The 72,089-nt window shown below is 32.9% G+C and overlaps 2 protein-coding genes and 1 long non-coding RNA gene across 3 annotated transcripts; 2 read left to right on the top strand and 1 right to left on the bottom strand.

Moving 5' to 3' along the window:
- Positions 1–31,729: 31,729 nt before the first annotated feature.
- Positions 31,730–45,774, bottom strand: LOC128215217 (QRFP-like peptide receptor). The gene is made up of 6 exons (XM_052921924.1): positions 45,386–45,774; positions 41,607–41,730; positions 38,283–38,503; positions 34,988–35,117; positions 33,248–33,373; positions 31,730–31,954 (listed from the first exon to the last, which is right to left on the bottom strand). The coding sequence occupies exons 1-6, from the start codon at positions 45,772–45,774 to the stop codon at positions 31,730–31,732; spliced, it is 1,215 nt and encodes a 404-aa protein (XP_052777884.1).
- A 7,528-nt stretch (positions 45,775–53,302) lies between these two features.
- Positions 53,303–56,628, top strand: LOC128213174 (uncharacterized). Its single transcript, XM_052918724.1, has 2 exons — positions 53,303–53,323; positions 55,798–56,628. The coding sequence occupies exon 2, from the start codon at positions 55,813–55,815 to the stop codon at positions 56,380–56,382; it is 570 nt and encodes a 189-aa protein (XP_052774684.1). The 5' UTR covers positions 53,303–53,323; positions 55,798–55,812; the 3' UTR covers positions 56,383–56,628.
- A 5,713-nt stretch (positions 56,629–62,341) lies between these two features.
- Positions 62,342–63,581, top strand: LOC128213344 (uncharacterized). The gene is made up of 3 exons (XR_008257715.1): positions 62,342–62,425; positions 62,880–63,022; positions 63,492–63,581. It is a non-coding gene; the product is annotated as an uncharacterized LOC128213344 (long non-coding RNA).
- The last annotated feature ends 8,508 nt before the right edge of the window (positions 63,582–72,089 follow it).

Genomic DNA, 72,089 nt, shown 5'->3' with positions numbered 1-72,089 from the left:
TTAGTGTGTATGTGGCTGTATTAAATGTTGCCAGCAGATGTCTTACCAATAACTTAACCCTTTCAACCAAGCCGTCCAACAGCTGTGATTGAACAATATAATTACTGACACACTTATCATATAATTAGTGTATGAACATTCTGTAAGAGATAACATTCTGAGACAGTTTTTTATTTCTACCGAGGTAGGGGCTTATTAAGACAAAAGATTTATTTACTTAATTAAGACTGACAGCAACGGTTGACTCATTTGTCTGCAACACGCTTTAAACCCCTCTTGTATCTGCTTAAGAATAATTATATAATATATTCATGGAATTGAAGACGACACAGAAATGGCAACATGCACAAGAAACGCAAGTAATCAAAATCCTAGAGTAATATTGCAGGAAAAATACTATTTTCAAGCAGAAAGGATCTCGATTTTATTCCAATATTTAAGCCTTATAAATACGTCTGGTAAAAGAAACCACTGGACATCTTTTAAAGCACATCAAAACCGCTATGATGACTTTTACAGCTCGCCATGCTGTTAAGTAATTAATCCAGTGGTCTTGTTGTTCTGTACGAATGAAAAGAGGCCGGAAAAACAGTAATCTGACACGTTTGACCTAATGCCTGGATTCTATCCGTATAAAGTGCAACAAAGGTAAGTTTATATCAGCATTTGTTGCCTTGAAACTGTTATTTTATACTTGCACTGATCGTTGCCAGGAATTCTTTGTTAATAGTTAACAACATTTCTTCCAGAGCATTCATCATTTTGACAGAGCTCTATAAAATGATTGTCACGGCAAATAGTATTGTATTTCTTGTATTCATAATATTGTTTATATAAATTTACGCCTGTAAGTCATAATACGAAAATAAACTGTGTTGTGGTATTTCAGGCAAATCATAGTATTTGAAGCATTAGCAACGCAAATTATCCTGTTGACCCATACTTAACTGATAAATATATTGATATTAAAATAGTTAGTAGATATTTTACTAAACAAAACACGCCAGTATACACAGCGAAAACAGCCGCACAAGTACGGGATCATACTCTCAATACATGTACAACTAATGTATTGTTATGGTTTCGACGTGTTTTTGCTTAACAAGGAGCGTATTGACACACGAAAATGGGTTAAACGGACATGAATGGAAGTTATTCTTCAGATTTTGCATTCTAAAAAAGTTTCTACTACAGCTTTATTATCTGAGTTCAGTGATCGCTTCCCCGATGATTTGGCTTCAATCCAGGCCGCCTTGAGAAAACATTAATTGAACATGTGTATGTTTTCCCAAAGATCGTGTCAAAATAAGAAGCAGTATAAGACTCTGGTGGCTATCTTAGTATCTTGATTCATTCGGTTGGTTTGATCGAGTTTTTCATGCGTTCCTTTTTATTTCAGAAACAAACCGATCAACCCTGTGAATCTAGGCTGCAATGGGTCAAGCGGCTAATGCAAGGATTCTGTTTGAAACACTCACATATAGGGCCGACATCAAGCTAATATCACAAGCTATAAAGGTCCAACATCGGATTTTAAGGCGGGCTAAAATCGAGCCACTCCGCAAGACCTTCTGCAGTACATTTAAACCTCAGCCAGATTTCGCTTTATGTCATTTTATGCCGCCTTTAAACCGCTACATGACAGACTGATTACCGCTATCATATGCGATAGAATTTTTTTCATAAGCTCATAAATTAATTGTATGAAACAAACATTAAAATGTCATTAATGTCATTTCCAACTTGAAATATCTTTGTTGTTTCGACATGGAATCAAAGTAGCACAGACTGGCGCATGGTGAAAATACATTTGAAATGTAACATGTGTTATATATAAAAGATATTAGTTTCTGGAAAATTGAAAAATGGTGTAAAAGTTACTTAAAGGGACATACAAGAATATAATATACATACCGTTGCCAATTGGCAGCTAAACACAAGACGAATGAGTTTAACAACTTAAATTTCTTAAAAAAAACATTGACAACCTTTCACAAAAGGGAGATAATTGAAGTTTAATATGCGACAGACAATATAATTGGCAGACCACAATTGCGGTTCAAAAGTATTTACCTGTGTATGATATCGTTACGACATCGTCCCGCCTTCGAATAGATAGATGTAGAAGTAACAATTCTTCTTTTACGAGCTCCTGAAGTCATGTAACAAATGTAAATGAGTCTCCTTTGCTGATTGTTAAAACGAGCGCATAAAACGAAAAACTCATGCAGAACATTTTTGAGGCAACTTATTATGAGCGCCTGAACTTCATCAATGCCTTGCAGCATAACTCATACCGAACGTTAAAGAGGGGTTTACTTCTATGAGCGATAAAAACAACACTTTTGACGAACATTATGGAGTGCGTTGACAATTTTGAGGGCCATCAAGCAAAGCTCATGCAGAACATGACGACGGCAACATCTCATGCGCTCAATTAGTAAAACGTGTGCAGAAGGTTATGCAGGGGTTTACGTTCATGAGGGTCATATACGCGATACCGTTAATATCGCGTAACGTTATGGATTTCATCTCACCAGCGTCACAAACCTAAACTCATTTAGAACGCTATTGAGGTGGGTAACTATTATGAGCTCCATAAGAAAACACTCGTACAGCACATTATAGTTTCTCGGCTCTTGCATGTCTTAACCATAACATTATCAGTGCAAATTGATATGTACGTTTCATTATGATATCAAATACTGCATATTTTGAAACAAGTCAAGAATAAAAAGCCTGATTATGTATTGTGTATTTGTATTCAGATACTTAAATCAGCATAAAAAATTTCCCATCACACCTTGATATTTCTACAATTTTTTTGGTGTGTTTATTCGGTTTCTGCTATCTGGCATGCAACATTATTGGACGCTTTGATTAGTTGCATACTTGCATTTGTGATAGTTCAAGGGCTAAGCGCCAGAAAGTCGTAGTTCTATAATAATAAGGTTATTTAATTACTCGACATCTCTTAACATCAGAGATAAAAAAGCAGGTTCAAATGATGGATATAAATTGTAAATTGTTTGTAATTTTTTGAAAGTTTCACTGATTTTATAGCTAGCTAGTCGGTTGAAGAAGAAAAAAAGGTCGAGGCATAATCAAAGCTTTGGTATCGTTGACGTCATCGTCGGCGGCGCGCAAAAAAATTAAACAATATTTAATCTTAAAACCATAACTGTCTCAGGAAAGATTAATGACAGGTTTTGGGCGGATCTGACATGGCATTGCATTTGAGACAGCACACGTTCGCATAAACGTTTGCATGACAATATTTGAACGTGAGGAACACGTTCATCTTGATGTATTGTCATTTGTTTTTATTGGGCTCTATTGTAAAAAATCAAATATGTACCACTGTTTAATCAGACTTGTTCAGTTTCATGAACTTTATAAGAAACAAAAATATCATATTTTTGTCTCATATGAAACTTGATTATGATAAGTTTTTAACGCGTATAAAGGTCAAAATATTGTTATGAAAAATACAAAACAAAGAACAGGTTCTTGTTTTGACGTTAAAAAACAGGTCGTGTTGCTATCGCAATAATAAAATTAAAACATATTTAAGCTAAGAATATACTTGGCATAACAACCGAAATAGGATATTATATTGCTAGAAATGCACTCTTTGTTTTTATTTTATCCCAGAATGAATTTTCAGTCCAATATTTATTGGGCACAAACCCCTACAAATACGACGAAAGCTATGATTTATACATAAACGAAACATACATCGAGTAAAAGTTTACAAAAGGAAAAGCGATTTACTTCAATGATAGCAAAATGGTATAGCACAACAGAACAAAACACGATTTTTTATAATTACTTGTACCGAGTACTACATTGTCTACAATACGCAAATGTTGTCATATATTGTGTCAATGCATTTGTAAAATATATAAAATAAACACCTGTTGGACTACATTAAGAAAACAAACATCTTTTGACCATTACCGTACATACCACGTGACCAAGCATATTGCTTCTCGCTGCGATGAATCTAATTTCTCCTGTTCAATTGCACGCTTTTATCACGAATCTTCACGAAACACTAGATGTAAGTAGGTTCGGTTTTGTTTGTTACGTGGGTCGGATGATGACGTCACAGTCTGGTAACCATTAGCACTTTCTGGAAGACTCCTTCGTGAGAATCGAGCAAACATTACTCGAACACTTCGTCGAAATTTTCTCGACGTAAAGCAGTAAAATATTGGAGTTATGCAGGCCTGAATATAAGGCAACCAGACGACAATTACCTGAAATTAAACATTACTTACACATAAGAATTATTCATTAACAATTGACTTTCGTCGTGTTTTTTTTTTTAGTTTTTGCGCGCGTACTGTATGTATTCTTTTAGAAAGTAACTCTGACGAGGGAATTTCGGAAATACAAAACATGAGCATTCACATAAACTATCACCTAACAGCAATGCTTTTTATGGATTTTTTTTCTTACACAAGTTTTTTTTTTATTCTTTTATGTTATATTGAAGACGCTTCGATTTCACGTCTCAGGAAAATTCTAGAGCTATTCTTGACATAGTTCTTGCATATATCATTAAACCAGAATTGACCTTAACAAACCTATCCGGGAAAACATATATTTTTAGAGCAAGGGAAAACGATTTTTTATTTATTTTTTAACACGTGGCTGTGAACATCGGTTTATCATTTGGAAATATGTTTGCATGTACCATATTGTTTACAGATAAGACAGAAATAAACTTATATTATGCCTTGCTATTAAAAATGTTAAAAAAATTATAATAAGGAAAATTAACGGTTAGTCAGGTAGTATGAAAAAAATGATTATGTGAAATATTCTGGATAAAAATTAGCTACAATAACTTGCAGTTGACTAGCACGGATCGGTTTCAAATGACGTGCATAAATGAAACTTATATAACTTAAAGTTACCAAGCTTAACAATCAATTATTTTTCTCGTTTATAAATGTTATTATTTCCTTCCTTTTTGGTGATATATTATCAAATAACATTGAAAATATAATTTTTAATGGGACTCGATCGTGTTTTAGCACCAAAGCTATTTTTAGAAATGCGATAGTAGTTCCGAGACTTCACACGGTACTCGCATGATACGAAATCTGAAAACGACAGAAACATGATACGGATATTTCAATACGGCGTGCTGTATTTTCACTGTTGAATATGGAAAAGAAATTTGATAGGCATACAATAAAATCTTATATAATGATTAACATATATATTATATACCATCAACTTACCTTGATGGCATATGCAGATTCCGAAAATAATATATCTAACTGAAGCTTCTGGATAATTCTTAGCGTCAGTTTTGGACCCCAACTAAGCAAGAACGCCACAACGATAATCAGCAACAGCTTAATGACCTGGAATCCAATTCGATATGGTGTTAATTTAAAAAACAGATGACGTCTATATCCTTATTCCTGACATTTTGAAATTAAAACTATATAATCAATGCATAAACACTTCATTTCAATATTAGATTTACCTTTCCTAAAATCACAGGAACAAAAGTCAGTCATCTTTGATAACACTTTACGTCCTTGAGGAATCGGACCCATAAACAAGCTAGTTTTCTGATGCCTTAAATAATCTTAATGTTACATTTTGGTAACATCTAAAAGACATTTGCTTGGTGATTTTTTATATGTTATAAAACTAGAGCTATCATTGCAAATGATTAATATCACCAACACTACCCAATGGAGTGATGTTTACCACTGATATAATGTATGTCGGTGAAGGGGCATCAATGGAATCTAGCTTCCTAAGTTACATAAATATAATTATAAAGTATATTATATCTGTAAAAAGCCATGATTTTGGTAATTAATTTATCACATGTTTAGTTGGCTGTTAGGTTGCTTGTTGCAATATTGATGGCAGGATAAATATCGGTAATTCCCCTTGGCTCAACAAAATCATAAGTTTGAAGTAAAAGCTCAAATACCAATGGAGCTATGGAGAAAAGAGGACGTGTATCAGAAAAAGATAAGTATAAATTTAAGCAAATGGCAATTAAAAAACTCAATACATAAAATTGTGTCTTTTATTTGTACAAAGGTTGAATTCAATACATTAAAAACAAATGGAGTTACTAAGAAACGTTAAGTATAAAAAATACCTAACACAAAATCAGGCACTAACAATACCAAGCATAAAAAATGCTTTTGTACATCTGAGTGAAATAAAACAACAAGAATAAAAAATCAAATAGGCCATAGCTCTAAGAAAGTGCACGCAATATATTTTTTTATCGTTTGCACAGCAGTTCTCCTGAATACATATGATATGTGCATGATGTTTCAAGTCAATACCTCGAACACATAAGGAGTTATTGAGAACAACATACTTGTTCCGATGTTCTTGGATGGTAGGAAGGACGGATAGATAGTAGGAAGGGACAAGTTGATCACTATATAGCCCATACAACCAAGTGGTTGTGGTTTTAAAAGTATAAACATGATCGAAGATCATTAACTGAGAAAATACCATACACACAATAATGTTTATTTTACACTGCACTTTTACTTAACCAAGTCAATAAGTGTTTAAAGGTTGAAGTCAAAACCTAAAAAAAACATATGGAGAAATGACACAAATAAACTTGTCCCGATGTTCCAGGACGGAGGGACAGGACAAAATGATTTTTGTTACATTCTACAATACCAAGTGGCTAAGGGATACTTACGAAAGGATCGTTTTACATAAAGTAATAACAGTTTGTATATTTTCTCTTAATTTCAACTAAATATGAACGTTATATCAACGTTTTTGCAATCTGTTTGGTAAATTATTTACAGCATAGTTTTACATTTTTTCCTGCATACAAAGCCCTTCGAATGATACCAAAACAGTATTGGGTCAAAAGGCATTGAAAAAATCATTGAACTTTTTAACGATTTTAAAGCTTAATCTTTTATAATAGATCTTAACTGTTTTTTTGTATTGCATATTTCAAGACATTGTATTTACTTACTAGCATTAATTTCAATTGCAAACTTTATAACGAAAATACTACCTGACGTCTGCTAGCTAGAACTTTAGATTTATGGCTGGTGATGACTCGCTTTAGGAGTCTGGGAAAAGACGGGCTGTTCGTTCCAAGGCTACAAGTCTCAATTCTTGTCAGAAACAATGCGTCACACGCTCTGTGAATATAAATAAAGATAAATGTTAACCACAACTCAGAGCAAACGAAAAACAACGTTTCGGCTGTAAGAGTGGGACTTATTACGCTGTATTAACTAGAACTTTGCGAAAAGAATATCACGACAGGTTGAAGCAGCATCCTCTTGTTTGAGTGGAAAATTGAAACAACATTTTAGTAAGAGCGTGTACAATTTCCTTTAGGTCTATTTGTGACAAATTAAAGGTCACAACTCTTAAGAAATAGTGCGGTTTGGTTTTTACCAAGTATTTTAAAGATTGACGAAGACATTCTCAAGAATGAGAGTGTACAATGTGACTTTGGTCACATTTGGACCATCTAATAACCATTTCTCGGAATGTTTAGTGCAATGTTTCTCTGTACTTACTTTTACAAATATGATATCCCCCAAAAATCATACCAAGCATGGTAAAAATATTTAAAAAAAATATCAAGTAAGTGAGAATACATTTTGAATTGTCAAATTTCGAAAATTAAATGGCTTCTATTCACTTTTGAGTAATTAGGCCCTGATATCACACAAAACATGTTATAGCTTATATTAGTTTTCAAAACTTGTATATAATGTAAAATAAAAACTGATATACAGTCTTATTGCTTCAAATTGTTATTTATATTTGTATTTAGCAGTATTCAATATTGGTAGTTATTATACGCTAAATACGGTCATTGACTATCCATATAACAATATATCTTATTTCATAAAACTTCATACTATAATAAATCACAATAATAAGAATCGCAGTACACAATAATGTTATTTTTGTGTTTTAAGCATTTTATTTGCTCTTGAATATCATTTAATTTATAATATTTAGCAATTTGTTAATTTAGACTGATAAATTAAGTAATGGGCGTTTAAATGACAAAACACATATACATTTGAATGCATTGTTGTTACGTGAAAAAGAAGTTGAGCAAATACTCTATCTGTTTCGTGATATTGTGGTCTTGCTGTGTATCAAATTCAGTCTATACATTATTATATAAAATGTAGAAGCCATGTTCGCTAAAGCTTATATAAGAAATGCCCGTAAAATGTGAATTTGTTCACATTTTTTTAAAGATAAACTTCAGTAAACCCCCAGTAAATTTACATTTTACTGACCGTTAGGCGGTAACAAACAATCCTTGATAAACATACCTAGTGTTTTATATAATATATATGCACTGTGCTGTTTGTGGAGTTTTGTGCTGTTGTTTTTGTTTTAATGTTTAATGTCTTTGGCATTTACCCTGTGCAATTAAACGGGGTTTATGTTTAAACTTTTGGCTACTAACCTTTTTTCTGTAGTTTTCTACATAAGTATTGAAATCTAATCAAGAGGTTATGTTATAGTAATACGTAAAATGATGTTTGCTGATAGTTTCGCACCAAATTGAATTTAGTGTGTTTAGTTCCATTTTGTACAACCTTAGTATTGAAACATAAAATTGGCGATTTTTCAATATACAGCATTATTATATTTTTTCTTTGAAAATGCTTGCATCACACTTATTTTTCAAAGAGCAGCTTAATTCTGTTCATGTGATTTTTGTTCGTAAATGTTCAGTACTTCTCCAGTCCAAAATTCTAATAATAATGCCGTTAACATAGCGCTTATCTTTTCCCACTTATCTACCGAATGAGTGATTCCACTGGTATTTCCTATCAGTTTCAGCACCGGAGTTTTATCAAACAATATATTAGACTTAACCATAGTAGTGTGTGAACTTTTGTTTCATTTCTAATAGTTTAATCCTATGTGGTACTGGGACTTTCAAACATTCAATGTGTAAAATAATTCCGAAGACGTTGTCGAAACGAAGTCAAGTTTTCAAGGTCAAAACACGACGAGAAACGCACGCAAATAAATATGTCTGTATTGCCCTAGTTAATTAAAAAAGCACACTTTAATTGCAATCCCTGCAATGTCTTGAAATGGGTTACAGTGTCTAACTTATTATCTATTAGTTTTAAATAAACACCGACGAGCCCGAATTTAGTATGTTTTGGTTCAACTAATCCTGTTTGTCGTTCGTCAGATCCAAACGCGTCTTAGTATTCAGTTAGGGATAGCAATCTTTGTTGTCACACAGAGCGAATTTTCAATTTCGGACAGAAGTTTGTAAGTATGATTAACAAGAAAGGGAAAGCGAATTGACATTTACATATCATTTCCGTTTTCAAGATCAGACAATTACATTTTACGGTATCAAATTTATTTGCGGACGAAAATTCTAATTTAGTTATGCAACGAATGACTTCGCATTAACGTAAAGTTCTAGATATGACAAGCGTGTACTTTGATTAACTGATAACCTTCAGTAAAGTGTTCTAGACACTGAATCGGTTTAATAAGTAGATTTGTTTGTATCAAGAATAAAGAAATACACTACTGGTTGCAAACGATCTCTCTTAGATAGAATTTGGACTGAACTAACCTATAAACGTAAACACAGTCATTTTAATGTTGACAATTTTCACTCTAGTTGTCACAAATTTCAACATGTGTGTGACTTAAGTTCACCAGTTGCATTTAACGATGTCTCAGTGATGAAGCGTCAAACACCACGTCGATTTTATTTCTATTCCATTCTAAACCATGTTTGCATAAATATATACACCAAATATATTAATCCATTTGGTCATTTTTCGTAAACATTTTGAATAAGCGAGAAATAGTTTCTGATGTGCCAAACATTTAAAAAATAGAGCAATTCTCTGACTATCGTAAAACATTTAACGTTTAGCATATTTATGCACGTCATACTACTTAATTGCTTAAAAAGTACCTGGAGCTCTACGCTTAATGCAATAAATCTGATAATATATGGCGATAACAAAAAATAGCCATCTAGTTATTTGAAGAAAATATTTAATTCTCGTGTGTTTTCATCATTTAAGCCTGATTCAGTAAAACAAACAACTCATAATAAAGTTTAATTGACATTTCCATGCAGGAGTATGAACAACTGTCTTCACGCTAATCACATGGTGATAGTCAAAATTATTTGACGTCATAACAAAACAGTAAAAACTTTCTTGTATTTAACATAAAAGCTTTATTTTACAGCGCTAGCTAATTTAACTTCATTACATTTACAAATACGTTTTGTCTTTTAGTTTATGTGAAACTGATGGCAGAAATGTTTTCTGCTCGTCATTGGAGATTATATCAGGAATGATTTAAAGCCCAACTCACCTGTCTGGAGGAGTGATTCTGACCAATTGCTTTGTGCTGACCCACAGAACATGAATGACGCAAGAGTAGCACACAATCATGATGCTCGTGGGTGCCATGAACATGATTAAGAATTGATAGCACGCAAATGCCAACCGGTAGGCGTCAGCAACGCCATGGTCCGAGCAGAACATCATGTCCACACTGGATTGATTGTTGTAGAATACGGACAACTCTGTTGACTGAAAAAATCTTCTTTATTTGGAACATATTTTTAACCTTATCAAACATACCTACACTGTCTTCAAATCCTGAGTCAGTAGGCAGTGACATATTTCTTATTAATCTGTCGTAAAAACTTACATTGGTTTTTATCCACAGCGTACTTACGTATTATCTGTTTCTTTTTGGATGTTCGAATATATTTTAATATCTCTCCGAAAAAGAATATTCACATTAGCCAATATTGATGCGAAAACTACAGCAACAAGCTCAGTAGCCAACAGTTTAATCATACACTCATTAAAACACGCAATGAGCTATGACTTTATTGTTTATTTCAATATTGCTCTCCGATTGGATTAGTACGACGTCATTTAACCAGATTGAAGGTCTTTCGACGCTAAAAATATGAACTACGAAGGGCAAGCCACAAAATTACCTTGAGTGCTAGCGTGTTTTATTGGATTTTCCCGTTTGCTCACTGCGTTTATGTAGCATAAACTCAAGAAACGTGCGACCAATCCTTAAATAAATACATCTCAACTTACAATCCTAAAATAAACGGCCTTTCGGCAAAATCAATTGTTACTGATCCACTCAACATTTTCGGAAATGCTCGGATCGAAAATCATTGCATATTAATATCCTACGGTTACAAAAAATGTTAATCTTGTTATTGTTCAAATTGTGTCTGCAGGGTCATGATAAAACATTCATCAACATGTGTTAATTTATGACGTGTTAAAAGTATTGTGGTCATTAGCGTTTCAATTTAACGTTAAAAGATACGTTAACGTAGCAATTAAAACAATTTTACCGGTTTATAATGACGTCATATGATGAACTGTTTACGGTAACGGTCGGGTCGTCATATTAACAGAATGAGTGGGAAAGAAGTTTTTATTTTCAAATGAAATTATTATTTTTTTGAAACAATTCTGGTAAATAATGAACTTTTCTTATAAGGAATGAATTGCGTGATAGATGTCGTAATCACGGTATAAACGCAGTTTAGTCAAGTGGCATTGTTACCAAAATTTTATAGAAATGAGAAAAACATCAATATTGGGACATGGTATCTTTAGGACTTAACAACTTTGAGCCCTAAAGCCACGCTAAAAATACAATATTACCGAAAACAAATCCAAAATGGCCGTCATGCACGAACAATTTGACTAAAAAACCCTTATCTTATATTTAATGACAAATTCAATTACAATATATCTAACAAATATGTAACTTCATAAAATGATAATATAATGATTTGTTTATTTATTAATTAAACCAGTTCTCTCCCCTTGTAACAAATATGCCATTTTCCAAATACTATTGTGATCAAAACATAAGGAGAGAAAATGCGTATTTCCACTGCTAAGTTGTGAATGTACGCTTCAATCTTGATGCCCCGTTTCAGCTTTTGAAGGGGTAAGTTATGAAAACATTGATGAAAACACTAAACTATTCATAACACAAGCTAGAAAATTACACGTGTTACGGTGTAGAGGCATTATGCCATATATGCGTTTGGGACAATCTATTTATATGGTGGGGCATTCAGCAACACTTAACTCATATGTAATGATAAAATCTTATTTAACTAGCTATTGGACGATTAAACCAAACCTTTAAAAATGACATATTTTTAATTTCAGCGTAATCCAAACATCTAGAAACTAAATTGGACACATTTGAAATTAGCGCCACCCTTTCGTTGTATGAAGCAAAATCAATCGCAATGATGCCATTATAACGGTATGAATGCAGTAAAATACTAAAATAAATCGCCTTAACCGTTGCTAGGTGGGCGTTGACAGTAATGCCTTTTTAGTCAAACTAAAACTGCATTTTCATAATTTTGAGAATAATTGTGTACCATCCTCTCGATCCCCTTTCTTTACTGTAAATACAAAATGTTGCTGATATTTCATTAGTGGTCCCTGACTAAGAAATGTTTATCGTTTAAGAACAAAACAGCTTACACCATCAAACTGTTAGACATCGGAACCTGTTTTTAATTTTTTTATAAGAACTGCTTTGTGTCCACAATTTCTCTAACAACACTGTGAACATGATTAATGTACTTGAACGTCGCAGGTCTGTGATTTACGGCGTGTTTTAGTCTTTAAAGTAAAACGTACATTGACATTTCATCTAGAAACTTATTAAGATTTTAACATCACTAAAAGGATTAGTGCTACAAGGTAAAGGCATCCCTCACTTACTTTGTCGAAAGGCCAGTAATTGAAAAAAACAGGAAAACTAAAATGTATGACGATGTTGGATCTTATATTTCAATTTTCTTCGTTCGAAAATCCTATTATTTGTTAAATTTAGTTTTCAGACAAAACTCTGGACCTTGAACTGTGAATGACATTGTGAGAATTAACATGTAAGATTTTTTATAAAAGCTTTTAGTTTGGCGCTATGCCGGAATCACTTCATACGTGTTAGATTTGTATTACCGTTCCAAAAGGGGTTAAACAGAATGTACGTTTTCTGAAATACTTTGAAGATGATATTTGTTGACAACTAGGGAAAAAAATTGTTTTTGAATTTTGAATCAAAAGATATTATTCATAATATATTCCTAAACAGATAAATCTTCATTAAATGTTTGTCATTATTGCCGTAGAGGTTTATTGTAGTAGTGCGTAGGCACTTCGGCTAATTGCCAAAACGCTTGTGGGAGAAGTACATGGTGGCTTCTAATTGCTGCCTTTGGACAGAACGGAATAAAATGACAGTAATTGTTTCAGCAACGAGTGCTTTCGCCGAATAAAATGGTGATCATTTGTAAGAGTTCAAGTCAAGTCCAGTTAATAATTTGGCCAGGACCAAGTAACTTTCATTTTCATACTACGACAGCACAACATACGTGAGCTTTATTTGATCAGGGTATTGTTCCTTTAGATAATGTATTTTGGATGATATGTCTGTTGAAAGAACATAAAGATGGTTACATTGTATCTGAAACACATTTCATTTGTATGTAAGACCCCATATCCAAATTTAACAATAGGCTTTATTTCTTGGCTGGTGTCTTCATAACATCCGGTAGAGGACGAACAATATGGCATGCCTACTATTTGTTTAAGAAAAGATACCAGTACCCGTTGATGTATATGATAAGCCCCGCCTACGCCTCTCCTACTTCCGCAACTGGATGCTATCAAAACTTTAAGCATTATTTGTTTTTACACAGGACATACTCTAGCATAATAAAAGTGTGAAACTATTATCACAATTAAAATGAACAAAACCTAATGTATATGAATTGAAATAAAAAGTAAAATAAAATAAACTAAAATGACATAAACTATACCGGATTCATACAAACTAAACTGAATTGAGACTAAACTTCAATGATATAAATTACACATAACCGATTTAAACTAAAATCCACCGACCATAGACTGATGAACAACGAAAGACATCGACATAAATTAAAAATATATGAACTGAATAAAACGTATATAAGCTGCACTGATTTTTTTTTATAACATATACTTAATTGATTGCTTTTTTTATAAAACAAATAAAACTGTTAAATTTAAACTAAATTGCTTAAGTAAAATTGTACTCACCATGATGATGAAAGCCGGAGAAGACAGCAGAATGGCCAGCAGCCACACCAGCGGTATAATGCGCCGCATGTTTCTGAACGTGCAGTAATACCGGGACCTCATTGTGTACACGATAGCCACATACCTGAAGAAAAAGCAAACATGCTGTCTTCTGCTAATTGTCCGGATAAATTTTAAACCTGAGCTTGTATTAACATTATTCATAATGATACAAAAGAGAGCTAGTTCAATGGCCATCATATCAAAATCATAGAACCAGTTAGAGACACGTGAAAACGTGTATTCATTCAAATTGTATCTGTGTGTCGTGGCTATACATATCCGTATCTATAAGAATTGAAAACTTTCATTTTCACCCTTTAGATACCTTTTTTAAAAGAGATATATGTGTTCGTATAAATCATTTTTCGGTACAGACGTGTTATAACCTCAGTAAAATTATTCATAATGTTGATATGTATATATTTTATGCCTTGAAATTACTAGAAATGTAAATGTAAATGAAAATCTATATTTTACAAAACAAATTAACCTTAATATATATGCAAAAAGCTTAAGCTTAAGAAAATGGTTTCTGCTCAATAACTGAAAAAACGCTTGTACCCAGGATCTTAATACTTGGCATGCTAGTTGGTCATGACTAGTAAATGACTCATATTGATTTTCAGTTCAGTAGATCAAAGGTCAAGGTCACCGTAACCTTGAGATGAAGAAACGGTTTCCGCTCAATAACTAAAGAACGCTGAACAGATTCGATGTGAAAAGGATATAGAAATCAAACAGATGTTAAATAATAACATACTTCTTGAAAATTGTCAGGCCTGTTCTTCACACGTGCAACTTGCTCAAAATAGGTTTGCAGTGTGGTAGGATATTAATAGAACAGTGTGTAATACCTAGTAAATGGAATTATTTGGTTTAAGCGACCGCCATTATTTTCAACCAGTTATCACTAAACGAAGTCAAAGCTTTCATTGGAAGCCATTTTACATCAATCAACGGAAAAAACATAACATTATATGTTTCTGACAGCTTTCTGTAGTTCCAATAACAGTAATATAAAAGGAATATTTGTGAACTTTTTCTTTTAACTTAAACTTTGGATAGAAAATAAAGTTGATTTTTATTCGAAATTATAATAATGTAAGTCAATTGTTATAGTTTTAGCGCACCTGTTTATGAACGAAAATGACAGGCTCATAAAATTAATGTTGGTTTTATATCGCCCATCCGCTTCAATATATATGCAAAAGCTACAGAAACATGCTCAGTAGCAAAAAAGTTTAAACATAAACCCGGTTTAGTGGCAATGGGCAACGCCAAAGACATAGAACACAAATTCACAAACAAGAAACATAGAACAGCACACAACTCTACAAACAGCACAGTGCATAAATACTATATATTTATATATATATATATAAATTTACTGGGGGTTTAAACCAGTTTATGTGCACAAACCTCACTCTTATCACAACAATTCTTAATAAAGATAAAACGCAAAAGATAAAAATTATCAAAGTATGCTATAACTTGAGGAAACTTATCAATAAAACAAATAATAATAAAAAACGAAAAGGTAAACCCCAAGTACTTCAATGATTAGAGATCCCAACTCTATCTGCAGACGGAGGGAAACAATTCAGAGCACCTAATGCAAATACTTTTCAAAGATAAGATGCAGTCATCGTTAGAAACCAAAAGCTTCACACACAGTCTGCCTTAAAAGATTTAAAACTGTGTGATCATAGAGTTTCATAATAAAAAGCATCATTGTACTAAAACTGGGAACAAATAAAGAAAAACATTATTAAAAATAAAAGCGACTAGTATATGCTATTCTTTCCTTCCAAATGGTTTGAAAACGTAAAATATTTGAAGAAATTTAAGTCACAGCCAAACCACTCGGAGTCAGTCACACGTGTCCGCCAAAAACGGTTTTATAGATAACATGAATTAGCAAATTCTTCATAAAAATCAAAGCACTGAAAGTTTAGTTATGAAAGGATGCTATATTCAACCCAATATTTTGTTTCAGGTATTCATCTTCAAATACAAGCAGGCAAGTGCTCTTCAAAATATTGCCTTTATATCCACGGTTTAACTAAAATCCAATTAATTCATTAAGTCTATCTGCCCAACTGCCTGCTGGAAACATTTTAATCGGGATGAGCAATACTATCAGCAATGAGCGATTTAAGACTACTTTTGTATTTTGATATGAGATTATAATGACCATTAACAAATTTAGAGAAAGTTTTCTTTAATTTAAAATATCGGAAACCCTGTTTTAGAAGTTTTTGCGTCATAATTTTACTGCGAGAGCAGAATTTTTTTACATCTGTACATATTCTAGCAAATCGTATTAACTGTGCAATAAAAACACCATACGATGGTGAAATAGGAACATCACCATCTAAAGAAGGGTAATTTATTATGTTAAAATCAAAATCATCACGTTTATCATAAAGATTGATGCTCAATATATCATCCTTTACTTCTAGTTACAAATCTAAATAGGATGCTTTTAAAACGGATGTATTAGATTTATTAAGTTGCAATTGTGAAGGGTATATCGAATGAATGTTATCTGTAAACACAGGATTATCTAAACTTAGAATATCATCAATATATCTAAACGTGCTATTGAATTTATCAACAAGGTAAACCCCAAGTACTTCAATCTCCAGACTTAAATAATTTTTACATATATTCAAATTCTATATGAACAAATAACGAACTACACACTTGTCCTGACATGCATTAATAAGAGAAAAATAAACATTGAAGGGTCCCAGAGTGACAGTTCAACCACCGCACAAATATCCTGGGAAGTTTATCTTGCGGTTAACCAGTACTAGGTGCCTTCACCTCTGCAATGAACTGACAACTGCTGTACATGCCAGGGGCACTGGTACAGTGCGAATAGTCGTAGAAAGGATTTCATAACCAATCACAACAGTCCCCGGTCACTGATTCACAGTCCAACGCTCTACCGATTGAGCTAACCGGGCGGACATGAACTTCAAGTTCTTTTGGAGAAAGCTTTATATTATTGAATATTAACCAATGGTTTCGCTAGCTCGTGTTTTATTTTTATCCTTTTGATTCGTTTAAACATTGTCGATCTAGACGAATAGATACCATTGTTTGTTTACCAACATGGAATTTTCAAATGGAAATGAAAAAATGTGTATTTGATTCTAAGATTAGCGATATCCTGAAACGTTTAAAAAGGAATATCCCCATGAAGAAATTGTGATCATGGGCTAAGCTTTCTATACAGACTCCATTATTTACTTCAATACTGTAATGACTGTATATATGTAGGATGTTAAGAGCTGAAAAATGTAATCGGTCATACATTTGATCAAGTTTATTACAATTTTATTTTATATTCAAATGAATAAGGATTATTTTAAGCCTATTTATAAAAGAACTGTTAGTATTTATCTATAAATATTTGTTGTACTTTAAAGCTTGACGTTTACACCCATGTCAATTCAAACTTTCTCTAATTTAAAAAGTATCACTGTCAAACTTTTTGTACCAGTATATAACATTCAAATTTAATATTTAAAAAACAGCTGATTGAAATGCATTCAATTGCAAATCCGGACTTTAATTATAAAATTTGAATAATTCGTGTCAACAAAACTTTATGAATCACACGCAACTTTGATAAAACATATTGAAAAATTGCTTCTTATATTAACTTCAAAATCATTTTTTAATTCACTTACACCCAAGTCCTCATTTTGCTAACGGTCACTTTGTCTATTATCAAATATTGTTGTAAAATATCGGTATTTACAGCACAATCATTTGTCAATGGCATTATTATTATTACAAACATTCATGTTTACTTTCAACATCGTTCTAAGCATAACTTCTGATTGCAAAATCAAAGTCTATAAAAATGTAATCAGGCATTTGTGCTATCAGGAAATATAATTCGAAACTGTATCTTATATGAAAGGTTTTTGTGTGCAATGTTTGAGTTAGAAGTCTGTTTAATGTATGTTGTGTATAGAACTAAATAATGCAGGATTCTAATTTAACATAATAACATATCAAACAAGTCATTCACATCATTTCCACCACAGCAGAATAACCATACAAAATACATTGTAATACAGAGAAGTTCATAAGTATTTAAAGAAAGGAAATGGTATATTATCAAGTTATATTTCCATTAAAAAATGCTAAATAACAACCTTAATTAAATTAGGCGACCAAGGGATTATTTTGTTAATGTTCGTAACCCACAAAAGAGGCTATTTAGGTGTTCTTTTCGAAGCTCCCTCCCTGTTCTCAGGGCATAGTAAGGGAAAACAAGTAATTTGAATAATGCATTTTGAAATAAGTGTTACCCTCTCTGTTTCCTTATACATTCCTGTCGCATAAGCTGATTATGCACACCACACATTATGGTAGTTGTCGATCGAAATGTCTCCCTCCATCAATGTTATAATAAAGTGTTGTTTTCACAAAGAAGTTTGTCTTAAATCTCAGAAACAAGTACAAAGGAGCCATTCTCGCCTTTGAAAATATAATGATATAAGGTCGTGACGGCGTGTAAAAATGTATTTTTCAAGGCATCGTATCCATAGCAATGGAAACTGAAACATTTTAATAAAATGAACTAGACGCGATCTTCTACTGGTCGTATGAAAAACGTCATTTATTAATATTCGTTTTAATTCATGACACCTTTGATAAGTTAATGTTCAAACGCACTTTGGTTTCTATCAACGAAAATGAGCTTAACGTTTACACGACATTTTCCGGATTTTTCATTCTGATGTTAAAAAAGAAAGAAACATCAGCACAGTTTAGATTATTTTCAATACCAAGTTTTAAACTTTTTGCTACTGAGCTTGTTTCTGTAGCTTTTTGCATAAATATTGATCTCGAAGCCGCTGCATTCTGCATTATTATGTCTCCTAGACATGTTGATGTTGTGCTGAAAGTCTCTCTGTCTATCTATATGGATGTCACACCGTTTTTACGCGCAATATCTTTAAAACAGCTGAAATTATTTTTGATGAAACCTAATTATAAGCACCAAACATAATGCATTTACATCGGCATGTTCCGAGTGATAGTTTTTTTACAGAGTTATGACTCTTTATATTCTAAATAATGTACGTAATGCAGCTTGTTTGCAGGTGATCGCCAGGCAGAATATAATCGCATATATTTATTTTTACCATCGGACAGTGCTCGTAAAGTAAAAGTAGTAAACTGATGCGAGCTTCTTCATGCTGAATAATTGCTCATTGATTAGGGTTTATAAAATACAAAATTACATTTCCCTACGTTACTCAAATCACATTTGAAGCAATGCTTCGGTGGTTTTATTTGTAAGAGGGGAACAAATATTCGCCAGACAGTTTTTATTGCTAAAGCTGTTTTCAATGTCCGTACAAAAAGTTTTGTAATTACATGATCGGCCTTTCTCATTCCAAGCTCTTTTTCTTGTTTGATTGTCAAGAAGATATATGATGTGATCTGTAATACATCAGATATAGCACATGTCATCTACATATCATCTTCATCATTAAGTGTCAGGAAGTGTCTCAAAAGGATCTGTAAATCATAAGACACCGCTCCGGCTAATTGAGACTTTGGTCTGTCTATATTGCTTCGTTTCTATAATGATGTCAGTTTTTTCCGATAAATAGTTCACTTTAAACAATGGGAATGCCAAGTTATTACTCTTTCGTTGTAAGCGTGACGCTATAGTTGATTATAAACAATATTTGTGTGGGGGGGGGTGCAGGCAGCGAAACATAACATTTTCACATTTGCATTTTAGACGCATGCATTGGAAAATTACACATACATAACGATTAATTATTGTTCGCCTAAAACAATCTTCTATTCGCTTATTGCAACTCTCTACGATTTCGATAAACATATACTACTTTTAATTAGAGGTTAATACACGGCGTAGCCGGGCCGTTTAGTGATAATTGGCCCGAGTGACTCATAATGGCCCGAGACGTAGTCTTAACCTCTTTAATACATACAGTATGTATGTTTTGCTTTTTAAAGTTTACCTGCTATCCAATTTTGCTTATTTTGCTCTCGCTTGACAACGATGAGTTAATTCACTCTCAAATTAAATTTACTTTTATTTCGTTTTTGACAGTGAGCCAAACAGGCAAATTTCAATTGATCAGTTTGAACAGTCCACAACGTCTATCCGAATTTTTCTGTACGAATCACTGACATCTTTCTGTTCATGGTCTGAATAACTGAATTCAATTCAATAAACATGAACACCTAGCAAGTAGGACGACTGTTTGTACTTAGATAAACCAATACCTCGTATTAATGATGTCAACATGTATGAACAGTTATTTTTTAAGTAAATTCAATTTTGCCGCTTCCTTTGTTTTCTTTTTTGAATGTCAACGCAGAATAAAAAACGCCGCCATAACGATCGACACTGGTTATCAAACACTAGCATATCTTCCTAAACTGCGTTCGCGTTTGCCTCCTTTTAAGATTTTAACAATAACTATGTTCAAGTAGATCAATCAATTTTGATTATTTAGTCAAGACATTATTTCACAGTCGCCAAAATTCATTTTAAGGCGAAAATTGAATTCACGTGCGAACCTTCTACGGGCCGCAAAATGATAATCGATAATCGGCCCGGGCCGCAAAACTGATAATCGCTGAGTTATGCAAATAATCGCGAAATCCCTGTACAAATGTGTTACTTTATATAGTAACATATGTATTAAATATGTATCACTAATGCTATTGTATAGTTTAAAGAAAATAAAGATACATATAATATACAATTGAGTACGAAATTTATACGTTTAATTTGCGCTTTCAAGATATCGTATTATCATTGTTGAATATCATTCAGTGCCAATATCGTACTTAATATATAATAATTTCACTCGGGGTTTCAACAAAACTCATTTTCAGCGATTTCTAAGTTCCCCAAAAAAACAACAACACGTGCTGCTTGTTTGAAGAGTTCAGTCTGATAACTTTCTTTATTAGCAAAAGTAGGAATAAATAGCACTCCTTATCCAAACGTGATATTTTTACGAAAACAAAACATGCCTTTTTACGACATAAGTGTTTATTTAACTTTTTCGAAATATTATGCACTTAAACCCAGTGTAGCTGGATAACAAATCAAGTTAGAGAACTGTCAAAATGAACTTCAAGGCCAACAACTCCAGAGTGAAAAATGTGATCTGGCTGTTGACAGAACTTAGTCGAGATATTATGCCCATACAAATTGTTACTAATTTTGGTAAGGATTGGGTGTCAGTTTTGGACTCATGTACAATTGGAAGGATGGGGTTTTCTCAACACGCCACGTGCGAAGATACTCTTAGTCGTGAACAAGATGTTTGTATCTTGTAGACAGAAAGTTTTTTGAACCATTTAATTATAATTAGTTTATCTTAAAATGAATGCTATTGTATAAATTTATAATGAAAAGACAAAAAAAATCACTAACAAATATCTATATGAAAGCCATATTCAGAATGTTTTTTAGCATATCGTAATGCCATGACTGAATATTATTTAGATCGATATCATATCCTTAATATAACCAATAATATGAGTTGATTTTTTTATATTTCAATTCACGTAGTATGATGCAAAACTATTTCGCAGATTAAAAAAAAAATAAGTATGATAGTACATTTTTAATGCAAAAGTCAGATAAACTTCTTATGACCTTTGTCCGATTCCTTTATCTTCAGGCGTGATCTGATGTTCTACGGTAAATGGTAGAATATAAATCGTTCATTAGAGTAAAATGTTAGCTTATGATAGAAAATAAGATAGATCCTACGGAACCATACAGTAGGTACAAATATGAAAATTACATATCCGGGTTTATTGAGAATGGTGATCGGAAAGGAAAAGGAGTTCAAATTGTCAAAATAGCTTAGCATTATCATTTATAAAATAACATTAAAGAGTATTGTTAGCCGACGGCTGTTTCAGTGGCGGATCCATGGTCTAGTGGTAACACGGTTGACAGATAATACAGTGGCTATAGGTTCAATTCCTCACCGCACCACTGGAAATGTATTAATCGTCTTCCAAGAGGGACGTTAAATGGGAGTTCCATATGACAGTGCTATACACTGGTGCACGTTAAAAAATCGGAGTAGCCCTAACACGAGTTACATTGTGTATGTACGCTATGCTTCAAAACCTAAAATAAACAACACTCTTATCAGAGAAATCGTCAAATCGGCCTTGCCCGAGTGTGACATAAATAAGCGTTCACACAAAAAAAACTGTAAGCCAACTGAATGGTCTTATATGTTATTTGGCACCACCAAACTGTTAACAGCATCGCTAGTTTAGTCTCTGCAGACGCATTTTGGTCAAACGAGTATCAAACGAGAAGCTTTAGTAATACAACCGACCCTCAAGCAAACATAACTGGAGGACAAATGGAAACCTGACCAAAGGATTAGGATTTAAAAATTCTTGAAACAGATTTTATAGTAGCAGCATTCCCTAAGAATGTCTTAGATACTTAGACATGGCGGAAATAATAAAATAATTAAGCAGCCAGTTGCTGGTAGAACCAAACATGTGTCATAGAAACCACTTACCAAAGTTCATTTCCCGAGAAACTACCGAGCAATCAAACGTTCATGGCAGCGAGTCCCTAAGCCATACTTTCAATCGAAAAGTCAGAAGTTCTAGACATCGTATTGCAACCACAGTTACAACCTTGTTGTTAGTCTCTTGGATAAATATGAAATCAAATGTATGTTTTTGAAAATTAATGTTAACCAAACAGGGATCAAGGATTTCTAGTGGCATAATTAGTTCAAATCCCTACAAAAGATTGTATGGAGATTATAAATGTTAAACTTTCAACCCAGTGTTTTGTGACTAGATATGCATTACCCATTTATAATAGCATCAGTGATTTGCTACTAGGTGGTATATATTTTCCTTTCAGGTCGGTGGTGTCAGTGACCCTTGGAGTTTTGCTCTCAAGGGCAAACTGCACGGTTGCTTCTGAGACAAAAACCTTGAACTTTCAGTGAAAATATTAAAAGATAGTTTAATGGTATTCTTGATAACTATAAGATAGTTAAGATGGACGGATACTGACTTAATCATTGAGGAATCTTAAGTCGAATACCACCGCCATAGAGTTAGTTTGCCATTAATTAGATTTGTAAGTTGTTATTCAGCGATCGCTCAGGCACACTTGTTTTATAAAGACATTTTGCGACAAATACCATGTTGACGCTTCTCCGATTTTATGGTTAAGTAAGGCAACAGTAAGCAGTATCTTTTAATAAATAAATGTATCTGAACTTCAAACTTGGCAGTTCTTTATGAAGGATATACTAGAACGACCAGTTAAATAGCGACAAAATCTGCGTAGAATGGTACTATCAAACAAGTGGAGAAAAAATAGCATTTTCACATGCTCATGTTGGTCCCAGGGTCATTAAGATTTTCTTTTGCTACTGTTCTAAAGTCTTCGGAAACGAGTTACTGTTGCCATGTTTTAATGATGTCACGTACGCATGAACTTATTATTGAATGGAATATGCCAATATGCGTCTGTGCTCCTGTTACAAAGTAGTTATCCTTTTAATCACAACTTGCATTTGAACATACGATCATAAGCGAGCTTTTAAGATGACAGAGTTCCATTAAATAGCTGTTACTATTTGACTTCGTTTTATATGAAAGTAATAAAGTTACATTCACTTACAGAGGGAGCATTTCTGGGCAAGTTCAATGATAATGCTTTTTGTACATATTTCAAACGAAATTTATTAGTATTATATCCTTTAAAATTGCAAAAGAAGTCTGGTGTCGTCCATTCATCGCAAGCAAACTTAAAGTTTGTTTAAATAAAAAAGAACTTAAAATCTATAAATATCAAGCATGGCGATTTTATGGACTTGTATGTCCTTTATACCGATGTCGATAACGCCTTTGAAGTGTATTCCAAAAGTAGATCAATTCGATCACGGCCTGAATTCTACAAAAAAAATATTCTATAAGAGGTAATTTTAGTCTCCGGCATGCCGGTTTGTCCTAAATCGCTCTAAAATATATTTAGCATATTAGGTTCCAGTATCATATTTCATTTATAACTTGCCTACACTTGATGTTCCAAACAAGAATTATTTATTTGTTTATGATTGTCTTTAACTTACTTTTATTTAAATGTCTCAATAATCTGCAAAAGTAGAAAAACACTGAACTTAGCATAATGAAGTTATAACCGACTCAAATTGTTTTCGAGAGATCGGGTTAGGATTTAAACTTTATTTAAGCTTGTGTACAAACAATTTGTTGTCATTTTAAGCACCACAGTAAAGCTATTTCCATGGTGGTTTATGTCAGTTTTACATATTTTCAGTAGTCACAAATTTTCCCAACTCAATAAGTTAAAATAATAGCTTATGGTTACTATGTACCTTATCAAATGAAACAAAGAGTCTGCTTTCGTTGTCTGTGCTAAAGCATATTTATAGTGGTGTATTTAAATTTGGTTTAATTTAATTTGACTTATACCTTAATGACCAAAACAATAAAGTATGCAAAAAATAAAGATTGAGGATTTTGAATTTAAAATCAGTTTTTGCATGTTCTAGTTAATTAATCATAATTCTGATTGATTCAATTTTCACAAGACAAAACGTCTTATATTGGATGCTTAAATGATAATAAGTGTTCGATTTTTTTGAAAAAAATAGTTTGACTTACAGCTCGATACTTTCAATCAGAGTGTGTTTTACTTCTATCATCCGTTTAAAGCGTTCAAGCACACAATTGTGAATAAAGGCATTTGTTCATAAATGACTACTAATTTCGTCCAATATGCAATATCAAAGACTTCATGAACAAAGTTGTAATAGGTATTTGACATTCATCCCCATACTAAACCATGTAGTGGTCTTTCCCAAAGGCATATTATCGCGTGTTGTTTGTACATTAATCAGGATATATAGACTTTTGAATTGAATTGGAATTAAATCGATTCACATTATGTTATGATAGAATCGACAACTGTAATCTGTTTGAATTGTACTCAATGGCATTTTCCTTTTATCGCTTTCTAATTCAGTTCCTCCCGAATGTTTGTCCCCTCAAATAATTTTGTGCTTTGTCGTGAACGGTCAGATTACAATACTGGTATTGTGCTTCTTTAATACTATGCTATTTAAAACAATGCACATTTGAATAGTAAGGCGACGTAATGTTTTCATTTATAACAGTTTTAGTATTGAATTTGATATTAGCAAAGATATTTATCATTCAAACAGAAATATAATTCCAGTATATTAGCAAATATACAAATGTTCATATATAATTAAAGGAAAATATTAAGCAATAATTCAGAAAAATAATTCTAAAACAGTTTAGTTTGATGAAATTTCGACCATAAATGGAGTTAATAATTAACAAGCACAGTAAATGTCGTTTAAGAAAATCAAATAGTTTAAATTATTCATTTATCTCCTTTAAAAATTGAAACGCTTTGATCGTTTAAATAAAAATCCGGCACTTCCTTCAGATTTCTAATTCGTCTGTAAAACTCTGTGCAAACGCTTACATAACGTATAAACAGAAAAAAGATATTAATGAACATGAATCTTGATATGTTTGCAGGTGATAATTAAGAATAATTTTAAAAAGAGAAGATGCAAACCTGTACATTTATGATTTTCATTTGGAGAGGAATTGTATTCAAGAATGCGACCAAAGTCCCAGTTTCGAGATGTCAAAAGCAAATTTAGCGAGATAAAGTATCGATTAATACGCAAACATTTGTTAAGACTCACACAAAGCAAGATATTGTTTATCATATTGCAACATTGAATCAAACTTTGAAAATGAACACAATCAAGAGGAAAACGTGTCATGCGTTAAAGTTAGCATACAATCCTAAATAATATGAATGTCAACTGCTAAATTCACTTATACGAGTATAACGCCCTCGTACAAGCAATGTTTTGCAAATCTTACATCAAATCAATCATCTTTTTATAACGAGAAATTTTGTATAAAAGACGTAATGATATAACGTTTTTCCGCGGAGTTGTTCACATTATTTTGAACTCTTTGTGCTTACAGAAATATAAAAGTGCGAATGATAACAGGAAATGTGTCAATTTGAAATAAAGATTTGTTTTATTGATATCAATTTGTTTATAGTTTGTAACAATTCACTAATATCTTACAGCAGAGCATAAATAATTCCTGTGGGTATGAAAGGAAACATATCTATTACGATGTAAACATTTTACGAGATCAAGGCATTAGGTCGATGCTTATTGTCTGTCATACGTAATAATGATGAGAACATATTAAGAAGGCATTTTATAGCAAATATGTGTGGATTTGGTCATATGGGACATACTGCAGACAGGCTATCAAGATACGCGTAAAGTTACTCTCCTTTATGTTTTTGAAATGTCAAAATGTCCACAAACATATCGTAATGTAAACATTACATAATGGAATGAATGATCTACATAAATACGATACGGCACGAAGAGAGGTGTTAAGCGCCTTGTGCTATGTATATTATCAATCAATTGCATAAAAGGTTTTTAAAGCACCACTATTCTCGTTGTCTGCTCATGATAAATATTATCTCAAATTTACGGAGGAACCTCAGCATTTTCAAGTATTAATATTAGACAAGTTGTCCAATATCGGGGACACTCGAACCGATGAGCGTATTAGCGGAAATGACACGACCAACTATGCTATCTTATTTGCGCAGTTTTCTCGTTTCAAAAGCGTTTGTCTTTTTTATAAAATCGTTTTCACGGTGTTTTATAGTAAAGCATGGAAGAACACCTAATAAAACAACTAATTTATGGCCATAGTGCTAAATTTACTTTTATAGCTCGTGTCAGGTTATTTCCATTACGTTTTCCGATGTTTTAATACCTTTTAAATGAATACTACTAGCATGCGAATTGCATGGACAAGCCAAGTAGCCAAAACTGTTTCATTTATGACCTTGCCAAAGAAGCACACGGTCCAAGGCTTAACAGGCTCCTAACGAAACACATCACACGACAAGACTCTCAGTAAGCTGGACGCTTAAACACCGCTTATCAATAACAGTTGTGGTGACTGCATTGAAACAAAAATAAAGTAGTTTTTTGGGTTAAACCGATACATGAAATATCTACCTCACACTTACCAAGGTGAACAGAATACAACAAAGAATATAATCCTTCAAGTGTATGAGAAGTGTTTAAGAATGTGGTTTATAGATAACTCAAAAGAACTAAACGAAAAATGCACATGCCAGCCTCAGACTTCGCGAATGTACAGCTGATATCTCTGAAATTGGGTATAACAAAAACATTTTTTTTTGTGTATTTGCACATGAAATGTTTAATGAATAGGCGCATATTAGTATAAGGTGAATTTTAGCGGCTCAATATAGCTATTACGCACAAACTGCATTGAAAGTGTGATGTGAAAACATTCTAAGAATGCAATGGAATTTCTGTTTGGCTTGGATTTATATTGGTATGGCTTACTTAGACTGTACAGTTGCGACGATGAGCAAAGTATGACCTGCTAGGGCGCCACAGTCGAGCGCATACATCGGCACAAGGTGAATGGTAGGAAGCAGTGGCTCAATTTAGCTATGAAACACAAACTTGCTGCAATGAAATAGCAAGTGTTGTGTTGATACATTTAATTAATTAAAATGACTGACTTAGTTAAGAAGTAAAGCAAAGTTTGACCTATTATGATAACACATTCAAGCGCATACATCAGCACAAGGTGAATGGTAGGAAGCAGTGACTCAATATAGCTATGAAACACAAACGGGTTGCAATGAAATGACAAATGTTATGATGATGCATTCAATGCTTTGCAAATGGCTGACTTAGACTGCACAGTTGCGAAGTGCATCAAACTTTGACTTGTTAGGGTACTGCAGTACATTGATGTATCATTTAAATCGAATGTAAACTGTGAATCCCATGAAGTCGAGCAATTCAGAATAATCGAACATGGAATAATTGTAGATATAACTAAAACATGGAAACCAGCTAGTGAAGCATCGCTTTGCAACTAAGCATAGTTAGTGCAAAATATGGCGCGTACTTTCTACGCTGGAATTGCGTTGTTTGTAAAAACGCTACACAGCGATGGAAATCGCTAACAAACAATGAAACGCTTGAAATCGCTATGCAATTTTCATTGAACACTAACAAACAATTAACGAGATACTAATTTTTTGCGTAAATACTAGTTATATCTGTCAATGTGAACTATTGGTTGGTGTATATCAATTTTATCAAAAATGCGACACACATGAATCTGAGGAGGAGAGCGATGTTTTTGGTCAAGCAATTCTTCAATCTATTTTCCATCTACTTACTGTGATGTTTAGTCAATACGTTGGTTTGTTGTGTTGCGCCTTGAAATAACTTTGAAAAATCGGAAAGTAGGTTCCCATTTAAATATGTATTTTAATACTTTATAAACTAGCAAAAAAAACATTCCGTTCTGCCTTTTCTATATCTAGATATTTATATTGCAACAATATGTCTAAATTGTCTTTCATGTCACCTTTAAACGCCGTAGAATAAATTGATACGTTGATGCTGTACAGCGAACATCCATAGTCTTTGAAGCGTACAATATGATCCATGCGAACTAACCGCATTCCTCCATCAATCCGAAGATTTGCTGCGTCTTGTTTTGCAATAATTCATTTAAGACAATGAACAGGGATGAATCCATTAGAGATATTCACAATATGTATAATAGTTTTATACAACTTGTGTACTTAGTTGTGTCTTCATCATGATATGATATGCGATACTTGCACTGATCGTTGCCAGGAATTCTTTGTTAATAGCTTACAACATTTCTTTCAGAACATCCATCATATTGACCTAGACTTATTTGATAAAAATAGAGCTCAATACAATTATTCACACGGTTAATAGTAGTGTATTTGTAGGCCTCCTTGAGAACACTTTGATTGAACATTTGTATGTTTTCCCAAAGATCGTGTCAAAATAAGAAGCAGTATAAGACTCTGGTGGCTATCTAAGTATCTAGATTTTTCCGGTTGATTTGATCGAGTTTTTTAAGCTTTCCTGTTTATTTTAGAAACAAACCGATCAACCCTGTAATCTAGGCTGAAATGGGTCAAGCGGCTAATGCAAGGATCGGTTTGAAACGGCCCAGCTAGCACTCACATATAGGGCCGACATCAAGCCAATATCACAAGCTATAAAAGTCCGACATCTGATTTAAAGGCGGGCCAAAATCGAACCACCCCGTAAGACCTTCTGCAATAGCGTTTTGCGTCAGCCAAATTTCGCTTCATGTCATTTATACCGCCTTAAAACCGCTACATAACCGACTGATTACCGCTATCATATGCGATAGTACGTTTTTCACTAGCTCATAAATTAATTGTGTGAAACAAACATTAAAATGTCATTAATAATTCCAGTTTGAAATAACTTTGTTGTTTCGACATTGAATTGAAGTGACACCAACTGGCGCATTGTGTAAATGCATTTCAATTGTATGATGTGTTATATATAAAAGATATTATTTTCTGGAAAATTGATAAATTTTGTAAAAGTTCCTAAAAGGGACATACAATAATAAATATATACACCGTTCGCCAATTAGCACCTTAACACGATACGAAGAAGTTTAACAACTTAAATGTCTTGAAAAAACATTGACAACCTTTCACATAAGGGAGATGATTGTAGTTTAACCTGCGACAGACAATAGAAGTGGCAGACCACAATAGCGGTTCAAAAGTATTTACATATGTATGATATCGGCACGACATCGGCCCGCTCTCGAATATACGATGTAGTAGTAATAATTTCTTCTTTTACGTGCTCTTTAAGTCATGTATCAAATGGAATTGAATTTCCTTTGCTGATAGTTTCAATGAGCGCCTAAAACGAAAAACTAATGCAGAACGTTTTGGAGGTTACATTTTATGAGCGTCTTAACCTCATCAATGCCTTAAAGCATAACTCTTGCCGAACGTTAAAGACAGATTTACTCCTATGAGCGATACAAAACAAAACTTTTGTCGAACATTATGGAGTGCGTTGACAATTTTGAGGGTCATCAAGCAAAGCTCATGCCGAACATGACGACGGTTACATCTCATGCGCTCCATGAGTAAAACGTATGCAGAACGTTATGCAGGGGCTTGCGTTCATGAGGGTCATATACGCGATACAGTTGATATCGCGTAACGTTATGGATTTTATCTCACCAGCGTCATGAACCAAAACTCATGTAGAACGCTATTGAGGAGGTTAACTATTATGAGCTCCATCAGAGAACACTCGTACAGCACGTTATAGTTTCTCGGCTCTTTCCTGTCTTTACCATAACATTATTAGTGTAAATGGATATGTACGTTTGTAATCATTTTAATATGTAGTACTTAAACATCTTAAAAGTTTCAATATGATATCAAATACTGCATATTTTGAAACTAGTCAAGAATTAAAGCATGATTACGCCAGAAAGACGTAGTTCCATATTAATACGACTATTTAATTACTCGACATCTCTTAACATCAGAGATATGAAAGCAGTTTCAAATTATGGAAATAAATTGTAAATTATTTGTGATTTGTTGAAATTATTACTGATTTTATTGCTAGCTAGTCGGTTGAAGAAGAAAAAAGTCGAGGCATTGTCAAAGCCTTGGCATCGTAGTCGTCATCGTCGGCGGCGCGCAAGGAAATTAAACATGACATAATCTTAAAACCATAACTGTCTCAGGACACATACATGAAAGGTTTTTGGCCGGTCTGATATGGCATTACATTTGAGACAGCACAAGTTCGCATATACGTTTGCATGACAATTTAAGAACGTGAGGAACACGTTCATCTTGATGTATTGATTGATCTTGTGTTTTTATTGGGCTCTATTGTAGAAATCAAATGAGTACCACTGTTTAATCAGACTAGTTTCATGAACTTTATTAGAAACAAAAATATAATATTTTGTCTCATATGAAACGCGTATAAAGGTAAGAATATTGTTTTGACGTTAAAAACAGTTGGTGTTGATATTGCAATAATAAAAATAAAACATATTTAAGCTAAGAATGTAATTGGCATAACAACAAAAAGGATATTATATTGCTAGAAATGTACTCCTTGTTTTTATTTTATCCCAGAATGCATTTTCAGTTCAATATTAATTGGGCACAAGTATGATTTATAAATAAACGATACAGAAATCAAGTAAAGATTAACAAAAGGAAAGAGATTTACTTCAATGATAGCAAAATGGTAGAGCAGAACAGAACACAACACGATTTTTTTATAAATACTTGTACAGCGTACTACATTGTCTACAATACGCAAATTTCGTCATATATTGTGTCAATGCCTTTTTAAATTATATCAAATAAACACATGTTGTACTACGATAAGAAACCAAACATCTTTCGACCATTACCGGACATACCACGTGACCTAGCATATTGCTTCTCGCTGCTGTAAATCTAATTTCTCCTGTTCAATTGCACGCTTTTATCACGAATCTTCACGAAACACTAGATGTAAGTAGGTTTGGTTTTGTTTGTTACGTGGGTCGGATGATGACGTCACAGTCTGGAATCCATTAGCACTTTCTGGAAGACTCCTGCGTGAGGATCGAGCAAACATTACTCGAACACTTCGTCGAAACTTTCTCGACATGAAGCAGTAAAATATTGGATTGATGCAAGCCTGAATATAAGGCAACCAGTCGACAAATACCTGAAATTAAACATTAACTACACATTAGAATTATTCATTAATAATTCACTTTCTAAGTTTTATTTAATAATCGAATAGATGAAGTTTTTGCGCGCGTACTGTATGTATATTTTCAGAAAGTAACTCTGACGAGGGATTTTTCGGAAATACAAAACATGAGCATACACCAAAACAATCATCTAACAGCAATGCTCTTTATGGATTGTTTTTTCTTACACAACCTTTTTGTTTGTTTCTTTTATGTTATGATTTAGACGCTTCGATCTCACGTCTTAGGAAACTTCTAAAGCGTTTCTTGACATGGTGATTGCATATATCACTAAAGAACCAGAACTGATCTATCCGGGATTACAGGCATTTTTATGCAAGAGAAAACGATTTGTTATTGTCTTTAACACGTGCATGTGAAAATCGTTTTATCATGCGCAGATATGTTTGCATGTACCATATTGTATACAGATAATACAGAAATAAGCTAAACTTATATAATGCCTTGCTCATTAAAAATGTTAAAAATTATAATAAGGAAAATTAACGCTTAGTCAGGTTGTATGTAAATAATAATTTTGTGAAATATTCTGGAAAAAAATAACAACAATAACTTTCAGTTTATTAGCAAGGATCGGTTTCAAATGACGTATATAAATGGAACTTATATAACTTAAAGTTACCGTGCTTAACAAATCAATTGTTAAAAAAAACAAAGTTATAATTTCCTTCCTTTTTCGTGGAATATTATCAAATAACAGCATTTAAAACTATGCTTAGGAGTGAAAATATCAACTTTAGAGGGATGCAAATTTTAGCACCAAAATTGAGTTTTACCGATAATTCATCTGAAATCACCAATATTATAATTATACTACTCTTTGATACCGAAGTTGCAGAGAGTCAACAAAATAGAGTGAAAATTGCTACAATATTTATTCGCCAACAGGAACTCCTACATAAGCTGACGGATATTATAATCTTTTTGATTTAATATGGAACATCACGGCAGCCGATCAGTCGCGAACTGACTACAAGCGAATGAGACTGGTCTCTGAGTGTGAGGGTGATTTTTATCAAAGTGTCATGAAACCATTTATATCATGAAACTACCTCTCAAACACTGAGACTGTTTTTAAATCAAGATTAATTCACATTGGTTCTGTTTACACTTTCGACCTCAGTTATGGCGACCACTGTAATTTGGTATTAGGCGGTTAACATGCGTTTCTCTATGGGATCTATTGAAAAAAAAACGATCTTATATAGAGGTAAAAACAAATATCTTATATTCCATCAACTTACCTTAATGGCATACGCAGATTCCGAAAATAATATATCTAACTGAAGCTTTTGGATAATTCTTAGCGTCAGTTTTGGACCCCAACTAAGCAAGAACGCCACAACGATAATCAGCAACAGTTTAATGACCTGGAATATAATTGAACATCGTGTTTATTTAAAAACGATGATGTTTTTATCTGCATCCTTAACATTTTAAAATTGATACTATATAATCAATGCTTGTACACTTCATTTTGATATTAAATTTACCTTTCATGAACTCAACGGAACAAGAGTTGGTCATCTTTGATAACACTTTACGTAACTGAGGAATCGGACCCATAAACAAGCTAGTTTACAATAACCTTAATGTTACATTTTGGTATCATCCAAAAGGCATTTGCTTGGTGGTTACTTCTATGTTAAATTAACTAGAGCTGTCACTGGAAATGATTAAAAGAAAACAACATAAAACCCAATTGAGTGATGTATGCTACTGATTGTTGTATGTCGGTGAAAAGGCTAAGTTACATAAGTATTATTATAAAGACTATAATATCGTTGAAAAAATGCATGAAATTATCTTTTTGCTATTTAAATTATCACATTTTTTTTTTTAGTTAGTTGACTGTTAGGTTATTGTTGCCTTATTTATGGTAGGATAATTATTGGTAATGCACGTTTGCTAAAAAAATCATAATTTTGAAGAAAATAGCTAAACAAGTAATGGAGCCATGGGAAAAAGTTGACTTGTATCAGTAAAAGGTTAGTATAAATTTAACCAATGGGCACTAACTCTAAAACACACAATGTATTAAATAATGTTCTATTTTTTCAAAGTTTGAATTCAATACATTAAAAAGAAATGGAGTTACTGATAGAAGTTAACATTAAGTAGAAAACTTCTTAAAATACACAAAATCAGGCAATAACTCTAACAATACCAAACATAAAAAAAATGTTTTTGTACAGCTTAGTGAAATAAAAGAATAAGAATAAAAAATCAAAAGGGCCAAAGCTCTGAAAATAGCGCATTCAATATATGTTTTTTTTTCTTTTGCACAGCAGTTCTCTTGAATACATGTAATATGTGCACGATGTTTCGAATCAATACCTCGAACACATAAGGAGTTATGGAGAACAACATACTAGTCCCGATGTTCATGGATGGTAGGAAGGACTGAACGATGAACGGACGGACGGGATCAGTTGATCCCTATATAGCCCACACGACCTAGTGATTTGAGTTTCAAAGTATAAACATGATCGAAGAGCATTAACTTTGATATTACCATACCCACAATCACGTTTAGTTTACACTGCACTTTTACCTAACCAAGTTAATAAGTGTTTGAGAGTTGAAGTCAATACCTCAAAAACATGACGCATATAAACTTGTCCCGATGGTTAAGAGATACCTAAAGGTTCTTTTTACATAAAGTAATATCAGTCTGTATATTTGCTTTTAATTACAACTAATTATGAACGTTATATGAACGTTTTTGCAATCAGTGTGGAAAATTACTTTCAGAATATCTTTACTTTTTTTCTGCATACAAATCCCTTTCAAATGATACCAAAACAGTGTTGGGCCACAAGGCATTTAAAAAAAACATTAAACCCTTTAATAACTTTAAAGGCATGGTATTGTTTTAATATATCAAAATTGTTTATTTTTTTATCTTGTATTGAATATTTCAAGACATGGTCTTTACTTTCTAACAACAATTCCAATTGCAATTTTTATAACGAAAACACTACCTGACGTCTGCTAGCTAGAACTTTAGATTTATGGCTGGTGATGGCTCGCTTTAGGAGTCTGGGAACAGTAGGGTTGTTCATTCTAAGACTACATGTTTCAATCCTTGTCAGAAACAATGCGTCACACGCCCTATGAATATAAATCAAGATAAATGCTCAAAAAACTTAGAGCAAACGAAATACACCACGTTTCGGCTGTATGAGTGGGACTTATTACGCTGTGTTTACTAAATTTTGAGAAAAAAAGAATATCACGCCAGCTTGAAGCCCCCTCTTTTTTCAGTGGAAACTGAAACAACATTCCAGTAAGAAAGGGAAAATTTCACTTAAGTCTGTTTGTGACAAATGCAAGGTCATAACTCAAAAGAAATAGTGCAGTTTGGTTGTTTACCATTGAGTATTGTAAAGATTGACGGAGACATTCTCAAGAAAGAGAGCAGTCAGTGTGACTTTGGTGAGATTAGGAATATTTAATAACCATTTCTCGAGAATGGATAGTGTGATGTTGTTGTGTATTTACTTTTACGACATACTATGTCCCATAATCATCGTAACAAGCACGGTGAAAATGTTTAAAAATGCTCAAGTTAGTGTAAATACATTGTGACTGGTCAAATTTCGACAATTGATAGGGCCGAATATCACAAAAAATATGTTGTATCCTATATCAGTTTTTAAAACTTGTGTGAAATGTAAAAGAGAAAAAAGATATACAATCTTATTGCTTCATATTGTTATTTATAACTGTATCATTCAATGTTGATAGTTATTATACGCAATCTAATTACGGTCATTGACTAGGCATATAACAGTATATTTGTTTGCCCTCGAACATCATTTGTTTTTATAATACTGAGTAATATGTTTATTAGGAATGATACATTAGGTCATCCGCGTTAAAATGACAGAACATTATAAATTTAAAAGCACTGCTGTTAGTATGTGAAAAAGAAGTTGATCAAATATTTATATGTTTCTTGATATATTTTGGACCTCACTGTATATATTAAATTCAGTCCATAAATTATGACCTCAAATGTAGAAGGCAAGCTCGCTAAAGGTTGGATAAGAAATGCTCGTAAAATTTCAATTTGTTCTCTTTTTGTAACGATTCACTTAGAAATAAGTAATAGAGCTGACATGGAATTGTGACGTTACAGTCGTCGACGCTGGACAACATGATTTCAACGTAGGCGACATAAAAAGCAGCATATTTGACAAATTTAAATAAGCTGTTCCACTATTAAAAAATGCTTAAAGTGTTGAATTCTTATTAACAGATAATTTTATAGTAATATGTAAAATTATGTTTGCTAATAGTTTCACAACAGTGTTTGTAGTTCCATAGAGCAATGTTTTGTACTAACTTAGCTACTTTTAAATTAATTTATTATCTTCCCCAAATCATATTAATGATGGCGTTGCTGTCGAGTAGGTTTTTGTTCCGGATAACCTTGCGTCTTGTTGTTTCCACCCGCGATAGTGTTGTTCCTCCAAGCGAGTGAGAGTTAAACATTTAAAGTGTAAAAAAAGCCCGAAGCAGCTGGTTTTGTACATTGTGTTGTTAATGCCAAGAATTCTGTGTTGCTTTATATATTTATCATTACAATTTTCTACTAAAAAAGACTTTGGTTAAAACATTTTAAACAAAATAATCATACTTACACTGTTATTTGCATAATATTTCAGTGAAAAGCTAGTGTTATATTACGAAGAAAAGTGACACCACAATTAGTATTGACACATAAAATCGGCGATTTCTTAATATACAACATTGATATATTTTCTTTGAAAATGCTTGATTCACATTTGTTTTACAAACAGGAGCTTAATTCTGTTCATGTGGTTTTAGTTCTTAAATGTTCAGAATTTCTCCAGACTCAGTCCAAAATCCCTTAAAAATGTGTCGTCTATAAAGAGCTTAGCTCCTTCAACTTATCAACCGAATGAGTGATTCCTTTGGTATTTCCGATCAATTTTCCCAAAGCACCGTGGTTTTATCAAACAATATCTTAGCATTGACCGTAGTAATTTGTGCACTTTTTTCTCTACTTATTTAATCCTAAGTAGTACTGGGATTTTAAACATTCAATGGGTAAAATCATTCCGGAGACTGTGTTGTTTCTCTTTGTTCATGAAACGAGGTCAAAAGGTTTTCATGGTCTAAACACGACGAGACGCATGCAATAAAATAGTTCTTTATTTCCCTAGTTAATAAAAACACTTAAATTGCAATCCCCGCAATGTCTTGATATGGGTTACAGTGTCTAATGTATTATGTATTAGTTTTAAAAAAACACCGACGAGCCCGAATTAAGTATGGTTTTGTTCAACTAATCCTGTTTGTGGTTCGTCAAATCCGAATGCGTCTTAGTATTTAGTTAGGGATAGCAATCTTTGTTGTCATACAGAGCGAATTTTCAATTTCGGACAGAAAGTTGCTAATATGATTAACAAGAAAGGGGAAGCGAGTTGACATTTACATATCATTTCCTTTTCAAGATAAGACAATTACATTTCATGGTATCAAATTTATTTGCGGACGAAAATTCTAATTTAGATATACCACGACGGACTTTGCATTAACGACAAATTCTAGACCTGAACAGTTTGCACTTTAGCTAACAGGTAACCTTCAGTAAAGTGTTCTAGCCACTAAATCTGCTTTGATTAGTAGATTTGTTTATATCAGGATTATAGAAATACTCTACTGGTTGCTTACAATATCTCTTTAAAGTTATTTTCACTGCACTTACCTATAAACATAAACACAAACATTTGAATGTTGATTATTTTCGCTGTAATTTTCACAAATTTCGATGTATTCATTACCTATTATCTAAGTGCTTCTTAACACCAGTTGCATTTAACGATGTTTCATTGACGAAGCGTCAAACATTTTGCCGATTTCATATATATTACATAGTAATAAACCAAGTGTATATACATACATATCCTCTTTTTAAGCCTGATTCAGTTAGACAAGATAGTTAAACAAAGAACACTGGCAACAGCAGTCCATGAAGCAGTTATTTCCATTTTGCAGTAAAAAAAATTTCACGCAAATCACATGGTGATAGTGGAAATTATTTGCCGTCGTAAAAAAGAGTTAAAACAATCTTGCATTTAAGACATTTATTTTTATTTAACTCCAAAATAAGCGCTAGATAAATCAACTTCAATACATTTAAAAATACTTTTTATGTTCTAGTTTATGTGTAAGTGATGGCACAGATGTTCTCTGTTTGTCAAGGGAGATCACTGCAAAGAATAACGACTTTAAAGACTAACTCACCTGTCTGGAGGAGTGATTTTGACCAATTGTTTAGTGCTGACCCACAAAACATGGATGACGCGAGAGTAGCACACAATCATGATGATCGTGGGTGCCATGAACATTATCAAGAATTGATAGCAGGCAAAGGCCAACCGGTAGTTGTCAGCAACGCCATGGTCCGAGCAGAATATCATGTCCACACTGGATTGGTTGTTGTAAAATACGGACAACTCTGTTGACTGAAAAAAAAACACCTTTATTTGGAACATATTTTTTTACTTTGTCAAACATACCTACACTGTCTTTAAAATCCTGAGACAGTAGGCAGTGATATATTTCTTATTAATTCTCGTAGAAATATACATTGTTTTCATCCACAGCGTACTTATGTATTATCTGATTTGCCGAAGGGTTGAATATATTTTGATATATCTCCAGTAGAAAATATTCACATTTGTCTTGTCCTCTGTTAAACACGCAATGAGTTAGGACGTCAGGGCAAGCGGCAACATTACCTAGAAGCGCTTAATGGAATTTTCCCGCCTACTCACTGCGTTGATGCACCATAAACGCAAGAAGCATGCGACCAATCCTTAAATAATTAAGTCTTAACGTCCTGTACTAACATGAACGGCCTTTCGGCAATTACATTTGTTTTCCGATCAACTCAACATTTTTGGATATGTTCGGATCGCAAATCATTGCGTATTAATAACCCGCAGTTGAAAATTGTTAATCTTAATATTTTTCAAATTGTGACAGCAGGGCCACGATAAAACATTAATCAACATGTTAAAAAGTGTTATTTTATGATGTGTTAAATGTATTGTTGTCATAAGCGTTTCCATTTTACGTTAAAAGATACGTTAACGTAGCAACTAAAACGTGATTGAATTTTTACCGCTGTATTATGACGTCATATGATGAACTGTTTCAGGTGACGTTCGGATCGTTAAAGAATTTAAAAAATGGGTGAGAAAGAATACTGTAAGTTTTGTTTTCAAATGAAATTAAGTAATGAATTGCGTGATTGATGCCATTTTCAGGGTATGAACGAAGTTTAGTGAAGTCAAATTATTACCAAAAAATCTTCAAGAAATGGGAAAAGCATAAACATTTGGACATGGTATCTTGCAGACTAGCAAAAGACTTTGTTCCTTAGATCCACGCTACCGAAAACAAATTCAAAATGGCCGCCATGCACGAACAATTTTACTAAAATCTTTAAGTGTATGACCAATTAAAGTACAAATATTCCTTACGAATATTTACCCACATTAAATGATAATATAATTGATAATTTTATTAATAAATATTACCAGTTCTCTCCCCTTGTTACAAATGTGTCATTTGCAAGATCACATTGGGATCAAAACATAAGGAGAGAAAATGCATATTTCCACTACTAAGTTGTGAATGTACGCCTCAAACTTGCTGCCCCGGTTCAGTATTCGAAGAGGTAAGTTACAACATTGATGAAAACACTAATCTATTCATAACAGAAGCTAGATAATTATACGTGTTACGGTGTAGAGGCACATGATTTTGGGACAATCTATTTATGTAGTGGAAAATTGAGCAACACTTAACACATATGTACTGTTAAAATCTTACTCAGCCAGCTATTGAACGATTTAACAAAACATTTTAAAAAATAACACATTTGAAATAGTCATAATTATTTTGAATTCCAGCGTTATCCCAACATCTAGAAACTAAATTTTAGAATGTACACATGTAGATTTAAGCGCCCTCATTTCGTTGTATGTAGCCAAATCAATAGTAATGGTGTCATTATTAGGGTATGAACGCAGTCAAAATTAAAATTAATCGCCTTAACCTGTGCTAGGTGGACGTTGACAGTAATGCCTTTATTATTTCTTTTATTCAAACTAAAACTTCATTTTCATGTTTTTGAGAATAACTGTGCACTCTCCCCCCGAAGAATCCCCTTGCTTGACTGTAAATAAAAAAAATGTCGCTGATATTTTATTAGTGGTCTCTGACTAAAAATTGTTTATTGTTCAAGAACAGTACAGCTTACACTATGGCACTGTTTTATAAGACATCGACACCTGAGTTGGAAATAAAAATAAAAAAGTACTGCTTTTTGTCCAGAATTGCTTCAACAACACCGTGTCAATGACGACTGCCATTGAACGTCGCAGGTCTTTGACATACGGCGAGGTTTTAGTCTTAAAAGTAAAACGTACATTGACATTTCATCCAGAAACCTTTCAAGAGTTTAACATTACTAAAAGATTTAGTGCTCCTGTTTAATGCTGAACTAAGATATACGAGCATCCAATTTAGAAACACTCATTCGTTTCACGGAGTAAAAGCATACCTCACTTACTTTGTCGAGTGGCCAGTAATTCAAAAAAGCATCTAGAATTATGGCGAAAATGTTGAATATTATATTTCAATAATCTTTCTACAAAAAATCCTGTTATTTGTTTAATTTAGTTGTCAGACAAAAATGTGGACCTTGAACTGTCTTTGACATTGTGTAAAGATACATGTATGATTTCTATGAAAGCTTTCAGTTCGGCGCTATACCGGAAACACTTCATAATTGTTAGGTTTGCATAACCTTACCAAAAGAGGTAAAACAAATTGTACGTTTTCTGAAATATTTTGAAGATGAGTTTTGATGACAAAACTAGGGTAAAAAACTGTCCTTGAATTTTGAATAAAAAAATATTATTTATTATATACTTCTAAAACAAATGTTCGTCATTATCGCTGTATGCGCATTCTAGTGGAGTAGAGAGTAAGTGAATCCAACAAGATGATTTGTAGGTCAGACCCCAAATCTAATTCTAACATAGGTAACATGTCTTAACTGGTGTCTACATAACATCCGGTAGAAGACGAACAATATTTTCTTTCAGTTAGGTCTAAGAAACCAGTACCCGTTGTGGTATTTGGTTAGCACCATCTACGTCCCGCCTACTTCCGCTACTGGATGCTATTTAAACCTAAAGCATTATCTATTCCTATACAGGACATACTCTAGCATAATACAAGAGAGAAACTATTTTTACAATCAATATATGAACTAAACTTAAGTGACATAGACTAAGCCGAATTCATACAAACTAAACAGAACTACAATGATATGAACTAAACATAACTGATTTAAACTAAATCCAATCGACCTTAAACTGATAAACAACAACATACATTGACGTATGAAACCTAACTTATTGTATATTACTAAACATATAGTATATAAACTGCACTGAATTTGTATAATCTAAACTTAATTGATATAAATGAATTCTAAAACAAATAAAACTGTTATCCTAAACTAAATTGCTTAGGTAACATTGTACTCACCATGATGATGAAAGCCGGAGAAGACAGCAGAGTGGCCAGCAGCCACACCAGCGGTATAATGCGCCGCATGTTTCCGAACGTGCAGTAATACCGGGACCTCATTGGGTGCACGATAGCCACATACCTGAAGTAAAAGAAAACATGCTAATATCTCCAGCTAGCTGTCCGGACCTGGGCTTGGATTAGAAATATTCATAGTGATACAAAAGGAGCCAGACATATATAATATGTTAGTTTAATGGCCATCATATCAAAAACATATAACCAATTAGAAACACGTGAACACGTGTATTCCTTCCAATTATATCTGTGTGTCGTGGCTATGAAATTTCATTATCTGAAAAAAACATGAAAGCTTTCATTTTAAACGTTGAGATACCTTATTTTAAAGAACTAGAAAAAAATGTAAATGTAAATGAAAATCTATAATTTCAAAATAAAAATTGAATTAAAATCTTATTAAAAGTAAACAGTAACAAAATAAATACAGTTGCTCTTCATTCTACTATTTGGTTTACACAGTTTGTTCTTCTTTGTTTATGTAGCTAAATATCGAAGTATAAATTATATGCACGTTTACCTTCTACATTGATTTTGTTGAATGTCAAATATCAAAATATATCAAATGTCAAATATTTGACATGTAAATTGTGCTCCCAATTAACCCGATATTGTCTTTCTTTCATTTTTTTTCCATAATATTTTTGGACGTGACCTTTATCAAATACTGTTTTAAAATAATGTACAAAATAAAAGCAGCAAGTTACCAAAAACATCAGTTACCAATCTTAACCATTATTTATTTATTATCAGTGTTAACGCGAATGCCTTGGCCAACTTGGCTACCTATTTGTGTCGACTTAATGGTTTCATTAGCTCTGACCTCTAAACCATTGATTGAAAAAAGCCCGATATCGGTAAAAAACTAATAATTTACACTCACTTCTAAGCGCGCTTTCGGCAAGAACCGGTGAATTCCGCCAGTTTTACGATCAGCTAGAATTGGTAAATCCGTTCATTTCGTCGTAAGTAAGTAACAATAAACTAGTATAAATACTTTATTAGTTTAAGTGTTATAAATGTTTTTACATTGCGATTTAATTTCATTGTTTTCCCAATATATCATACCCAAGTTCCCACGTACTCAACTTTCTTGTTTTTATGTAATAGAACAGGTTGCAAAAATGTTTTAATTAAATGTAAACCGTAAAAATCCTTCAAAATTCGGCATATACCGACTTAATGGTTTCGTAAGTAAAGTAGGAATGAACTTTATCCAATGCAGAAATAATGTTAAGTATGTATAAGTGTTTTGTTATGTGTTTTAATTGCAAATTTATTTTCGTTTTGTTCGCAATATATCAATCCCAAGTAAACGCAATCTTAACCTTATTCATTCATGTATAAGAAGACGTTATAAACATGTTTCAATTAAATGTTAACCGTAAAAACCGTTAAAAATGCGGTGTTAAGTGGAATAACAAATTTTGTTTCCAGCAAAGTCTCTTATCCACTAATTAAATTTCTTTCGAGCCATTGCAATTATTTCCAGACGGGCAATCCTTCATCAGAAATGAATACACTCAGAGTAAAAATCTACAAATGGAAAAATATATCTTCTGAGCAGAATTTAAGAAAATTAAAATGGCACAATCTCGGAATTGTCATCATGCTGTTTTCATGTCATTTGGTATTGAATCACAATTATCATGTGATAAATTTCTTAAGGCAATATATTTTTATAGCAATCTGGTTTTTAAATTTGCACATATATGCACTTCTTACTTCGTAAGTCATGATATTATCCTAGCTCTAGGCAAATGAAAACGTCATTACTTTTAACTCAATCTGTTTTACCCTTTTGAGATTTTTATTTGCATATCAAAAGACTGAAGTATTAAATGATGTCGACTTCATATTCTGTTTAAAGCTTTTGCTGTAGTTATTGTAGACCTCTTTATGAGAACATCATTTCCATTACACGATAAAAATGGTTTATATTTTGTCAAACGACATCCCCGCGATATGTTAAGGCCACAGATATGCATCTTTATCGACATTCATGAATGTCTTGAAATAACAACTAAACTCCTTCGATACTTATTTTACACACAGTTTGTGTAACCTTGGTCAAACGATCAATCCGATCCCAGGACAAATCTATTGGAGTTGGACTTATTATTTCGATAGTAAATTTATACTTAAACATTTAAATTAAAACATTAAATTAAGGTATTTCGGTTAAATATTTAGTCTCATTTGTGAAATAACAACAGTGAATATATTTCACTGCAAACTAAGGAGTAAAGATATCAACTTTAAGGAATAGCTTTGAAATCCATTGGAGTGATATTTTTATCTAAACTGATTACCCCACTTTTGAAAGTACAAATTATGTCAAAAAATAGAATGTGGTAGTAAATATAGTTTGTATATGTTTAGATAAAGATAACATTTTTGGAAATGATCATAACTTGCCGTTTATTAGGTAAATTGTCATCTTACTTTAAAATGTTTTCTTGATGCTGAATGGTCAAATTACACAATGATTTTGGCAAATACCTATTATAATCTTTAACCATTTATACTAAGTACAGTCGAACCCCGTTGACTCGAAGTCGTTTGGCTCGAAGACCTCGTTTGGATGTTAAGGTCCCATTTCTTTATACGGAAGGAAAGAATTCCCGCTATGCTCGAAGTATCCGAGACTCGAGGTATTTTCGCCGGTCGCTAGGAGTTCGAGCCAATAGCGTTCGACTGTATGTTGAATTTTCAATTTCGTACGAATAGTGTAAGGAACGTCAGAACGCTTGAATATTGTCGTACATATTTCAAATCCACTTAAAAAGATGTCTTAGTAAATCCGCATACAGTCTTCAAATCGTACGTTTCCGCCTCGTAATTAGTCACGTTAACTCAGACATTTGTGATGGAGTACGGTACTATCCAGCATTGTATAGTGTGACAGGAGTATTAAATGCAAGGTCAAAGATTCATTTGAAGGCGTCATCGGAAGTAACCATGTCTCGTGGTCTCATAAAAACATGGCATCAATCGAAGTGGTATCGCTTCTTGGTCGTAAATACATTGTATGTACATATTTGATCAAACCACTTTTCAGATAACAGTTCAAGCGATTGTAATTTTCTAAAATACATTTCTATGTAATATCTACACTTTATATAAAAATACTTTTGGCAATTGAGATTACGATAACAATATATTTTGCTAACTTGTTAACCTGATCCCTACCTCTATAGCGCCTATAAAGGGATTGCAGATACGTTAAATGTGCAATTATTTTAAAACTATTTCAATAACCCTTAATATGATGGATACACTAATACATTAAAACCATTCAGGATTGATCGCATTTGGCGTGTGCACATTTTTTTAAACGTTAGAGGGCACGTTATCAAATAAAATTAAGCGCGCTAGCGTATCTTGAGAGCAAACATGGCATCATGGACCAACAAAACATTGCCAGTGATTTTTTAACATTACATTTTGAATCATTATCAATTATGTTAAATACATATAAAACTCCGTTTAAAGCTGTTTAATAGTTTTGAAGAAAGGTTATCGACAACAAATGTTTGTATTAAAATACAGCAGATAACGTCGAAAACCTTTGATTAAATAACGTAGAACTAATCAAGAACGCCATATCGAAATTAACAATGATGTTTAGCCGTTGTTGAGTTATACAATATGACTTTGAAGTCAAATTTTCTGTTCACGAAATACTAGGCTTATGTAAATATTTTGTAGATACTCACCTTTCCATACTAACAATCGTAAGGTTTAGGACAGTTAGCACAGCAGTCACCATCTCTATAAAGCCATAAAACTTGCACAAAAACGAGCCCAGTTGCCAATGGTCAATAAAATGTCGACTCAACTCATAAGGTACACACACTACCAAAAACAGTACATCCGAAGTCGCTAAACTCAGCAAAAATATCGTTGTATTTGTTCGGTGTTTAATATCTCCAACAATGGCACATATCACTAATCCGTTTCCAATCACACCTACGATAAAAGCTATACCGTACATTATCACCGTCGGAATGTAGTCCGCCTCTTCCAGCCACGGTTTTCTTAGTCTTGACAAATCGCCGACGTAGTAAAACCGGTTATCGTCGGCGTATTCTGATTCGTCATACATTGTCGAAATGTACGAGTAGAATTCATCGTGAGCTAAATAGTCGGAGTCTAAACCGAAAGTATCATCAACTGTAAACGACGTTTTGTTAGTTTCTGTCATCATAATTTCGATAAATTACAAACATACTACATTCATTTTATCCAAGGAGTGAAATATGTATTTAGAAAATAGAAATCTTCATTCTATCAAGGTTTCATACACTTATAAAAAAGCAACTGAAGTCGCCTGACTGATTTTGTAAACTTTACAACTACCAAGTGTTATCATCAGAGTATCCATGTGTAGACAAGAAAACACTTTTCCGCGAAGAGTGAAACAGAAGTGTCATCCATTATGTTCCAGACACAAAACAGTATCGGTCTCAGTACAGCCTAGGACTTATATTCTAAAGCTCGCATGCGAATCTTGTGCTAGAAACAATTATTGGAAGACGTCTAAGATAAATGCCTTCCTTTAATATTTTACGCTTGCCATATCCAATGTAAAACTGTAATTGACTTTTACGAAATAAGGGCCAGTGCTTGACGACAAATAATTTCTAGACCTTCGAAATAGTTTAATTTAGCATGACGTAGCACTAGTTCAGATTCAGGGGTTTGGGCGCAACCGCCACCGCCCTTAATTTAGACAAATGTTCATACCAATATTATAGAGAAATAAAGCATTAAATACCCCATGAACATTCAATCTATATTTAAACCTTATTCCGGATCAGATTACCACTTAAAGAGTGTCTTGTCATATGCTAATACTGTTCATGGTAGTGTCTGAAATATTACTTACTAAAGCCCAAACTTACACTGTTTAATTTTCGATGTTTGAGGTCGTGTCCAAACTAACTATATCTAGATAAAAGTGTGTAATAAACTGGCACAAATGCTTACTAACTTGAATGCATGTGTCGCACAAAGAATTGGGAAGGTGTTCATAATTTCTGAACCTAATTCAACTTCCTAAATTTCGAAATGAAATTTAAAGGAAAAAAAGATAAAAAGTATATGTTTTAATAAGGGCAGTGAAAATAAAGTTATTCGGAAATAAATTTCCTACAATTTCAAAAAACAAACTTATATAAATTATAAAATATAAGCTTTGTTTCCATAAAAGTATGAAATAAACTAATTCAAACATTATTTAGTTATCATATCATTTGATTAGAGAAAATGTAGTATAGATATGATTTAAGAAAATGGCATATGATATAATATTTCTCAGTTCTCTTTATTCATCATCAAAAACTCAAAAATTGCACTGCATAATGTTCCTTTTCTCATGCAATCATGTGTATGTTGTTGTGTCTAGACAACTACTTAGATCCAGCACCGCTGTATGATTTTCTGCCTCAGAGAACTTTCCATTGGTCTTTCTATCATCTGAGGTCTTTAAATTGTACGTCATATGTTCACAAATATATAGATTTCTAATTATATAAATCATATGACTGGAAATTAAAAATGGCGGCACACTATTTAACTGAAATTCATACACCTTACTTTATTTACCCGCCATTCATGGAAAATAATGCTAAGCTCAGAACGGACAAAATCTGATATGAACTAAGTTTAATCAAGCGTGCTTGCGGTTTACCGAGAATGTTCTCTAAAAAATCAGTCAAACTCCTGCTAAACCGATAGCTGTTATTGCGAATACATGTACGTTATATAGCTATTGTTTAATTCTACGGTAATTGATCATGATGTTCACATGAACATCTCTGTCATTTACATCTGTAAAAAATCCCGTTTCCAGGATTGTTTTCACTTTTCGCTGATACTTGTAGTATCATCAATCAATAGTAACATTATTTATTATATACCCATCATAAATCCAAACACAATACATATAGCAAAATACGGTAGTCCGTATTCCACTCCAGTGCAATACGGCCATATTCCACTCTTGTGATGTCACGTATTAACAAGTATCGTTGCGCGATGTTAAAATGACGTCATAAAAAGAATAGTGCGTCGTTAAAATGACATTTATTATGAAAACATGTGGCTTTTAGGTGATCTCACCAGTAATGGATATAAAAAATAGGGTTATTAGTACTGCGTTTTGATCCGGAATGTCATTTTCGACTCTCGTGGATTTTTGCAGATTTTGATTTTACTCGGCTTGCGCCTCCGAATCTGCAAAAATCCACTCGAGTCGAATACAACCTACCGGATCAAAACGCAGTACTTATAACCCTTTTATATTTTCTGCTTGTATTCCATTTTTAAGTTTCTGAAAGATTCGTTGTTTGATTTTATTTCAAAACCTTCTTGCCTTAAATCAAGTCAATTCTTAGGAAGTTTTTAAGATACATTATGTATTATAATCTGGTTTGTTTTCAAGTATTTACAAAGAAATTCAGTATATCATGTCCATATTAACTAATGTCTTGAGACAGAGTTTGAGAATCAGGCTCAGAAAACTGCATTCTGAAATGTTTTGAAATATCTATATCGGCCAGATTATAGCACATATTATTTTAAGACAACCATTTTAAGCAGCTTTATACTACAATATAAAGAATTTGCTTCTGAGTCTAAGTCTAAATCTCAGACTACAGACGTAAGTTAATATAAGCCCAGTTTTTTTTCTGTTTGTATAAATAATATGGGAATTACAGGGCCCGTTTCCAATACGTCAACGAACACGTATGCTAACATATCTTAATCAATAACTGTCCAGGTTTCCGCCTTCGAATGACAGGAGTAAGGGTTTTAATCTTGGAGTACGCATCTGGGGATTCATCAGTACTTACAAGAACTATCTGAATCTGATGTTTGTTAGGGTATTAATTGAGATCTTTTCTCAGCAGGCGATTGAAATTTTCATTGAAAAAGGTCCGTCTGATGCATTTTAGAAAGCATTTAAAGTGTGTTTTGTACATCAATATGCGTGTTAAAGTTTTAATTTACAACCGATCAGCCAGTCTCAGACAATCACAAAACAGGTTACTCAGCCCTAAGAAAAGCACAACTTTGTTACGTCTGTAAGATGCTTAAAGTATTCGTCCTCGCCTTCGGGTCAAATACATGCGGTGAACACTAAGCAGAATCTCAAATCACACGATTTCTGGCGAAGCCCTGTCGTTTTGACGGAGCAAGTATAATCAAAATGATTCAAGTTTTATAACAACTATAAACATTGGTTTGGATTTGTTTTAACTCGTCTGGGTTTTTTTAAGAAAAAAAGGTCAAGGTATTGTCAATGCTTTGGTGGTGTCGTTGATTTTTACCGAAGATATTCACGTAAAACTTGGTACAAATGTTGTAAGAGACAATACACACATGTATAGTTAGGCTCATAACTCTGACCTTTTAGCAGAAACTCAATGCCATCGTTTTCAACTTAATTTGCAGCATTTATCACCTATATCTACCTAAATGTCCTTGGTAAAGCTAACCTTAACACTTTCTTATTAATCAAAGGGACCTCATCATTTACTTTCCTTGTTTTGTGACTTGAGTACTCCCTTCAAACATTTAAATAGTGTGCCTTGTTATTACTTCCCCTTTATTTATCTGTGTTAAAAATCATTCAGTATGTTTATACTCCAATGGTTTTCCAATTTTATTTAACATATTCTAAACATGATTAAGGGAAAAAGATTAAAACGAAAGTAGACTCAATTGTGTTTTTCTCCGAATAGGTTTACTTTCACTTGTACGCGGTAGAATGGACATGTTAGAACATTAAATACGTTTGTATTTAATATTTTAACAATGATAGCAAATTGAATAAAACGTGTACCTATACCACTAGACCACTGGACGCTCATCCTCTTATGTTCATAAAAAGTGGCTAATATCGAATGGGGTCGGTTTGTTGTGCTTTTATCGGACATGTTAAAAATAATTAAATGCTTCAAATTAATTCCAATTAATATAACAGTTATCCCTTCTGGGAACTTTGGAAACCCATGTTCAATAAATAAGTTTCTGCTATCCTTAAAAAAGTCCACTACAGTGTTCAGAGCATCTTAAATTGTACGCAGATATAGGTATTTTATTTAGCACTTCATGAATCTCTATGAATTCTGTATACATTCAACGGTTGTCACGATTCACAGGACCAGGACCCCTTTACCTTAATATGGACGGTGAGCACACCGAATAGCCAAACGCATGAAAGATGAACACCAGTGTCGCCAGTGTCGCATTTACAAGCAAATATAAACCATTTCAACCATTGGAAAGGTGATAAATTTTTAAAACTGGCGTCAACACTAGGCTGGATTTGACAGGTGTGAGTGGCGGAAGCGTTTATGAATAAAATGTTGATGAGGAAAATCTTCTGAATATTGTCTTTAAATATCAGACCGGACTGAATATGTCTACCAACCTTTATCTCCCATCGATGCTAATGTCATGTCTTTGAACTTTCTCCTTATTATGTTCGGTCAATAAAGGGGCAAAAGGTATGTTACGCCAACCGTAAACGATTTTGTTAATACATTTGTTCCAACTGTAATCATAAACTTTCATCAGGACCTTCTAATGACTTACTTCGAATCGGTAAAAAAACGAAACAACATTACATTACACTGTCTGGTAAAACATGTTTTCAAAGATGCATCACGAAACTAATTTTACACATCATATATTGTATTTATCAGTTTAGTAGACTTAAATGTCAAATGTGGTGAATACCAACAATATCAGCTTGGCAAAACAGGAACTCAAGAATTTGTTACGTTACAAAACCGCTTATCTTAGATTCCCCGGGAGCCTTGACATATCAATCCAAGAGGCTAACCATAACCCTTTCCCAATTCCAACACCTACCTTAAAAACGAATGTAATCCGACTTCAAACTTTACAGCTTTTTAATTTGAAGAATACGAATACAAACATGAACACCTAGCTAAGTAGGTGCAAGTCTACAAAGCATGGTTCTTTCAAAGAAGTAGAGAAAAAATAGCATTTTATGTTTCTCCAAGGATCATTCAGACTTTCTTGTGATAATATGTTACAGCCTTCTGTAATCAGTTACTTCTGCTATGTCTAAATGATGTCACGAACACATAAACTACATTCTACCGATTGCCCTTAAACGCATGGATAAAGGATTGTTATTATATGGAGTATACAACTATTTTTAATCTCTTAATTCAAAGTCTGCACAACTTTTAACTTTTACTCAAAAAGGCTTAAAAACTAACTTCCGTTAAACTGTTAAGTCAAAATCGGGGACATCATCGATCGATATCATTCATATGTGTTGCACGTTAGAGAAAATGGAGTCAGCTATCTTGTGCCGTTCATTCACCGTAAAAATGAAATTATTACGTATGCCCTTATTACTTATGTCAATAAAATAGTGTAAGCGAATTCTCATTGTAGGTCACTTCGGTAACAGCGTGCATTATTCGCATTTTAAATTGACACTCAATTGTATATTATTCATACTTCCGTGAGAGTAATACAGCGAAAACACTATTTAATATTAGTCTCCGTTATTGCTAAACTGCGTTGCCCTAATTGCTCGAAATATCGTAAGCTTTTCGGGTTAAAGTATAGTATGACATTTGATTTTATAAATTAGGACATTATTTGTCACTAATAAAAACTGATTACTATAAGAATATCATACACATTATACCAAAACCATCTTCTGAGCTTAGCTTTATCATTTTATCGTCTTAGGGAATAACCTAATGCGAGCGTGTGTAAGAAATAAATCTGCAATTGTCAATTTACGCACAACAGTAAAGCTACTGTGAAATAAAAATATTCGTTGGACATTAATTGTCGTGGAGTTCGTGAAAATCCCGATGAAAATTAAACCTTTAATTCTGGAATCATACTGGCTATGCAAAAGGGTATATATGTATTCCCCATGAATATACATGGTCGCGGTATACAACTTGTAAGTACCTAAATATTTTTTAGTTTACTATTAATATGTTTAATATTATATATTATTTAACCTGAATGATGATAAATTAAAGTCAGTTATTAGTACTTGCATGCAGTTTTTTTGTATGACATTGCCAGGCATTGCAGAACATTAAAGCAGGCTAATTAACAACATCCTGTGCGGCACATGTAAAACGATTATTGACCTCGCGTGTTTGTGCGTCGCCACTTGATTTTCTTTCTTTGATCAATTATTTAATTAAACGCTTTTCCTGTGTCTTCACAATTGGCAGAAATTCTTTATTGACACTCAATGGCTTCACTACTTTATATCCTTTATGTGATGCATCTGTACTTATGACCCTAAAGTTACTGATCAAACGATAATATACATGGGTATCTGCGATAAGTGATATATTGTTCCATTTAAGTGTCATAAGCTACATGACGTATATGATACAGTGCACAAGATCGGCGCATGGTGAATAAGCAGACGATTAAGGATTTAAGTTTCGTTTTTTTATTTAAAAAAAAAAATGAAAATCGACGTATTTAAGTACCAAAGATTTCAAGCCTACGAATATAAATGATATCACAGTATTTTATCGGTGGTTTATTATAAATGTAAGCTCCACAGAAAAGATCTTCTAAGGATTGTTTATTGTCAACTCACGCGCCACGTTAAAGATATTAAATGATTGTTTGTTGTCAACTTATTATGCACCACAGTAACGATATTTCAATGATGGTTTATTGTCAATTTAAGCTCCTGGGAAAAACTATTTTCGGTCGTTTACAGTCAATTTACGAACCACAGTAAAGCTATTTCTATAGTGGTTTCTGTTCGATTCTATTTGCCAAAATGTCATAAACATTTTCCAACTTCCAAAGTGGATATTAAATTATAACTTTTTTTATTTTATTGAAATATTAAGTACGGGTTAATATACACTTGTTCAATATAACAAATAGGCTGTATAAGTCAGCTGTTAAAAGGCACGTATTATTTACTTAAGGTGTTTACATTCGGTTAGCATCGATTTCAGTTCTACGTTAAGGAGGTGCAAATGATTAATAACACTTCAAAATTCAATGAATTTTTCCGTTAATATATCATTGCACAATAATTATGATTTTGATTTGTCCTCAACAGAATGATTTGCATTGGATTCGTAAACCTTTGTGTTCATATTACAGTTTTGGCAAATTAGTTTAATTTACACCTTGACAGGTTTAACCAAAATGATATTGTATCCGTTTATAGCTTTCAAGTACACTATTGTAAACTCGAAATAATATGTCATTGACTGCGCTAAAGATTATTTTATATCAAATTCATTATCAAGTAGATTTATAGGTTTTTGACACTCATCCCCATACTAAATCATACATCATTCTTTCTCAAGGAATAACTAAAGTAGCCGTTATCGCGTGTATTGTTTGTAAATGAACCGTGATTTACAATATGGAAACAATATTAAACAATTTCAAGATTCATATCTTTTTGAATCAGTCAAAATGATATCTATTCACTTATTGATCGAATGGATGCGACAGCAGTCAATAAATTCAGTGGCACGCATGTTTAAATTCATAGTTAATTAGCTTTCTATTTCAGTTTCGTCCAAATGTTTGTCACCTCAATATTATATAAACTTCATATGTGCTTTATCGTCAGCGATCGGATTATAATACTGGTATTGTTTTTTTTTGTATAAAGCTTTTTTTCTAAATAATTAAACAATTTCTGATAATACGCAATTATTCTATATAATAAAAGTGTTGGATGTAAGTACAGAGGTATAGTATTCAAACAAGATCATATGATTATATGACGAAATGATATTCATTATACTCAGTAATTCCACTTTTAAAGCAGATATTTTTAATATAATTCATTGGATAAGATCGGGGAATTATTTAAATAAAACTGCAACATTTTAGTACGTTTAAGTAAATATTATTTAAACGTGTTTAACAACATAATTTCTTTAATTGTGTCGTTTTAGCAATGAAATAATATACTCTATATATCCATCTCAATTCGTATCGTTTGGATACAAATCCGGCACTGTTGATGTTTTGCTCGTATGTAAAACTGTTTCTGGCATGAATATATTTTTAGCTCAGTCATAACTCAAAAACAATTCTAAGTACTCGTAAACATTAAAGCTGATTTGTTTGCAAAAGCTGGAGATTCGGAATTATTCAACATTTGGAGAGGTTGCGTTATTCTGCTTGTATGTGTACGTATGGTCTACATTTGGATAGGTATTTTATCGAGGTATGCGTACAATGTACCATTTTAAAGATGTCAAAAGTACATGTAACAATATAAAAAATTAATTTACTACACAGAGATTTGTGTAGATTCACTTAGGGCAAGTTTTCATTTACCATATAAAAACATGGAAACAACCGCTATGAAATTAATACAACCACGTGTAAAAGTGTGCTTTTGTTGCATCAAACGAATATTATTTATAAATAACTATTTATTTAGCTTATACTGGTAACACGTCAACATAAACAGTGTCAAGCAACCTTTCCAAGATTTCATCTAAACTATCGCCTTCTTGAAAACGTTAGGCAAAACATGCAATTATTCATCATTATTCCACCAGGCCTACTTTACTTTATTATGCATTCTTTGAAATAACAGAAAGTGTTTTAAAGTACCACTCAGTGCCTATGTTAAACATTCCCTTAATCAACAGGGGTACTTATAAGTCTAACTATTTAATAATATTTTTATATAACACAAGAATTGTCACATTTTGAGAACACTCGAACCGATGAGCGCGATAAGTTCTATTCATACTGAGGACGACGACAATCTATGCTATCTATGATTGCGCAGTTTGTTTACTTATTCATTGCATGCGTTTAAGCACATAGTGATAATTGACTCCTTACAATCCAAGTATAAATATATAAATGCATATCTTAATGCAGGCAGAAGTAGTAAAATATGTCAGCATAATGCATATTTCTATAGAACATTTGATCGACTCACACGACTTGTAAATAATGTACAGAATAATTCATATAGTTGGAAAATGTAACAAGTTTGATTAACCTTGCAGTGAAAAAAGATTGAAGATGTTGCAGACATGGTATGAACAGCAACACCATACGTAAACAACTGAATAAAAATACTTTTTTACCATTAAATAATGTTTCATAAATCTTGTCATTTTTTCAATCAGTTCTGGGATCAAGCAACTGAAATATACATACATGAACTTGAACTTGTAATGTTTGATGGACAATTACAACAGTAACTCGTTCAGGGTTCAGATTGAACATTTTAAACTGCAAATCTTAATAACATTTACATCTAGCAAATCATTGATAGTGAAAATCGTTTAGATACAATTGCAACCCCCTACAAATAGTGTTAATCTACAAAATGTATGTTAACATATTTTGCATGTTTAAGTATTTGCTTTGTTTCGTCCTGGACTAGACTGTTTGTTAACATGGGCCATGTATCCATGGCCACAAAGTAACCTCATAGAAACTATCAACTAGTTTTTATTTATTGTTTATTGACAAAGAATAACTCTAATTATCTTTGTATCAAAATTCAATGAGACAGCTTTTCATAATATTTATGAATCGATAAACTTATCATTAGATAAGTTTGCATACTTCTAAACATGTTGTCTAGGAATAAATCAATGTTTCATGTACTTGAAACAAGTATACATAATCTCAAATTCAATTTTAAATATGTCAAGATGAAGTATACACAAAAATCTGAATCGTTTTTGCAACAATTGAAGTTTATCGATATGAACAGTTAAATTGGACTAAAAAGTTTTCTTATGTGTCACATATTTAATCTTTACTTATTTACATTTTTGATTGATTCCAATTCAAAAGAAGCCAATCATTAAATCAGTTGGGTATTGAGTTTCTTCCGTCGAATAATAGGTAACTGGTAATTGTTATAAACTAAATATGAGGAAAGCCAAACATGGTACAAATGGTCTAAATTCAATGAAGTCAGACCGGATGAATTATTTTGAATTAGAAGTAAAATTGTGTAACTCCATGATAATAATTTGGTTGTTTTATCAAACGCCTGAATTTTGCCTCTATTTGTGTATACGTACAAGAACGATATTATGTACCTTTTTAAATTTATTTCTTGTTTCATATGCAGTAAGTACACCATAAGATGTCAGACCGTCCAAACTCAAGTATGTCAATGCTTGAAAAGAATCTCAGTGGGTATAACCTTCCCGCCGATTCTTTGTTCGAGATACAAGCGCTACTTATGCGAAGATCCCAGGCAAGATTTTCTGAGGGTTTGAGTCCAGAAGGCAAACAGACAATGAAACAAGCTTTAGAAGAAATGAACAGCAGAAATGACGAAAATGACAAGGTTGAAATTGATAACTCTAAAGGTAAACACGTAAGAATCACAACCGTAAAACATGAACATTCATCTATAAGAAGGCAACGGGAAAGTGGCGAGGAGAAGCTAAGAAGGAGCACAAGTTTTACAGAAACATTTGAGAAAAATAGCATGGGAAGACTCGAAGGTGACATTACGGATACGAGTCAAAACCGTGCTAATGTAAAGAAGATGGCTATTGGCGATAAGATTGAGACAGCCATGGGGACAATTGAGATAGTTAAACACGGCGAGGCGGAGAAAGATACACAAGATATGTCCACTCTCAATTCGGTGGAAAAGTGTTTGGTTTGGATGGAAGTGAATGGTGTAGAAACTTCCATGGGTTAAGAAACACAAACTGTTTTAGGTGCATAAGGAGAAGAAAGGATCAAACGTGTTTTGCATAATACCAAATTATTCTCATTATCCATAATGCATTCTCTACAATGCTTTATCGGTTCTCCATGTGAACAATTTAAGACTCGATTTAATTTCTGATCAGTGGACAGCTGAACTCAAAAGGCAGGGATTCGCTTTTATCTGAAAGAAATTCTGTTTTTATAAAGTGACATATTACTATGTAAATATTTTAAAAAAAACATTGTCTTGATACTTGCCCCTACATTTACAGGGTACTTATGTTTCCTTTACAAAACAAATGCCAAATATTTATGGCATTATGTTAATAAACGGTTATTTACATATAACTCCCCCCCCCCTTCGGTCAATAACAATATTTAGTCCATATGATAGCATATTCCATAGATAATAAACATTGAATTGTATAATAATCACCTTCATAATTTTCTGCAGTAATTTACCGAATGTTTTTTCTTATATACACATGCCTGAACTATTGTAATTACTTATATCAGTCAAATACTTCTTTTACTCTTGCCTAAAAAATGTTCGATGTGAAGAGGATAAAGAAATAAAATATATGTGAAATTATAGTATTCTTCTTGAAGGCCAGTACGTTACGCGTGCAACTTGCTCAAACAAGGATTGCAGTGTAGTAGGATATTAATAGAGAAGTTTGTCATACCCATTTTCACAGAAATTGCAATTATTTGTTTTAAGCGACCGTCTCTATTTTCAATCGATGTTATCACTAAACGAATGCATTCTTTTAAAACCATTTTACATCGAACAACGCAAAAACATTATGTGTTTCTGACATCTTTCGGAAGTCCTAAACAGTTATACAAATGAATGGTTTGGTGCGGTGTTTCCTTTAACTTTCACTTAGGATAGAGAATAAAATTGAATATTATTCGAAATTTTGATAGTGTACGTCAATTGGTATAGTTTTGGTGCACCTGCTTATAAACGTATAAAAAGGACAGTCTTTTAAAATTAATGTTAGTTTTATATCGCCCTCTTCTATTTCTTTATTAACGAATAACCAACCTCACACTTACAAGTAAAATACACATACAATATAAGTCTTCGAGATTTGTGGAGTGTAGCTTCGAAATAATGTTCTGTTCAATGTATGACTTTTCCGCAGGGAAAATTATATTCGATAATAGCAAAGTATGCTAATTTTGATTATAATTTATAAAGGACCTTTTTTTTCCTTTTCTGTTTATAAGTTTCTTGTTCGTTGATTTGATATTGGATGACTCCTTTATCGTTATGTGACCTTTGAAAACAGAGGATTGTGACAAATCCCAAATGAACTTTAAGTTATTTTGAAGAAACTATATATTGTTGAGTATTAACAAAAGGTTTTGCTAGCTCGTGCTTGAATTTTATTTTCTCAAACACTGTCGAATAAGGCGAATAGCTACCATTGTTTGTTTACCAACATGGACATTTGAAATGGAAGGTGAAAAATGAGTATATGTTAAGATTAGCGACACCCTAAAACGTTTAAGAAGGGATATCGCCAATGAAAAAATTGAAGTCATAGGCTAAGATTTCCTTTCACAAACCATTATTTACTTAAATACTGTAATGACTGTATTTCATGTAGGATGTTAAGAGCTGAAAAATGTAATCGGTTATACATTTGAAAACGTTTATTACAGTTGTATATTATATTTAAATGAATAAGGGTTCTTTAGATCATTTAGAACCTATTCATAAAAGAACTTCACGTATTTATCTATAAATATTTGTTGTACTTTAAAGCTTCACGTTTACATACTTGTTAATTCAAACTTTCTCTAATTTAAAAAAGTATTAATGTCAAACTTTTGAACCAGTATATAACCTTCTAATTTCATATTAAAAGAACAGCTACTTGAAATACATTCAATTGCACATCCGAATTGTAATTGTAAAATTTGATTACTTCGTGTGAACAAAACTTTGTGAGTCACACGTAACATGATAATACATGTTGGGAAAGACTGAATTGCTTCTAATATTAACGTTAATATCATTTTTTTAATTCACTTAGACCTCATGTTGATAACGGGTGCATTATGCGATCGCTTTTTCTATTGTCCTATTTTTTGGTAAAATATCGGTTTGTCGAGTACATTTTTGTCATTAGCATTATTATAATTATAAACATTCATGCATACTTTCAACATCGTTCTAATCATTACTTCCGATTGCATAATAAAAGTCTCTAAAATTGTCATCAGGCATCTTTTCTATTAGGTAACATTATTCGAAAATATAACTTATAATAAAGAAAGAAGAAATGTGTTTGATGTATGAGGTGTATGGAACTAAATAATGCAGGATTTTAATTTAACATAATAACATATAATACAGGTTATTTACATTACTGCCACCACAACAGCATAACCATGAAATCAATTGTAACTTTTTGAAATATAATGTTAACCAGACAGGAAATAAGAATTCCTAGTGGCATGATTAGTTCAAATCTCTACGAAAGCTTGTATGTCAAATACAAATGTTAAACTTTCAACCAAGTGTTTATATGACTAGATATGCGTTACCAATTTACAATATTATCAGTGATTTGCTATTAAGTGGTATTTATTTTTTTTCTGCTCGGTGGTGTCAGTGACCCTTGGATTTTTGCTCTTAAAGACAAACTGCACGGTTGCTTCTGAGGCGAAAACCTAGAACTTTCAGTGACACTGTAACAGAAAATATTTTAATGGTATCACGTTTATTATTTGTATTTAGCGATAAGCGCAGGCATACTTGTTTGTATAATGATAGCTTACGACAAACAACATAATAACGCTTATGCCGAATCTATGGCTTAATTAAACGAAAGTAAGCAATATATTTTACGAAATGAATGTATTTTACTTTCAACTTAGCAAACGTTTGGCAGTTCATATGCATACGTATGTGTAGGATAGACTTGAACGACCAGTCAAATAACGACAATATCTGCGTAGAATCGTACTAACAAACAAGTGGAGAAAATACTAGCATTTTCACATGCTCTTGTTGGTCCCAGGGACATTTAGATTTTCTTTTGGTACTGTTCTAAAGTCTTCTGAATCAAGTTACAGTTGCCATGTATTGAAGATGGCACGAACACATGAACTAATTATTGAATGGAATATGCCAATTTTCAAATGAGTTTGTGCTCTCGTTACAAAATGTTATCCTTTTAATCAGCATTTGCATTTGAACATACGATTATTAGCGAGCTTTGGAGATACCAGAGTTTATTTAAATAGGGTTACTAAATACTTGACTTTTTATTCACCGACGGAGGGACCATAACTAAGCATCTTAAATGATTATTTTTCTTGTGGATATTTCAAACGACGTTAATGAGAATTATTTTCTTTTGAAATTGCATTAGCAGTCTGGTGTCGTCCGTGTGTCGCAAGCAAATAAAACGTTTGTTTTCATAAAAAAGAACATAAAATCTATAAATATCAAACATGGCGATTTAATGGACTTGTACGTCCTTCGTACCCATGTCAATAACGCCTTTGAAGTGTATTCCAATAGTAGATCAATTCGATCACGGCCTGAGTTCTACAAATAAAATCTTCTAAATGGAAATCTTAGTCTCTGGCATGCCTCTCGGCAAGTCCTCAATATCCACAAAATATATTAAGCATTTTAGCTTTCAGTATCATATATCATTCATTACTTGTCTAGACTTGTTTTTCAAAACAAGAATATTATTTTATATGATTGAATTTATCCTTTTTTATTCAAGGTCTCAGTAATCTTCTAAAGTAGAAAAACACTAAGCATAGCTTTTAAAAGTTATAAGGGCCTTAAATCCTTTTTGTGAGACTGGGTTTGGGTTAAAACTTGAGCATGTGTACAAAACTAATAAAAACAGTTGTCAATTTAAGCACCACAGTAAAGGTATTTCTATGATGGTTTATGTTTTTCTATATTTCCAGTAGTCACAAATTTGTTAAACTTCATAAGTGGATATGTCAATTATTGATTACCTTTATCTAGTTTTTCTTTCATGCAAACACTTACATAACGTACAAACAGATTAAGCTTTCATGAACATAAATTTTGATAGAATTCCATTTGATAAGTAGTAATTATTTTTAAAAAGAGATTGCAAAACTGATCTTTTACTTCTACGTATAATATACATTTAAAGAGGTATTTTGTATGTCAAAAACACATGTAACATGATCAAGTGTTGATATACTACGCAAACATTTGTCAAGACACAAAGCAAGATATCATTTATTATATTGCAACATGGAATCTACAGTTGAAATGAACATAATCACGATGATAACGTGTCATGCGTTATAATGAGCATACAACCGCTAACGATGATAAATGTCAACTGCTTAATTTTCTTGTACGAGAACACGTCCTGATACAAGTAATTTTTCGCAAGTTTCCAAGATTTCATCTCATCAATCATCTTTCTAAAAAGGCAATTTTCATGTACAGTACGCAATTATCCAACATTATTCCGCGAGGCCTAGCTTTGTTTTTACAGAAATATTTAAGTGCAAATGACTCCTATTTCACAAAATGTGTCGTCACATTGTAATAAATATTTGTTCTATTGATATTAATATTTAGAATGTTTTATAACTAACCACTGATACATGACAACAGAGCATTAATAATTCCTGTGGGTATGAAAGAAAACAATCCGATGTAAACAGTTTACAAGATCAAGGCATTAGGTCGGTGTTTTTTGTCTGCCATACATGATAATGATGAGGAAATATTAAGTAGGAATTTTATAGTAAATAAGAGTGGATTTGGGCATATGGGACATACTGCAGACAGGCTATTAAGATATCCGTAAGATTACTTTCCTTACTGTTTTTGATTTTGTTAAAATGTCCACAAAAACATCGTAATTTAAACATTACATAATGGAATGAATGATCTACACAAACACGATACGGCACGAAGCTTTCTGAGCGAGACGTTTTTAAGCGCCTCGTTCTGTGTATACTATCAATCAAGTGCATAAAATTGTTTTTAAGCACCACTTGCTCGTTGTCTGGTCGCATGATGAACAATCTCTCAATTCTACGGACGAACCACAAACTAGTAAAGTGCATACAAGAACAAGTTTATTTGTGTTGCTATATTTTTTTATATATTTTTTTATTTTTTAATGTATGTATGTAAAGAAAAAACATGATGATAACGAAAATGAGTAAAATAAGTTAAGAAGGAATTTGAAAGAAGTCACTTGATGTAGTCTAAGACGGTGGGAAAATCAATGAAGTAATTGTTACGTAAAATGGTTTTCAATAATTATATATATATTAAAAGCCGCCAAATATTTTGATAAGGCACTAAATTATGAGTGACGATGAACTTTAAACTTCTCTGATGTTGTTCGATGCTTTACTAAAAAAACACCGCGAAAACATAAATAATGAAATGAATTTTGTTTGTGTCTTGATTGTCTGCACTTCAACGCGCACATAATTTTATATTGAGCAAAGCATTATGTAAACTTTCTTCATCTACAATAAACAATTTCATATATTTATCTTCAAAGTGTTAACGAGTATGTTTATAGATATTAATAAATTAAACGACCTTTAACATGCAGAGACAATCGAAACAACACTTAAGGTATTAGCCATGTAATACAACTCGGGAAACATCGGGTAACATCGACATATATCGCCACTCGCCGTAACAGATCGCGACGAACATCGGGCGTATTCGGCCTGTACCGGATGTTGCTATTTTTAGAAACAGAAGGTATTTCCCGGCTATTCATAGGTCAATAATGGAATTTCTACATCGTAGGATTTGGAAACATTGTGATGTTTTTCTCATGAATATACGTTTAAAATAAATAAACACTAAAAGTACACGCTGAGAGTTGATTACGATACATCCAACAATTTGAGTCAATACAGTTAAACATGGATTATAAGTGAAATATACGCGTAAGAGAAGATTTTCTCTCGAAAAAAACGAAGTGTCAACAATCGGCATGGAACTGGGATATTCGTATCAAAGGGCTCTGAATGTAAGTATCCTCGAGCAGTTTTGTACGTTGATGTGTTCAAAAACGTTTGTTTTTTAATTTATCTTTGGAATTCTTAAATCATTTTTATTAGCTAAATGTTTAGACAGCATGTTCATATTTTACATGTACTTATGTACATGTACATACCCGTTATTTGTTTACAAAATGCATCTTTTCAAAATTAACCTGTGAAAAAAAGTTGTATGTGGTTTGGGGCTTGAAGCCACATCTGCTAGGACACTATTGACATTCATTGGCTTGGTGTAGGTCTCGTTAAAACCCCATACTGTTGTGAATCATTATCAACCATATGCACAACAACTACACATTTGTGCCTACCAACCCTTACTCTTGGCTAAAACAGATATTAGTGCAGAATGTATAATACTTGTGCATTTGTATTTTACGGTGGTAGTTTCTGCTGGTTGATAATCAGAAGTCTAATTTCTTCCAGGCAGGAAAATGACTGAATATTACTTAGTCTACAACACTGGGTTATGAAGAATTCCAGCCTGCATTAAATACTATGTTGGATCCTTGAGAGCGGATTTGACAGCCATGTCCATCCACAAGGCAGTCGCATCTGATCGAGATGATGTGAGTATTTCATATAAAACATATTTGACTTGGTTTTTGTTTTTATAAACCTACTGTTTTCAATAATCAAGTGGTGGTGGTGGTGGTGGTGATGGTGGTGGTGGTGGTGGTTGTGGTGGTGGTGATGATGATGATGATGATGATGATGATGTTGATGATGATGATGATGATGATGATGATGATGATGGTGGTGATGATGATGATGATGATGATGATGATGATGATGATGATGATGATGATGATGATGATGATGATGATGATGATGATGATGATGATGATGAATTTTATTGATAAATTTAATAATTTTCTTTATATATATACATGTATGTATCAGATTGTTGTTGTTTTTTCAAAATAATGTCGAGAAATATTAAACTGTTTATATTTTATTTTGTATATGTATGGCAGTATAATTATCTATACTAATTAGTTAGATAGGCTTTAAAGTACAACTTTTTTTCCTTTACAGCACTAAACATTCTTGATGGGTAAAGTACCTGAAGGTGCATGAAAACCAAATCAGCATTGACTCAGCATTGAGTAGTTATCATCTGTGCACACACTACAAAGCATGGGAACAGACCAAACTTCAAATGTTGAAGAGTGAAGAATTATTGTGAAAAAAACTAATTGTTAGAATACCAATGACAAAATAAAACAGATATACATCAAATTACCCACAGAGATTGTTTACATGTTATAATATTAAAAAAAAAAACATTAGTTGAGAACTTTCACTCTGATATTTTTGGAGGGGCGAGCCCACTTAGTGTTCTTGTTTCTTCACATATTTTAGTTTAAAAGTACACTCATTTGTTTTAAACTCTGTATTCTGAGTTAGTATCATAAGTAAAATTCATTTGTTTGAAAGAGTACATTTTATGAATAAGTCCAATTAAGCTTTAAAATTTTTTACAAGAAAAAGGTTGATTTTTAAGCATTTTATTAGCTATAAAAATGTATGGTAACATGACATTATGTATATTTTCTTCAAAACTGGACGGTAAACTATCATAAATTGTCTTTTAAATTGTTCAATAGACATCATAGATAATATCTAAAATGATTTCAGCAGCTTGCCTTATAGTTAACTGTTTTTTATGAATTTTATAAAACTGCTATATATTTTCAAACATCGAAAAACTGCTCTTTTTCGAAGAATCATAAGATCAATCAAAATGATTTTTTTCCATGTGTATCAATAATGTGTTCGTTTGAACTTAAGTTTGCTGTTAACTGAAGTTTATTTTACCAGAAACTGTTGTGTTTATTTCATAATCTCTGATAATGCGAAAAAAATCAAATATAGACAAAATATTTACTTGTCACTCTTTGTAGCCCTTGGAGTTGGGTGTGGGTGTAATGAAACATAAATAACTTTTTTAATTCACGGTAAAAAATCTTCAAAATTTGGATAAAAGTCCCATAGTGTACCGTGATTATAACTATGTTGTCGGTTTAAGCTTTTAAAAAAGTGTGTATTACGCGGCTAATACCTTAAAAGCTTCCTAGTTAAAAAACGTTCACATACTAGTTGAAAGCTTGTTCTATATTGCGACACTAGGTGACAAAATACCCATGTTTACAAAAAGTCCAGTAGCCAAATACTGTATCATGTATGACCTTGCTTATGAAGCACACCGTTTAAGTCTTAACCTAATCTTAAGGATTCACTCTTACTCCAAAATAGATTTACCACAATCTAAACAATTGTTTTAATTTACCAAAAGGATGAATATATAAATGTCGGAAACAATGGTTCTTATGAAGGGTACCAAGTTAAATATGAAAGAAAGGTGCAGAAAACACGGTATCTACATTATGACATGATACTTAATAACAGTAAAGCATTCACTGATTATTTAATATTTTGCGTTTTCAGGTATTAAGTACACGGTTACAATCTTGTAATCGGTTATTAATATTTTCCATAAATGCATTATTTAGGAAGAAGTTATAGTTTTATCACTCAAAGTTTATGTTTGTTATACATGTGTATGTATCGAATTTGAATAACAGTGTCACTTTAATGAAACATTTCACACGACAAGACGAGCAAAATACCACAAAGTATATACTCCTTCAAGTGTTGTAGACTGTGTTTCATTAAATTACTTCCTGTAAAGCTTGGGACGAAATTCTATTAGATAACAGTGTAATGCTAAATTTTCATTTTCATTTTAATTTGCTATTATTCATAAGTCTTCTTCGTTGATTCTGTGTTAATTCAGTACCATGGTGTCATGACCTTTGCGAACTTACCATAAAGCTTCATTTAGATTGGTTATGACTTGTAAATATATACAATGATAAAACAGAGCATCATCTGATGAATGCAATCAGGTAAATTCAGCTTTAATGGTATGTTAAAATTGAAATATATAAAAGCAAAACAAAAGCAAGAACAACGACACTTGTCGTTTGTAGTGTTTCTTGGTACTATAACGGTAATATTTCGTAAAATAATTTAAAAATGATTGTGGTCCAGTTATTACAGCCTTATATTTAACCTTGTAATTGTGCACGAATGGTTCCGTGTGGGGAGGGTGCGACCAGAGTATCTGCAAGAAACCTAATTCTCTGGATTGATGACTACCAACTAAAACTCGTTTTTACGAAAACAGGAACTTCTGCTAGATCGTGGATCGACTGTATCATTTGGTTTCTTAAAGACATGTCATAAAAAGCAAATTACGAAAAAATGTTTCCATTAAGTGAATGTTTACCCAATTGATTGTTTTCATTGTAAAGATTAAGTATGTATAAACGTTAGGAGTAGCGACATTTCCATAGTAGTCATATCCCAAATTAATAAAGTGATAGCCAGGAAAGGATTTCTAAGATGCAATTATTTACTTTTCAATAATTGGATTCATGCAGGATGTTTAGAGCTGAATCAGGTAATCGCCATAAATTTGATATACTTTATTACTATTTATTATATTTTTAAATGAATAAGACTACTTTAGGTTATTCAGAGCTTATTCTTATACGAACTGCAAATATGTATATTATGTAGTTTTATAAAGCTTTTAAACTTGATGTTAACATATCAATAATTCCCCTCTCAATACAAACTTCACTTTTATCTAAAGAAATCAAAACATTTTCAAAGTTGTATACGCGTATATTGCATTAACTTTACATGCTTAAAAAGCGCTGATGAAAACATTGAATTAATGTCAGAATTTCTTCTATAAAATCTGTATTTGCTTAAGGTTTTTGTATTGTATTCATATAAACACTTATATAGACCATATGAACTAATACATACAAATTCAATTCCAGTTTTTAGATATTATTGAAAACCATTTAGTTCGTGTCAACAAACTGTATCAGTCCGACGTATTTCGTTAAAACATTATGAATAAATACCGAATAACTTTTTATATTTACTTTAATGCCAATGTTAAACGCACTTAGGTCAAAGGCCCATTATTGTGGACTATTGTACAGTATGATCACTTTTCACTTACGTCCTTCTCTGATAGTAAAACCAGCACCCACATTATTGGGTAAGTTATCATCACTTCAAATTTTAAGAACATAATCTATAGAAGGTACAGATTTTGCAATCAGGTACTCTTGATTTTGGTAATGTTATTAGTTCATGTAACTCATATATTACTCAAACTCATAAAAGGCCTGTCGCTGATGTTTCAGTGCATTATATTAAAGGCTTTTGTGTGCAATGTTTGTGTAAGAAATGTGTTGAATATCTTGTGAACTGTGAGCTAAATCATGATTCTTATTGATAATATAACATAACAGACGGTTCATGAATTTTGTATCATTAAAGTCATACCAAAATAAACATACCAAATATATATATATCATAGTTACATAGTAATACAGTGGTACAATTACACCAAGTGTTTCGTGATAGAAACAGGCCATTTTCAAATTTTGTTTCTATTTTAAAATACGAAATCAACAGCTTCCTCGAATTACGCGAAAAAGGTTTATTTTTAAATGTTTGCCAACCCCAAAAGAAACTGTTTAGTTATCCCTGTTTTCTTATATATCCATGTCGTTATCTGCTGATAATCTACACAAAGGATGATTGTAGTTGTCGCAGTGTCTCCTTTCATCCAGTGATTAATTAAGTGTCTTTTCTTAGACCCCAGAAACCCAGAAACTAATACAAATGAGTCACTCTTAGCTTTATAATTATGACTGGTAATATATATATAATCAGTCGCAGACGGTATATAAACACGTATTCGTCGGTACATCGTATTCGTAGCGGTCGAGATGGATGCATGTAAGTGAATTGAACCGAACGCGATCTGCTACTGGTCGTCCGAAAAACCCCATTCAGTTTTATTATTTTTTATTTCATGACCCCTTCTTATGATTCTACCTCGACATATTCTTGTCTACACATAACCTCACGGATTTCATTTTACCTGGACATTGTGACTGTTTAACATAAACTGCAAATATAGATATGAGCGGCACGTTACATCCACATTACGGTCGCATGAATTTCTTTCTACCTGCTAAAGGGAACCAATCTTAGGAGACAATGTGCGTTTAGATGAACAAAAAAACTCCATCACATTACATTTTGCTGACTGGTAGCCATAAAATAAGTTTTCTTAATATTGTGAATTAGATATTTCAATTTAAAATAATGTACATAATTCACAGATATGTTTGGTTACGGGCAATTGCGTTTTTCCAATTTTATTCCAGATAACCGAATGAGAACGTTTTTTTTTGCTATATGTTTTTTTTAAAGATACAGAGTTTTTTCCCTTTACATTTCCATTCTTATTTGAAGCAATTTTCCGAATGTTGTGTTTTAAGAGACGGAAAAATGTTGGTCATACAGCTTAAGCTTTTGTCAATATCCGTACAATGTATTTCAATTACTTGATAGGCTTGTCGCCGTCCAATCTCTGTTTCCTGTTTGCCTGTCAAGGAGATTTACATTGTAATATATTATTTTCACACCAGACAGCACGCTATGGTACAGTCTTGGATTGTGCCCTACAATTTTTTTTGATTAAGCCAAACTATTCTGGTGTGGACGGCACTCCTAACAAGAACATTTCAGATGGCGGGTCATTGATAATTTATTCTTATTCTGCTCCATTGCTATATGATATCTTTTTTGGCCTGACAAATTGTTTACTATTACCATTAGTAGTATTGCGCCCAATGACACGACAGAAGTATAGAACAAAGGCACGCGATTTCGATGGGAAATGCCATTGCACTTTATACAGAAATAATGCGAAATTGCTAAACCAGAACCATCGTTAAGGAATGAAGTGTTAATGTTAATATAATATGTGATCAGTCGCAGACGGTATATTAACACGTATTCGTCGTGACATCGTATTCGTAGTGGTCGAGATGGATTCATGTATGTCAATTGAAACCAACGCGATCTGCCACTGGTCGTCCGAAAAACGTCATTCAGTTATATTCTTGTTCATCTCGGTAGTTTTGTATATATTTCCCAGAATAAACGTTGGGATTCTTTTCTACCTCGGTATTGATATATTTTTACATATACTGCAGATTTTTATGTATGTTACGCTGCACGAACGTATGATATTATTTCTACCTAGAAAAGTGAACCAATCCTATGAGAAAATGTGCGTTAACATAAAAAACTCCATCGCATTAAATTTTTAATGATTTTGTTAATTTGTAAATAAGATTTCTTCATTAAAAACTAAATATTCTTGATAATTCATTGAACTGTTTGGTTACGAGCAAGTGCGTTTTCCCAAATTTATCCCAGATAAAAATGACAACGGTTTTAAGTGTTTTCGCTATATGTTTGTTTTTGTTTTAAAGCATACATAGTCATCATTCCCTTCATAAACCAGTTCATATATTCAAGGAGATTTACAATATGATCTGTTATTTTCACATCATACATCACGCCATGGCACAGTCTTGATGTGTGCCCTACATATCATTTCCTTGATTTAGCCAAACTATTCTGGTGTTGACGGCACTCCTTACAAGAAATCTGCGGACTGTGGCTCATTGAGAATTCATTTTCATTCTGCTCCATTGCTATCAAGATATCTCTGTTGGCCTGATAAATTGTTCACTATGAACAATGGGAATACTGAGTAATAAAACTCCCCTTGCGAAGCTATTGTTGGTTACGAACAATGAGTATAGACAACGAAACATATTAAATGCTTTAATTCGAATACAATTCTATATATTAAAATATTTGTTGAAGATTGTTTCGGTGGCGCTCAGCAATTCTAGGTCAATGCTACGAATAACACTCCCTAGTCCTTCTGACTTCCATGAAGACACCATTTCTGCTGTTCCAACGCGTAGCTCAATACCGGCGTTATACTGATTTAAATCCGGTACCACATGCCCAAGATTCACTAGGGTGTCAAAGAGACCACTCTTAGCTCCACACCTTGACTAGGTTTGTCTCCATCAGAGCTTCCTTCCCCCCAACAACACCGGTATATTGATTGAAAGACACATCATCAGACGTTTATACATGGTATTAAATTCCCTACATTACATTAATGAGCTATCAAATTGTTTCCAATAAGGCAATATATATTTAATCTTTTTTTTACAAATATTATTTAACAAAAATGAAACTTATGTAGCATTCATATAAATCCTAGTGTAATACATACTTCTGTAGACATTTGGAATTGCAATCATTGTATGGTTAACTTTCATAAAAATCGTTCAAACATGTTCATCTATACATAAATCTGATACTTGGAGGTTAGTGTTTAAGTAATCATTTAAAAAGGTGAATATCTTTAAAAAAATGCTTGTAAACATTGTTTACCGATTTGAGTAATTCCTAAAGTTGTCAATAATTTTCGCTGTATGTTTATATTGGAAACTACATAGGGTGTCGTGCTTCATCATGCACTACTAAAGATGAAAGTTATAGCCAGCTTTTATTGTCATACAAAAAATTCTTATCATGTTCTTTGTTGAATGCAAACATGTTTCTTATTATTCGTCACATATTCCAATTAACTACTTTGTCATTGTACTATTTTTAATGTTCGCGCGTTTCAGATTTGAAAAGCTAGGGCATTGTTATGTACGTTGACATTTTGGTGCCGTGATAAAGCCAATACGCAGCCAAAAAAGCTCTTTGATGTTTGATGAGGAATTACATAATTTCGGGCGCATTTAGCTGCTGAAAATTTTTGCGAAATGTCAGTGAAGAATATCGACCTAAGCCTAAAAACGCTAACACTCCGAAGACAGACACGACATATACCCGAGACCATAGACGTTTTAAAAAGTAATCACAATGCAGAGGTGATACAAGTAAACTTACCGTCGGCTTCATCGAAAGGGGTGCCAAAGCAAAGTTAATAGTTTTATCACGAACTTTCGCTGCTGAATTCTAATGGTGACATCCTATCAAATGGCAATCATTCTGAGACTGCTACGAGTCATCAGTGCGTTTTAATTGATGTTAAACCCCCCAGTTATATACGATCATTTTTACATGGAAGTCTGCCGCAAGTATTGCTGGTTTCCCATTAACAAATGTTAACTACGTAAATGTCGTCAATGAACGTTTTGGTCAGTCGCATAATATCGTTAGCATAAGCATGTAGTTCTTGCTTGCACTGCCATGCCCGGAGACTACTCAATATAGCAAGCAGACGTTCCGTGATAAATGGACACATACATCAGATGACTGGAGTCTTAAGGCCAATCCCATAAATCATATGGCTACTTTTTTGGTTCCCATCATCAGAGACGTCTGATCGAGGTGAGACGCTTTATGGCTCGTGGCCATGGCACCGACGTGAGACCAGCTATTAAAAGCAAAGTCCTATTAAATCCTATGCCCCAGGAATTCCATATTTCAACAGCATCCTTCCTCACTGGAACTGCAGAACAAACATGAAGCAGATGTACAATCGGAAGTTAGCAAAACAAGTTAATAAACATTGTAGGCGAGTAACATGTGCCTTCTTCTGAAGTGAATACATATCGTCTGAAACACCTAGCCAAAACTGAATTAAATGTGCTAAGCGTTAATGATTGTGCTCTAATTGTTAAGCAGACGCCCATCGATGTTCCGCATGCAAATACAACTAAAGATGTTGCAATTAACAGCGTAAGCATCACACCACTATATGCAAACAACATACGACAATAGGCAAATTGGACCCCGAGTCAGCTACGTTCAAGTCAAAAACGGACGGTCAAACATACCTTATTATTTTACGTTTTACGATACAACACCGTTGAAATTTTCTTCTTAAATCTGCCATAATAATTGCTATCGTCATTTTGTCGACGTCGCTTCCGTTATATTGTATATATGTGTGTTCAGTAATAGGATCAAACCTGAATTATACTTCTTGAAGATTGAGTCATTGTCCTCACTTTCTATGCTAGTGTCGGTGTCCTTATTCCTCGACTTTAAAACAACCATGCCTTGTTACTGTGTCATTGTTGTGTATATAAAACATGCATTATTTGACATTTAAAATGTATATTTGTACCATTTAAATATGTTGTATATAAATTATTTTCTCCATGTATGGATGAAATAAAAATATCTATCCTTTTGTTCAATTAAATATAATTAAAACAATAGAAGCCAATTCATTAACGAACGCAAGGTTTTTTCTTAAATTTTAGTCATAAATATTTATTTTTAATATTCAAAGATACTGATCGCGATGTATTTACATCTGCAGTTGATGTTCAAATTCCTAAGACACATTGGTTTGCCATCACCCCACGTATATTGTATAGTATAGTCTCATCCATCAGTTGATCGACAGTGCTAATCTGGTTGGCATAACAACATCACTCTGGTTTACGAGAATGAAGAAGATTAACGTATTTATGTTTTACATTTAATTTGATTCGTAACTTTAGTGTGTATGTGGCTTAAATGTTGCCAGCAGATGTCTAACCAATAACTTAACCCTTTCAACCAAGCCGTCAAACTGCTGTGATTAAACAATATGATTACTGAATTACTGACACTCTTATCATATAATTAGTGTATGAACATTCTGTAAGGGATTACTCTTAGACTATTTTTTATTTCTTTTCCGGTGACCGAGGT

The sequence above is a fragment of the Mya arenaria genome, chromosome 13, assembly GCF_026914265.1.
Source record: "Mya arenaria isolate MELC-2E11 chromosome 13, ASM2691426v1".
NCBI classification, from domain to species: Eukaryota; Metazoa; Mollusca; class Bivalvia; order Myida; family Myidae; genus Mya; species Mya arenaria.
Note: the sequence above shows the minus strand (reverse complement) of the source record. Positions and strands in the feature narration are given on the sequence as shown.

Excerpts from the sequence above, each read along its gene's own strand:
- LOC128213174 (XM_052918724.1), top strand. The coding sequence starts at position 55,813 with ATGTCAGACCGTCCAAACTCAAGTATGTCAATGCTTGAAAAGAATCTC.
- LOC128215217 (XM_052921924.1), bottom strand. The coding sequence starts at position 45,774 with ATGTATGACGAATCAGAATACGCCGACGATAACCGGTTTTACTACGTC. Across the intron at positions 38,504-41,606 it reads CTCCGGCTTTCATCATCATG|TCAACAGAGTTGTCCGTATT; the intron begins GTGAGTACAATG and ends TTTTTTTTTCAG. Across the intron at positions 31,955-33,247 it reads AATCTGCGTATGCCATTAAG|GTATTTGTCGACTGGTTGCC; the intron begins GTAAGTTGATGG and ends GTTTAATTTCAG.